Below are 68,240 nucleotides of genomic sequence, written 5' to 3' on the forward strand. Positions count from 1 at the left end.
TGGTGCCAGCCAGTGCTTTAGAAAGGCCCAATAAATCTTAGCTGCCGCTATTAAAGTCAGAGCCAGGATCACCGCTACTGTCTTCTAACGGCCCCCACCCCTGCTCAGAGTATGATGAAGACTTTACAGGCGGTCAGAGAGCGTGGGAATTCCGAGGAGCCGAATTTTTCCCTCGGGGTAGAGTAGAGTTTCTCCACCTTGCCGCTGCTGGCAGGTGGACCCAATAATTCTTTTATTGTGAGGGACTGTCCTGTGCCTCACAGGAGGCGTCCATATCATATCCTATCATGGGATGTATAGCAGCACCCCTGGGCGCTACCCCCCGGATGCCAGTAGGCATGCCCCCAAGCTGTAACAGTCAAGAGTGTCCCCAGACGTTGCCCAGTGTCCCATGGGGAGCAAAATTGCCTCGGTGGAGAACTACTGAGGGAGAATTGTCAGACAAGGGGCTGCGAGGTGTCCTAGCACACCAGGTGAAGTGGGTTCATGGGGGGAGTCTATAGTTTACCTTATGCCACGCTGGGGAGGCGGGGGCCCAGGATCCCACAGTGGGTAAAGGTAGGACTGGAATCCAGGACTCTTGTGCCTGTCACCTCCCCATAGTTCCCTCAGAACAAGTGGGCTGAGCCCAGGGGGCAATCAAGTTGGGACTCATGATGCCTACTGTGTTCTCCCTCCTAACACCCCCCCCCCACCCCCGTGACCACCTGCCCTGACATCACCGAATCTGTAGCAGCACCTGTCAGAGTCTGCACCTACCTCTCTGGGAGCTCTGGGGTGCCATGAGCTATTGAAATCTGCCTGTCTGGTTGGGCATCTGTAAATGTTGCCAGGGTCAAGGCTGTCTGTGTGCAGCTCACCGTGGCCCTGCAGGGGAGGTGGACATCGGAGAGGCGGAGTAGAGCGCCGGCCCACCCGCTGGGCCCATAAAGCTGCTGCTGGAGGTGAAAGATGGGTCTCCCCACCACAGGGACGCGGACAGCCGTGGAGATGGGGCAGCGGGACTGATTTAAGGCAAAGAGGTGGAGGGAGGACAAGAAACAGAGTCAGAGAGTCAGAGATACAGAGCCAGAAACGGAGACACAGGCAGAGAGAGACGGGAGAGACAGAGATACAGAGCCAGAAACGGAGACACAGGCAGAGAGAGACGGGAGAGACAGAGACAGGGCGAAGGGAAGCAGAGAACAGAGCAGCTCGAGGATAAAGAGAGGCAGGGGACAGGGACATGGAGATACAGAAAGGGGGAGGAAAAGACAGAGACCAGAGAGACCCAGAGAGACAGAGATTCGGCGTTGGAGATGGAGGTCCCCAAACAGGCACGCAGGAGAGTTGGAAGCGGAGAGGCAGAGGCGAGAGGGAGCTGCAGGGCGCCCAGCAGCACAGGGAAGAAGGCTAGAGAGTCCTAGAGTGACACAGACCCAGAGCAAAAAGGACAGAGACAGTGGGAGACAGCCAGAGTCATAAGGAGATGGGTTAGAGACACCCAGAGCATCCAAGGGAAACGGAGCGTGACCTTGGTCCTCGGGTCTCAGCCTCTCCTCTGGGGCCCAGAAGCTGTGCGCCTGTGGGTGTTTCTGCACGTGTGTTCGCTCACGCCCATGCTGGCGTGTGATAACTCCTGCGGGGCGCGCATCTGTGCCTGAGGGCTGGGACAGTGCCAGCGTGCATTTCCCCATGACTTCACCTGGGGTGCCAGGCTCAGCTGTGGGTTGGTGAGGACCAGCGGGTGGACACGGCCCCTTGTGGAAGCTCTTGCTTATTAGGAGAGAAAGACAGCACACACACACACACACACACACACACACACACACACACACACACAAATACTGCAGCTATGCAGAGATTTAAAACAGATTCATGTGATCAGGAGCCACTTGAGATTCCTCTGGATCTGGTGGTCAGGGAGGGCCACCCAAGGAAGTAACTTTGAGAGGAGACCTATCAAAGAACCAGTCCAGCAAAGATCGGGGCAAATCCTTCCAGGCAGAGGGAGGGGTTGGTACAAAAGCCCCCAGGGGAACATCCACCTGGCCAATTCAGGACTGAGAATGGAAGCCAGTGGGGCCCCAGCTCCTGGAGCGAGGTTGCTGGACAGGAAGGTGGAGGCCAGATCATGATGGGCTCTGAGGAAGGCCAAGGAAGAGATCTGGGGTTTTATTCTAGGTGAAATGAGAACCGGAAAATTGAAGCAGGACCGTGAACACAACAGATTTGGAAAGGCCTTGCTGGCTGCTGGGTGGGAGGTAGGGATTGGGGGTCTCCTGTAACAGTCCAGGCAGAAGCGGGTGTGGCTTGGGTGAGAGTGGGGGAGAAGTGGGGAGATGCAGGCTGTGTTTTGGAGGCAGAGTCAACAGGACTGGATAGGGGGCGGGGGAGGAACCAAGGATGACTCCTAGTTCTTTGGCCTGAGCATCTGAGTGAATTATGGTGGCATTTACCAGAATGAAGAAGACAGGAGGAAGCAGATCTTTGGGGAATAATCAGGAGGTCTGTTTGGGCCATGTGGGATATGCGTGCGTGCATGCACACCTGTGTGCCCATATGCCGGGGGCCAGGTACCCACGTGAGCATGTGGGGTTCAGACCACCTCTGCTTGGCTGTGTGGGAGCTCTGGGGCCTGTCCTGGGACAAGGTCCTGTCTTGGCTCTTTATTTTCCCCCAGCTTCCTGTGCTGCCTCTGCCAGATGGGGATTCCCCAGCGGCCAGCTGGGACAGTGGGGTGGGCAGCCCTTGGGCCCGGCTGACATCTGGGCATACGACCCTGGGCCCGGGAGGCCTTGGAGCCCCACCCGGCAGCGGCAGTCAGGCTCCAGGGCAGCTGGTGGCGATTAGCAGAGCTGATTACCTCGTGGTGATACCATCTGGGGCCAGGGCACTGAGCCCAGCCCCACAGGAGACCCTGCTCGCTGGTGTGCGGGGCTTTCTGGGGCGGAAGCGTATAAACGTGCGCACGTATGTGCGTGCACGGTCCGTGTGGGAGTCGGGGGGGGCGGTTCTGCAGGAGCCACCTGTGTCTGTGTGCACATGCGTGTACGCACTGTAGTTCTGTAGCTTTCTCTGCTCGCGTATGAGAGTAGTTGTCCCTGTGGGCACGGGTGTGTGTCTATGTATGTTTGCGCAGACATACTCTGTGTGTGCATATCCAAGTACGTGCAGGGCTGTACGCGTGCGTTCTGGGAATTAGGCACCTGTGTTGGAGTATGTCCAGGGATATATTTCTGTGGTTTCATATGTGCTCGCATATGTGTCTCTGTGCGTCCGTTTATGCGGAGGACTAGCATGTGCATGCGTGTGTCTGTGTAAAGATAATCGCCTGCCTGTGCATGTGAAGTCTACACGCGTGTTGTGAGAAAGCGTATCTGCGTGCTCCTTGATGTGTGCGCCTGCGTGGCCAAGGGAGGAAGGCGCAGAGGTACCTTTCTAGACCGTGTCTGCATTGTATCCAGGCCCAGGGAGCACCCTAGGCTTGGCGGTTAGTGGGAGTACCCTTGGGATGCTGCGGGGAGCTATCTCTGTTCCCCCTTCTCAGGTCCTTCTTGCTCTGGCTGCTCTGGGTCCAGCCCTCTCCTCCTGCCTTGGAGAGCCGGGCATGAATGGGGGAAGGGTAGGAGTTGCCCAGGATGGCACAGTAGTTAAGATTGTGTTGTGAGTGTGGGCTTCCTGGGCGTGGGTACCTGTCCCACCATCTCCTAGCCGTGTGAGCTCGGGCAAGTTGCATCATTCTTGTGCTCCAGGTTTCTCCATCTGTAAAATGGGGATAAGACTACAATTCTCCCTCCTGGGGTGGACGTGAAGAGTAAAGGAGTCAGCCTATGTGAAGTTCTCAGCACAGACCCTGACCTATATGCACTGCCTATTGGTTCCCAAATGCCCACCTCTGGGACAGCACCTTTGGGCAGGCAGAGCCTGTGCCCCTGCCCCCTTCTCAGGCTGGAGTGCCCAGAAAGCCCCACCTCTCTGCTTCCCGCCTGCTGAGCTCAGCGTTTCCCAGGCTCCACCACTGTCATAGCCACATCTGGGACAGCTTGGCTCCCCTGGGCCGGGACCACAGTGGGGCTCCTCTGTGGTCTTGGTTGGGGTTTCCGCTGACTCAGCGCCTCTGGCTCTTAAGGCGGGAAATCCCGGTCCTGCTCCCCCCTCTCCCGGGTTAGATGGGGCCAGAGAGCTACAGTTCACCCATTTTGCTTCTACAGGAAGTCTCTCTTCATCAGGGCACCCCAGTCGCTCCCCCTCTCCCTATCCATTCCTTCCATTCGTGGGCCTCCGTAGTTCCTCGGCCTCGGTGCCCAGAAATTTGTTTGCTGCCTTGGGCTGGGTACCCTTGGGAGTGTCACCTTGATTATCCCCCACCTCTGGGTAGAACTGGACTCCGTACCTGCTCTTTTTTGCTCAGAAGTCCCATCGATGACGTATATGGTAGAATCCCAGGAACCCCTGCCCCCAACCCCCTACCTCCTGCCAGTGTTCATGTTAATAAAGATAATAATAATGAATATTTATTGAGCTCCTTTTTAAAAACATCATTTTTATTACTTGACAATCCTCGTTTCTTACAGCTCTTCTTTTTAGGGCTTTTTATAGCTATCCTTGCATGTTTATTTTTTTAAGCGGACTTGACCCCCAAGGCGGGGCTCAAACTCTTGATTCCAAGATCAAGAGTCCCATGCTCCACGGATGGAGCCAGCCAGGCGCCCCATAGGGAGCTCCTCTTTTGTGCCAGACCCTGTATAAAGCCCTTTGATAGACTTCCACTCATTTCCTGCTCACAACAACCCTGTGAGGTATAGCGATCATTATCCCATCATACAGATGAAAAAGGGAGTCCGAGTTAAATAGTGAGTTCCAAGCCACAAAGCTAGAGCAGAGGACAGGGACTGGAGTCCTTCTAACCTCACGGAGTCAGGAAGAAGGGAACCTGCCGGGCTCCACTCCTCTGGGCAAGAGGCTAGAGCAGAACGGGTTAATGCAGCGCCCACCCCAACTCTGGGACGACCTCCTCTCCCCATGCCCCAGTTCAGCTCAGACCGAGGAACAGACTAACTGGGAACATGAGGCTAAGAAACTGGAAATAGCTGACCGAGGAGGCCTGGGCAGCAGCCACGTCACCGCTGCCACGGAACTGGGGAGGAGGGTCTGCAACCCCCCGCCCGCCCTCTCCAGCCTTCTGGAACCCCTGCCAGGCGAAGGGAAAGGGGTGGCACCGGGGAGGCCCTTCACGCTCCGGCCGGGCCCTTAAAGGGCCGGCCTCCCCCACCCCGCGGCGGCCGCTGGCTGCAGAGCCCCCTCGCAGGGCAGCTCCGGGCACGCAGGGTCCCGCCCCGCTCGCTGCAGAGCTCACCTGGCGGGGAAGCGGGCGGGGCGCGCGCGGGCGCGGGGCCAGGCCGGGAGCGGGACCGTGCGTCCCGCCGGCCGTCTCTGCCACCGCCGGAGCCCCCTCCCGGCCCTCCCTCCTGCCTCCCGCTCGGCGGGCGGGTCCAGCTGTGTTCCATTAGCTGCCCTGGCACGTTCCCAGCCCCCTGGAACCGCCCCTCTTCCCCCGCCCGGAGTGGCCGGCGGTCCCCGGCAGACAGGCGCGCGCTCGCTCGCGGGGCAGCATTCAGCCCCCGGAGCTAGCGACCTGGGAAGCCGGGTCTTCGCGGCCCGTCGGAAGTGATCGAGGACCTCGCCCGCGGGCCTGAGGAACCCAGCCCCCCTGCTTCCCCTGGCTGGCTGCCCCCGGGCTACGTGGATTACTCAGGGAGGTGGGGGATCCCCAGCCACGGTAAGTGGGGGGTGGAGTGGGCTGCCTCGGGGCTCTGGGTGGAAGCACTTCTGCCTCCAGCTTGCTGTGTGACTCGGGCCAAGTGGCATCCCGCGCCTGGACCTCAGTTGCTTTCTCCGTAGGGGAGCTCTAAACTCCATCTCAGTTCTGCTCTCCCTGCCCCCAAATCCGCGCCTTTGTATTAGGATGGGATCACATCTTTGGAAGCTTCTCTCATATCCCTGCAGCCCCTGCTCTGGGGAGTGGAGGCTGGAGGGGATGAGCAGGAAGGGGACAAGCCCACCGATATTCCCCCCTCCACATGTGGTCACAGGCCTCCCGCAGCTGGCAGCTCTTCCCCGGGCAGGATGGGGAGGCCGGGATAGGGTTTTGGGTGATGGGATGTGCCCACCCCTAGGAAGGAGGGCGAGTGGGGTGGAGAAACCGTTCTGCCCCAGGAACAAGGGGATCGGGATTCTATCTCCAAATATATTGAGGTGAGGGATCCTTCTTGCGCTCACTCCCTATTCAGGACTGAGGGAAGGGAAATAGAATTCCATAACAGCTGGGGGGAATGAGGTCAGACTTGCATAAGAACTTCCCGACAGGAGGGCCTACTGGAGGGGTAGTCATAGGCTGGCTATGGGCACGTGTGTACGTGCAAACTGGTATGTCTGGGTAGATCGGTGAACATGTGTCTCTGAGAGCAATCCTGTATGCAGGTAGGTCTGTACGCACGCGCTAGCACAAATGTGTCCATGTGGACACGTGCTTATGTATCTGCGTGTGTCACGCTGACACATGAATAACTCTGTGTGTGCACGTGCAAGTGCTGTCTGTCTCAGGGGAGGCCGGATGATGTATGGGTCTGCTGGCCGCTTGCTGAGCCTGCATTGATTTATCTGGGCCCATCCATCAGGGTTTAATAAAACTAAAAGACGAGCATCCATCAGCGGGGGAGGTTGGCAACAAGGTCCTGAGCCCGGTGACCCGCTTTCCCACCCACCGTACCCATTGGTGAAACTTCCTTGGCCCACACACAACTCTGTGATACCTGCCAGGAGACGCAGCTCCTGACCTTGTGGGTGCCTGGCAGGACTGACTGGCTGAGCCGGGTTCCGCTAGCCAGGTACCAGGCCAGTATATAGCAATACAGAGCTGTATAGGTTGGTAAGACATTGAAATACTTCTAAGTGTCTTGGTAGTCTCTGTCTCAAGCCCTCTCCCTCTCCCAGTTCACCTGGCCTTCTAGGACCTTCTAGATCTCTCCTTAATCCAGCAACTACCCACCAGCACCATCCAAAACTGTCCGGACCCAGAATGCGCCAGCCAGCGTTCTGCTCTGGCTGATCCGTGTCCGTGCCATACCGGTGGTTAAATATTTTGATATTACCCTGGCCCAAATCCTAGCCCAGGACCTGTGGTTGGGCCTCTGAGAGGGACGGATGCTTGGCCAGCCCTCCTCCCACCCCAGCACGAGGGCCTGGGCCCCACGGGCCGGCTGCTCCTTGCCTCTGGATCACGTCATGTGAGCTCAGGAATCCACCTCCACGGTCTCTGTGGTTTTCAGGAACTGGGGCTGTGGCCGACCTCTCCGGACCAGGATGCAGGCGCCTTGGGTCCCTGGCTTGTGGCTGCTTAGTCTCTGGGCCGTGTGCAGCCGGGGGGCAGACACAGGTGAGGAGCCATATGAGGCTTGGGGTGCCATTGGCCTGTGATTGGCTGCCTGATGTACAGGTGTGGCCATGTGCCTAGGTCACGTGGGTGTTTATGGAGGGAGGGTCAGAGGGTGGGCTTGGGGTGGCCTGAGGCGTTGGAGTGGTGTGAGCCAGAGTGTCTTTGTGCTTCTGTCTGTGTGTTTGTCCATCTCTGAGTCTTTCTGCGGCAAGAGCGGCTCTGTACCTATTCCTGCGTCTCTGTGTGTGAGACACAGCCCTCCTCCCTTCCTCCGACGACCCCCCCCACCCCCGGCATGTGAGCCCATCCTGCGCACACGCAGGCCCGTGACTTTCCTGCAGAAGGAAGCTGCATCTTGAAAGAGGCCCAGGCCCTTCCACTCCTTTTCATGGTGGAGAATCCATCCTCCAGCCCACGTGCTGCTCCTCCTCCACGGCTGGCCCTGGATCCCGAATAAACGGCCCGCCTCGAGGCCCAGACGCTGGATGGGACAGAGGGTGCAGCTTTCCAGGGCCCAAAGCCAGAGGAAGTTGACCGGGCAACTTGCCCTGCCCTGCTGGGTGCCCTCTGGGTTTCGAGCTTAGCTGCCCGGCTGAGCAGAAATAGAACTCCTAGGACCCGAAACGAGCCGAGGGAGGCAGAAAAAGCAAAGTGCCGATGTGAGAGGGGTGTGCGGCCAGCACCCATGTGATTGCCCGCAGGTTGTGTGTGTACATATGTGTTTCTGCATGTATGCTCGTGTGCCTTGCTCTCTCCCTCACCGGGTTCCCTGGGGGATGGGGCAGGGAATTTCAACATCTGTAAGGAATCTGGGCCTGTTGCCAAGGGGTGAGTCACCCATTGCTGCTGCCGATGCTGAAGACAGTGATAGTCCTTCTGGCCAGACCAGGGGGAGGGGGACTTCAGTGGGGTCACTGGGCCCAGGGATCCAGGAGTCTTTCTTCCAGCTAGGCAGCCAGGGAGTCCAATGCCCAGCTTCTTGGAGCTGTACCCGTTGTCCTGTCCCAGCTATCCCACCTGCAGTGATGGGAAGGCCTCTTTGAGTCTGGCCTTTTTCTCCTCTTGTAGCACCTTTCCTGACATTTTGCTCAGTCATCCCTGAGAGGAGGCAGGCCCATGGCTGCCTGTCTGTCCCTTCAGGGTTCTGGAGACCATAATTAAGCTATTCTTTTCTAGGAGCCTTTACCCAGTTAATATACCCTATATGGAGCTCCAAGGTGTGGGTGGTTCCCTTGAGCTTGTGGTCCCTTCAGGCCCTCGGTCTCTTCTCACTGTTTCGTAAGGTAGTTATCCAGGTGAAAAGTCATTCTGTTGGCTCAGACTTGTGTCTGGTTTGCTTTTCTGCTTTAGATGTAGGAAGTAAACTCCACCCACTGCCGAGAACACGTGTACCGGCTGTACATGGCATCCCCAGGGGCACGGGCATCTGTAACTCACGCATGTGCAGACATGCTCATGTGCTCATATATAACACAAGCATGCATAATGTGATTTTCTTTACCCCCAGGTGCCCTTGCCCCCTGCTTGGGTGTATATGCAGGAGGAAGCACATGTTTATATCCAGCTCTCTACTGAGATTTGCTTTTGCTCCTTCTCTTGCTGACCTTCCCCCTGACTTGGAATCATGGGGGATTTGAGTTCCAGGAGTTCTGGTCCTGCTCTGCTGTGAACTCACTTCGTGGCCTTGGGCCCAGCCTCAGTCTCTGGACCTCAGTCTTCCCATCTGTATACTGGGGGTCCTCCTGGCTCCCAGGGCAGCCAGGGTCAGAAGGCAAGAGGTAAAAGCAGCCCCAAGGCAGGTTCCCCATTTTGGGGGAACAAAAACTTGCTTCTCTCCAGCTTCCCCAAGAGCCTGGACTCTTCAGCCAGAGGCCACTGAATGGCCCACTGCCGATTCTCTTCCAGGCGAGCAGTGTCCTCCTTCACAACAGGAAGGACTCAAATTGGAGCACAGAAGCCATTTATCGACCAATGTGACCGGTGAGTGCCCATCTCATTCAGCTGTCCCCCTCCCCCATCTTCCTGGAGTGGCTGTTACCCCTCCTCACCTGCCCAGCAGAGCTCTTCATTGGGTGTCTCCCCCAAAGGCTTTAATCTCATCCGCCGACTCAACCTCATGAAAACATCTGCCATCAAGAAGATCCGCAACCCCAAGGGGCCCCTCATCCTTCGACTGGGGGCAGCCGCGATCACCCAGCCAGTACGGTAAAGGCCCCAGTGCGACCACTGGGAATTAACACTCCCTGGCAACTCTGGACGTGGGACCAAAACCCAGGGGTGCCTGTGGGTCATTATAGCCTACCCCCTGCTGGGAGTCCGTCTGGTTCCTGCCCCTGGGGCTTGCAGGGTGGGCCCAGAGGAGATGCGTGGCAGACCCACCCTCTGTCCCGTCCCTTCCCTACCTCTGGCTAGTAGAGGTAGCCATCCTATGGGCGCTGGGAAGACCCCGGGATGGGGGTGGGAAGCTGGCAAGAGTCATGTTGTATGTGTGTGTATGGATGTGTGTGTGAGAAAGAGAGAGCACGTACCCACATGTGCCTGTGGGTGAGGTTCAAACTCCTAGAAGTCCCCTGGGGGTCTGGCCCCTGCTTCCCTCTCCAGCCTCACCTTCCAAACCGTTCCTCTTTCTTGCCAGCTGCTCCCGTCACACTCAATGCTTCTTACCTTTTGTTAGTACCTCTTCTCCCAGCCCCATCCTGGCTGTCCTGGGTTCCAGGGAAGCCCGGAGTCTGTGGAAGAACTCAACCACACTTGACACGAAATAGTGACATAGTCATCCTGGGGATTCTTTGTCTAGGGTCCTACCTCTCCCCCCTGTGGCTCCCCGTCAGACTTGAAGGCTCCACGAGGGCAGGAACCTTCTCTGTGTTTTCACCACTGCTACTCCCCAGCAGCTGGACCCACTTGGCACGTAGTAGGCACTCAGGCGATGTCAGTAGAGTGAACGGACATGCTCATGTGTGTGTCGGTTTGGAGGTGTGGGCCTGTGCGTGTCTCACGCTGGTTCGGCCGTCCTGAGGGCCCAGGGTGGGCAGTGGCTGGCCTCTCACCTGAGCCTCAGCGTCCTCTCCCTGCCCTGCCCTGCCCCCAGACGAGTGTTCCCTCGGGGCCTCCCCGATGAGTTCGCCCTGGTGCTGACGCTCTTGCTGAAGAAACACACCCACCAGAGCACGTGGTATTTATTCCAAGTGACCGATGGAGATGGGTACCCACAGGTGAGCTTGACACCTCTGCCCCGTCCCCCCATGGCTCTGAGGGCATCGAGCAGTACCCGTCCAGCCCGACCTCTGTCCCAGCTTGTGAATTCAGGGACCCCTCTGCCCCATCCCCAGTGCCCACCCTCGAGGCTACCCTGCGCCCAGCAGCTCCTGTCCCCTTCCTTCAGGGTGGATGGCTCTGTGGCCCTACCAGCTTTCCTGTCTTTCTGGGCTTCAGGTCTGCCTCCTGTGAAATGACTTTGAGAGCCCCGCACTTTGCCAGACTGAGCCTGTGGGGCTCTGACTCTCTGCCCTCTTTCTTTCCCAATGCTGCACAGATTTCCCTGGAAGTCAACAGCCCAGAGCGGAGTCTGGAGCTCCGGGCCCGGGGCCAAGATGGTGACTTTGTGTCCTGCATCTTCCGGGTGCCCCAGCTCTTTGACCTGCGCTGGCACAAGCTGGTGCTGAGCGTGGCTGAACGTGTGGCCTCCGTGCATGTGGACTGTACCTCAGCCTCCTCGAAGCCTCTGGGGCCCCGGCGACCCATGCGGCCCGTGGGCCATGTCTTTCTGGGCTTGGATGCTGACCAGGGGAAGCCCGTCTCGGTGAGTGCTAGGTCGGGCGCTGGCCTCTGTTCCCGCCTTCTGGGGGCCGGAATGAGCTCCCTGGAATCTGTATCTGACCAGGTCCTTCCCTTGCTCAGAATCCTCTTGTGGTTCCCCATGGCCCTACACGTAGTAACCTGGCATTCAAGGCCCTTCATGATCTGGTCCCTAGAAATGTCCATGGTTTATCTCCTTCCTTTACGTCTCTCTGTACGGCTTACTCTGGTCAATTCCTTCCTAGTCAACCATCTCACCTGCTACTTTCATGCCTGCTCGCCTTTGCCTGTGCTGTTGCATACTCATCCACAGGACATCTACCGGTCCTTCAAGGCCTCGCTGAACCTGAACCTCCTCTGGCCCTGTTCCTCTGGGCCAAAGCGAACTTTTCTCCCTCCTCTCCATCTTTCCTGCATGTGCAGCTCTGTTTCACTTTACTCCTGACAATCTCTCCAGGTGAGACTGGAAACCCTATGAGGGCAAACCGCTGAGTCGTTTGATCAAACGAAGTGGGAAACTGATTTGTGTGTCTTGTCCCCTGCAGTTTGACCTTCAGCAGGCACACATCTACTGTGACCCAGAGCTTGTGCTGGAGGAGGGATGCTGTGAGATCTTACCAGGCGGGGTGAGTGGTCCTGCTCTGGCCCAGCTGGGAAGGTCTGGGGCACAGTGTGCTGGAGAGGGGTGACCGGGATGACCTGGGAGCTTAGGATGAGTAGGGTTTGGGGGGGGTTTGCCTTATGTACTGACCCCAGTCCTTCCCCCACTCTGGACAGTGTCCCCCAGAGACCTCCAAGGCTCGCCGGGATACCCAGAGCAATGAGCTCATCGAGATTAATCCACAGACTGAAGGCAGGGTCTACACCCGCTGCTTTTGCCTGGAGGAGCCTCAAAACAGCAAGGTGGGTGGGCGGGACAGGTAGACATGAGCGCCGGTAGGTATAAGTGAGACCGGGGTCCAGCACAGGGCCAGTTGTGCCTGGGGTAGGGAGGGCACTGGAAGCCCCACCTGTCTCTGGACCACCCCTGTAGGATTCAAGGAGACAGAGCCCACTGTATGAAGCTGTTGGCATGGAGAGATGTGCCTCTAGCTCTGGCACTACCCAGCCCTCACTGGTGTCACCCAGGACCCCTCTGGTGATGTCAGGACCAGGTTTGCACCCAAAGGCAGTATCTCCGGGACAGGGGTACCTGGGGTCAGAGCCCAGGCCCCACTGCTTCCCTCCGGGCTTGCTTGCTTTCGCGGGCCCAGCCCCAGCCAATGGCAGGTTGGTCTTACACCCAGCACCATGGCCAGCTGCCCTACCCACTCTCAGGTTCTTTAGGGTGGCGGGGAAGACCAGTCCCTCCCTTTGCCCCACCCCCAAGCTGGGCAGCCTCCCTGCCCGCTGGGCATTGTGCCAGCCTTTGGCTGCAGGAACACAGGCTCCCATTGATTCATGGTCTTGTTTTCTCCGACATCACGTGGGTGGGGGGAGGAGGAGGAGGGCCTGGGGGAGTGCCAGGAGCCTGAGCAGGCTCTCGATGCCTGGCGAGGTGCTAGCTGAGGGGCCACCTGGGGCCATGCCCCCACCTGGGTGCCCCTTTCCAACATGGGTCCCTGCACTGCCCCGTCTTCAAGAGTTCCTTTTTCACTCCGTCTGCCCAGGTGGACGCCCAACTGACAGGAAGCATCAGCCAGAAGGCAGAGAGGGGAACAAAGGTAGAGATGGTAGGGGGAGGGCAGGGGATGGAGTCCGTCGTGCCCTCTGGCTGCTCTTTGTGCCCTCTGTAGACCCCTGGAATAAGCCACTGTACTCCCACTCACGTCCCCCTGCCCCCACTCCTGGACCGAGCTGAGGACGCACAGGAGGGATGAATGGGGGCGGGCCAGACAGTACCTGGCACAGTGCAGGGCACCCGCTCCCGATGGTTCTTGGGTAGGAGTATTGGACAGGGCCTCACAGCCTCTGCCTCCTGCCCATCACCATGCCCTCCCTCTTCCCAGGCCCGGCAGGAGACAGCAGCCGATGAGGTAAGCCTCCCATCTAGACTGGCAAAAAGAGCTTGGTTGAAGGGGTGCCAGCATGAACCCTTTGGACAGGCTCTGGGGCATCAGATCTGGGCATGGGGGTTTGGGATGACAACGCAGCTCCCAGCATTCCCCTGGGGCTCAGTGCTGGGCCCGGTCTGCCTGCTGCCTCTCCTTGGGTGGGTGGAGATGGTGGTAGTTGTGGGGGTAGTTAGTCCTGGACACTCCTGCTGAGTTGGCAGCAGATGGCCACGGGCATCATGGGAGGAATCCAGGCCTTGGCTGTGGGACCCCAGATCCTGGGCCTCCCTCTGCCCCCACACGCTGTGGAACCCAGATCCCACTGCTACTCCTCTCTGGGCTTCGGTTTCCTTGTGTGGGGAATGGCTTGGCTCTGTTTGGCTGGGAGGTGAGGGATGAGGCTTGTTGGGTAGGGTTCCTATCTTCCTGCCCCCTTAGACTTCACCCAGGACACACATGGTGTTCTGTGTGCTTGGTGTGTGCATGCGGGGGAATGGGGTGGGGAGGGCTGGCCTCGGGCTCTCCGACCTGACCTCCTGGCCCATTCTTCCCTTGCAGTGCCCACCCTGTGTCCATGGTGCCCGGGGAAGCAACGTGAGTGAATAGAGGGTGTGCAGGCTGTGGTGGGCGGGGCCTGGGAGTGGGCTAGTTGGCTTCCTGGTTAAGGACAAGCAGGCCTTTGTGTTCTTATCGCACCCCCTCCCTGCACATCCCCCAGAGCTGGGCTTGACTCCCACCCCCATCCCCACCAAGGGCAGCATGGAAGGAAGCCTCACGCTTTACGATCATGGCAATGTATTGGGATCCAGGGATGGAATGGGGACAGGGTGGTGACTGGTGGGACCACAACCTTGGTTGCTGATCCCAGCTTTCCACTCCCCACAAGGACTCGGGGCTGCTGTGCTTGAAGGCCTCCCACATCACCTTGGAGGCCTCGAGAAGGGGAAGGCTGATTTGGGGTGACACGGCCTGGCACTGACCCCGAAACCCATGTTGGCTCAGGCCGTCCCCTCCTCTGCCTGTCTAGCTGGCTCTGGCCCATTCTCCCTCTGGGGGTCCAGAAGGAGAAGGGAGAGGGCTCGGTGTGAGCATGGCTAGTACCCAAATATGCCTCTTCCGTGGGCAGCATAAGTCACTACTTTCCCACAGCCTGACATTCTGAATTGACATGCCACGTAAGTCCATAAAGGGCACAACCCCCCGTGGCCCTCAGCTCCAAGCCCCCTGAACTTGGGGGACACAGGAAGTACCCCTTCTGCTGCCTGGCCCTCTTTCCATCTAGCCCCCCACCAAATCTGGTGAGGCTGATGGTCCCCAGATATGCGGGAGTTACCATGGCAACTGAGCAGCCCTGTAAGCCTAACAACCAGGGGGCGGAGCTAGCTAAAACCAGACAGTTTAGAGAAAGGAGGTTAGACCCCCTCTGCAAGTCCAACAGCCTTGGGATATGAACTCAGCCTGCTGGGTGTCCTTGGAGACAGTGCTGTTGGTCTGCTGGGGGTCTTGGATTCAGGCTGTTGGTCTTGCCACAATGCTGGGTGGCCCTGGCTTAGTTGCTTGCCTTCTCTGCGCCCCTGGTTTTCTCTCTATCTCTGAGATATAATGCTCTCTTTGCGTCCTAGGTCACAGTCGGTCCCTCTGGACCCAAGGTGAGTCCAAGATGGAGAACAGGACCCTTTTGCCCTTTTGGCAGTCCTAGCCTGTCCCACAGCATGTGGTCCCATGGTTGTCTGTTTCTATCTGGGCTACCCAGCCCTGTATGTGTGGGGGGTGGTTAGGGGGTATGTGTGTGTGTTGGAGGAAGTTGTGGGTCCTGTGTGTCTAAGGAAGGGCGTTAAGGGCGCTCCTTTGCTGAGTCCTACTGTGCCTCCCAGTGTGGGGCTCAAGTTCCTTCCCGCCTCCCCCAGAAGCACTCTGGAGGGCAGCTACTACCACTTTACTTCAGAAACACCCCAGACCCCACTGTGCCCCCTGTGTGGGACTGGGGGTGTCGGAGGGATTGTGTGTGGGGGGGGTCTGACTGTGTGCCTCCTGGCTTACATGTTCACATACGTGTGGCCCCCTGTGGTGGGGGGGCTGAGCCCTTGTCCTGGTGGGCCCGACAGGACCACCGGGCCTGTGGGCGACGGGGCGGGTGGCGCGCGTGTCAGTGGGGGTCTGTGCGCTCGTCCTTGCCCGAGGGAACGTAACTCAGCCCCTGGGGCTGCCTTCAGGTCCCGTTTCTTCCTCTCCCCAACCCCCTGAGGTCAGGGCTAATGGGAAGCCCATTTTATCGAGGAAGAGACTAAGTCTCAGAGAGGTGACGAGAGGCGCCCTGAGTCACGTGCTAGTCCGGGCGGGGCAGGATTTGAACTAAGTTAGTCTAGCACTCACCATCGTGGTTCTTGTCATCCCACATGTGTGCATCCGTGCACACGTGTCCCTGTGCCCCTGGGTGAGCTGCGTGCGAGCTCGCGTGCTTCGGTAGGGGTGTGGGGAAAGTACTCTTTTTTGTGAGACTATAGATTTGCCAAATATAGCCTCTTGGGGTGGGAGGGCCATATGGAGGAAGGCATATGGAATCCATATGTCACGCTGTGTGCATGGTTGGGGATTGGGGCAGGCTGTGCTCATTTACACACCCGTGCATAGGGGATGGGTAGAGAAGACAGCCTGAGGAGACCTTCCTTGGGTCTCCCATGTGCTCCCCCGGGTCCCAGCTCCCCGCTTTGATCTCCACAGGGAGGGAAAGGTGAGCGAGGCCTGCCTGGCCCATCAGGGCCCAAGGGAGAGAAGGGAGCCCGGGTAAGTGCCCCAACTATGCCCACTGCAGGGCCCTGCCTGGCTGTGCCCCGGGGGAGGGGGGCTGGGATGTGAACCATCCCATCCGCTCAGCCAAACCCCTGAAGCCTGGCCCACATGGCGGAGGATGGGTAGTGTCTTTCTAGGAGTTAGTATATGGGAGCCTCTATTTTTTAGGGGTACCTAGAAGATGCCCAGTGGGACTGTGGGCCTCTTAAGCCTATCCCTCTCAAAACAGGGTCCTACCCTGATCCCTCTTTCCCTCCCCTTAGGGCAGTGACTGTATCCGAATCTCCCCGGATGCCCCGCTTCAGGTAAGACCTGGAGGCAAGGCCTCCTTCAAGGTCATATGGGGTCAGCCCCCAGGGAAGGGGCTGTGCCCTTGGCAGCCCATGAGGTGACCCTGGGACCCTCTCAACACCTTCTCTCCCTGCTCAGTGTGCAGAAGGCCCGAAGGGAGAGAAGGGGGAGTCAGGAGCGTTGGTGAGTGTGGGACCGGGCTTGGGGCAGGCCCGTGGGGTCCTGGCCCAGCCTCTCCTTCCTTCCCTCACCCCTTCTTTTGTGTCCCCCCACCCCCGTTATCTCAGGGACCCTCAGGACTTCCAGGCTCTACAGGCCAGAAGGTAATGGGCCTGGATTTGGAGGGCCGGCTGCCCAGGAGGTCTGTGGGCCCTTCAGACTTGAGGAAGGAGATGTCTGAAGTCTTCTTGGAGGATGGAGAGCACCGTCCCCACCGAAGACTCTGTGTCCCTCCCAGTCACCCTGCTGGTCCCAATTCCCACCGACCCAGAGGGAAATGACACAGACTCGCTGAGAGTGGCTGGGCTGGGCTGGCTCGGAAGGTCCTTCTCTTGTCCACCTTCCTGGAGCGACAGAAGCCTTTCAGTCAGGGCAGACAGAAACTAGGGGTCTAGAAGGCAGTCCAGACAGAGCTGCTTTGGTTCTTCCAGCACTTTCTTTCAACCCCAGTTACGTTACCTTTTCCTTCCCCAGGGCCAGAAAGGCGAGAAGGGAGACGGAGGCATCAAGGGCTCGCCAGGAAAGCCAGGCCGTGATGTACGCTACTGGGGACCCTTCCTCGCCACAGCCCTGTGGCCCTCGGTGCAAAGCTGGAATTGACCAGCAGAGTCCAACCTGCTAGCCTTGCTCAGACAGAACAGAAACCCAGGGAAGGGGAGGCAGGGCCCCAGGAAGCAGAGCAAGGAGGGGACGGAAAAGGATCCAAGTCCAGGCCCCCGGGCTCCTAGCCTAAGAGTCCCTGACCTCTAGTGCTGTGATGCTGATGTCTGATCATCTTGGCTTTGGGGAGGGGCACTGAGGGGAGGGGGCAGTTGGCTGCTGCCCCAGGAAGGTGCCAGGCCTCAGGCTTTTCTTCCACCTTCCCCGACTCCACAGGGCCGGCCGGGGGAGATCTGCGTCATGGGGCCCAAAGGACAAAAGGTGAGTTGTGGCGTCTGTGGGACAGAGCGTGGGTGGTGGGGCTGAGGCGGCGGCTTTCTCACACCAACCTTATGTCTGTGCCAGGGAGACCCTGGCTTCGTGGGGCCTGAGGGGCTGGCAGGAGAGCCTGGGCGCCCCGGCCTCCCTGGGCCCCCTGGGATAGGACTTCCGGGGACCCCGGTGAGTATTTCTAGCTCTCCTGCTGTTCTTTCCTCAGAAACCCTTCTCTTGCTTGGCCAGGGCTGGGGAGATAAGGCCCCTGGGGGTCCTGGTTGGGGGAAGGGGCTCGAGTAGGTCTCACTGTGATGTGGGACCCCTGGGAAGCCTCTACCTGATGCTGTTTCTGCCCTCAGGGGGACCCAGGTGGCCCGCCAGGCCCTAAAGGAGACAAGGTAAGCACAGGCAGGAGTATGGGCACCACTGCATGGTGGAAGGAGGCAGAAGGGGACCCAGGGCAGCAGGCATGCATGCGGGGAAGGAGCCAGACATTCAGCTGAGGAGGCTGGTCAGCTCAGCCAGGGCCCTCACTGGGGAGGGTCCCCATCCCAGCACTTGCTGACATGGGAGCCCTGGCCTGGGTTCCAGTCATGGGGACAGGTAGGCCGAAATCTAGTAATGACCAGAAAGGCTACACCTGGGGGACCCAAGCTCATTTTAGGGTCTTATGCCTTGATGAGCAGAAAGTCCTGGAAAGGACTGTCTGTCTGTTTGTCTGCTATGGTTCCTCTGGGGTCACCCAGATTCCCCTTGACCTGCTGCACTGGGGAAGGGATACACAGAGGCCTCGTATCCTTCCTTCTTTTGCAAGCAGAAGGACTTGGGTTACACGTGGAGAGGGACAGGCAGCAGGCAGGAAGTGCTTGCTGACCAAGCCGACCAGGAGGAGTTGGGAGATTTGACTGAGATCATGCTGCCAATTCAGAGAAGGGGCTGAGGTCATGACTAGGAGCCTCCCCCTTAACCTTTCTTCTGACCCCAGGGCAGCTCGGGGATGCCAGGAAAAGAAGGTCCTGGTGGGAAACCTGTAAGTAAGCCCAGGCTGGACGGGGAGGGGGGCTGCTGTCCACCATGCCCAGGGCTGGTCTACCAAGGCCTCCAGAGAGAGGGGGCCGGGTCCTTGGGGCCTCCCTTGGCATACCAGTCCCTCTGGCTGGCACTAACCACTAACATTTACTGCTTCTTCTCCAACAGGGGAAGCCAGGGGTGCCGGGGCTGAAGGGAGAGAAGGTGAGGTCCAGGCTGGGTGACACCGGGATGGGGTGGGAGTGGGAGGCCCTCTTTGAGGGTGACACTGAGCCTCAGGAGTGCTGGACATTCTCTAGGGACCTGTTGTTTGTCCACTCACAGTCTCTCTCTTCTGCTAGGGTGACCCCTGTGAAGTGTGCCCAACGCTGCCTGAAGGCTTCCAGAACTTCGTGGGGCTCCCTGGAAAGCCAGGACCCAAGGGTGAGCCAGGCGATCCTGCACCAGCCAAGGTGAGTGCCCAGGTGGCCATTGAGGGGCCCCCCAAAAAACCTGGGAGTGTGATCCTGGAGAGGAGTCTGGTGCTTGACAGAGGGGCTGGGTACTCCTCTTAGCCATAGAGAGATTGTGGGCAGAGAGTCCCGGATCTAGATGGGAGCTGGGTTGAACCATAGAGTGGAGGGTTGGGCTAGAAGGTCACCCAGGTCTCCGTGGCTACCTCCTAGGGCTCTTGAAGGAGGCTCTAAGATGCCTTTTGGGCAGGCTGGGGTGGAGCCAGCCCTTATAGTGAGTGGGGCTGTGCCCTCCTTCTGGGACTGGGTGTTGGTTGGGGGGCAGGGCTGGGCTACAATCCTGGGCTCGACTCCCCACCCCACTCCACTCTCTCCCCCACACTTTCTTTCAGGAGGGCCTGGGAGCTGTTGGATGGAAAGGTGATCGGGTAGGTACAGGAACTTTCCAGTAAGGTAGCTTAGACTGGCCTGATTTCCTCCCATCTATTATGTGGGTTGATGAGCCCTGGCTCTGGGTGCTGATCTTGAACCCCATAGAACCCCTGGGTATTTGTAGGGTTTATGGTGTGTAACACTGCATTCCTCACATACGGCTAGGAAGTTTGGGGGGCCCGACAGGCCCAGTCTCAGCCCATAAACCTTTTCTCCCTGTAGGGAGACCCTGGCATCCAAGGCCCCAAAGGAGAGAAGGTAAGGGAACACCGGTCTCCTGGCTGCGTCCCTGCCCCCCAACCGCTGGGGGCCTTTCCAATTCTTTTCTTCCTTCCCCAGGGGGACTCCTGCTTGTCCTGCAGCTTAGCTGTAGGGTCCCAGCATCTTGGGCCCTCCACAGGGGCCAAAGGAGATACGGGCGCCCCTGGCTTCGGTTTGCCTGGCCTCCCGGTGAGTGACTAGCCACACCGGTGGCTTCCCTGGCTCTTCTGGCTCTGAGTCTCGAGGCAGAGACCAAGAAGGAGGCCCTGACGCGGGTGTCCCAGGCCTGCAGCCTCACTTCCCCCTCCATCCCTACACTGCCCCAGGCTGCTTGCCCCTGGGGGCTCCCTCTTAGGACCTCCAAGTGCCCAGTTGCAGGACAGGAATAACGGCCAGCTACCTGCAGAGTCGTGGCATTCCTAATTCCAAGCTGGCCTTTCTCTTTCTGGGTGGATGCTGGGACCGTGGAAGTGGGAAGAGGCTCTAATTGTGACCTGATTGCTTTTCAGGGGAAAGTTGGGGCTCCAGGGCCAGCAGGGCTGAAAGGAGAGAAGGTGAGATCTGAGTTAGCTTTCAGGGACCCTGGGGCTTTCTTGGCAGGGAGGCCGGAAATAGGGACGATACAGACGAGAGATCAAATCCACGGTGAAAAAAAAAGTCATCGGTGTTTTGCAGACAGGAGTCTCCTTGTGAGAGCCCGCATGCTCTCCAAGAGAATTCCTTGTTGTATTTTTATTTTATTGATCATCGAAAATAATTAGGCACACGTAAGACTGCCCTTTAATAAAATAACCATATTTGATTATCCTTTACCATTTATCATGGGCCAGGCCCCGTTCCAAGTGTTCGTACATGTGTTAACTTGTTTCCCCCTCCTAAAACCTGATGGGGAGCTACTCCATTCTTCTCGTTTTACGGATGAAGAATTGGAGGTTGGAGGAGGCCAAGTCAGTTCCCCAAGGCCACATGGCTGCTTGGGTGTAGAGCTGGGATCTGAGCCTGGGAATCTGGCTCCAGAGTCTGTAATCTTTGCCACTCGGCTGGGCCGCTTGATTTTGGTGCCCGTGTTCCCATCTGTATGTTTGATTGTGGTGGAGACAAATGACAGCGCTCCCCACACAAGGGCTTCTGTGGGTGGGTGAGTGTTCAAGGCTGACAAACACCACAATATACGTTCAGACTCCGCTCTGTCGGGCAAACCACACCTGGCATTTCTCAGATGGAACTTCTGTTCCCCCACCTCTTAGTGGCGGGGTCCCGGTCTCAGTAAATGGCAGGTCCCCAGCTCCTCCAGCCCCAGACCTGTAGCTTCCTGGCTCCCCTGCCTGCCGCACGCCCTCGCCTGCCTCTGAAAGTTCCACCAGCCGCCTCTCTGTTGGCACCCTCCCTCCCCTGCTCCTGAGTCCCAGCGTGGCTCAGCTGCCTGCGGCCACCACAGCCTGTCCACGGCCCATTTGTCGGCCGGCAGCTAACATGACGTGCCCTTGTAAAAAGAGCTCAGGTTTCATTATCTCCCTGCTTAAAATCCTTCATGACTGACTCTGTCTATACCAAAGTCCTGCTATGCCTAGCAACACCCTGGGTGACCGGCCCCTGCCCGCTTTCCTGCTGGCTCTCCTCTCCCTGGTTCTGGGGCTTTAGGTGTGTATCCCCCTTCCTTTCTGGGCCCCATCAAGGCTGCTCTCACCTCTTAGATTCTGTACTGTGACTCCCGCTTTCTAGCACATTCTTCCTCTCTATGCTCCCCCCACTGCTTTCACTGGCTGGCCTGATTCTTGTCTTTCTGATGATAATCGTGGTCAACACTTCGCTGACCCCTGTCCAAAGTGGCCTCCCCTGTCTCATCTCCCTGCCTGTTTCCTTTGCTGCGCTCATCACAGTTTACAGTTGCTGTGACTCCAAAAATTCTGGTTTTCCCCACAAGTATGTAAACTCCACGAGGTGCTTACGCACTGCTTCCTGCGTCCGACCCGCGCCTCGGCCTTGCACACCGTGTTGGCGTCCAGCGAATAGCCATTGGATGAATGAATGAGTGACCTTTGGGGGCTGGGATTCTGTGAAGTGAGGCTGGGGGCAGGAACTTTCCACAGACTCTCCTGGGAACCTTGGGGGCAATCCCCTTCCCTCTCTGGGCCTCAGTTTCCCTCACCAGGAAATGAGAGGGGTAGGCAGTCTAGATGTCCTCACTGGGTACTTTTTGTGGTTTGTGGTTTGGGACTGACCTGCACCTGTCAGGCCACCTCACTTTAACCCTATGTTTTCTGCTTTGCTCCAGGGTAATTTTGGGGAGGCAGGGCCAGCGGGCCGGCAGGTGAGTGTGCTCTGTGACAGCTCTGGGGGAGGAGGAAACGGGGGAAGTGGGGGGGGGAAGACCTGGAGTGTGCCCAGCATAGCCCCCGCAGGTGACCGGCCTCACACATGGCTTCTTTTCTTAATCGATTACACAGGGCCCACCAGGGCCAGCGGGAGCCACAGGCATCAAAGGGGAGAAGGTGAGTCTGGGGACATTCCCCACCTGCAGGCGGGGTGAACTTCTTCAGCACACACTTGCTCTAATTCCAGCCTTTCAAGGCTCCCCACTGCCTGAGGGTAACCTCTTGCTCCTTAGTATGGCCTCTGAGATCTTGATGACCTTGATGATGTGGCTCCCACCTTCGTTTCTTACCTGTCCTCCCACAGTCTCTCCTAAGATATCCCTCCTCCCACAGAGATGCTGTCAGGCCTGGCTCAGTTCCCTAGGCCCCAGATCCCAAGCCTGGCCTAGGATCCCCTGCCACCCCCCATCCTGACCCTGTGTCCTTGCTTGGCAGGGGGAGCCTTGTGAGCCATGCCCAGCCCTGTCCAGACCTCAGGATGGGGAAAGCTACATGGTGGCCTTGCCTGGCCCTCCTGGAGAGAAGGGAGAGCCCGGGCCTCCAGGCTTCGGCTTACCAGGAAAACAGGTGAGTTCCTGGGTTGTTGCAGGCAAGGCTCAAAGGAGGGAAGGGACCCCTGCCTGGGTCTCTTGGCTCCATGGACAGAGGGGAGCAGGTGGGAGGGTGTGGAAGCGTCAGCACTTCTGTCTCCAGAGGAGGCTGGCCTCAGGGGCCTCAGCCCTTCCTCCCAGGACGCAGCCTGGCAGAGCACGCAGAGCACCAACTTGGGACCCGCCGGGCCTGGGTTCAAACTCTAGCTCTGCTTTTTACTCACTCTTCGACTTGAGCAAGTTACTCCTCTCCGTGCCTCTGCTTCCTCTGCGTGGCGTTGTTGGAGAGCCTCGGGATGCTGTGTGTGAAGCATTTCACAGCTCACAACAGACATCCAGGAAGTGATGGCTACCACGGGGCCCATTACTATTGCGGCTTTACTGGGAGCAGCGAGCGCTGGCACAGGGTACAGTCTGTGCCACACACTGCTTCACACATCCTGGCACGTCCAACCTCACAGGGACTCTACAGGATAGAGGCCAGAGCCATTTTTATCTTCCCCATTGACAGATAAGGAAGCCGAGTCACAGAGAGGTTAAGTAACTTGCCCAGGGTTGCCCGGGCAGGAGTCTGGCTCGTTTCTTCTCTGCATCTATACAGAATCACTTCCCCCAGAACGGGAGTAGGGATTTTGTTCTGTTTTGCATACGACTGTATTCCCCGTGTCTAACACAGTGCAGGACACTTAGCGGTGTCCGCTGTGAGTGCATGGGTGCTAGAAATGCTTTCTCCCCAGGGCAAGGCTGGAGAGCGTGGACTGAAGGGGCAGAAGGTGAGAACCTCGTGGGCTTGGGTGGGCACCACCCATCTGACGAGCTTTCCACCTCCTTTTCCTGATTGTACTATGCCCACTCTCCCCTCCCTGGACAGACCCCAGCCCCAGTGAAGGGTCTCTGAGTGCCTTTAGTTCCCAAGAGCGCAGTCTGCCCCTGCTGGGTCGGCCCTTCTTGACCCCTGCTCCTTACAGGGTGATGCTGGGAATCCTGGAGATCCTGGAGTGCCAGGCACCACGGGGCAGCCGGGACTGTCGGGAGAGCCTGGGGTTCGGGGCCCCATGGGCCCGAAAGGAGAAAAGGTCAGTCAGGCAGGGGACATTTTGTTGAATGAACAAAAAAAAAAAAATCGGGCTGAGAGTTAATGAGGCGAGGGACGGCAGAGTCAGGCTGTGAGCCTTACGGGATATCAGAGTCACTGATGAAGATGCCTCAGCTCTTCTCCACGGCAGGGAGGAGAAGAGCAAAGAGTGTCAGGGGCTGTTTTGATTTCCCAGACTGAGATGGGGCACTGGAGGGGCAGAGCTCTTAGAGGGGCACAAGGACTCCCTTTGCAATGCCTCCTCCTGGCCTGGCCAGCCATGGCTCAGGGCTCTCGGCTGTGCCCATCTCTGACCAGGGTGATGGCTGCACGGCCTGCGCCAGCCTGCAGGGGGCAGTGACGAACATGGCGGGACTGCCCGGGAAGCCAGGCCCCAAAGGAGAACCCGGCCCAGAAGGCATGGGCCGGCCTGGTAAACCGGTGAGTCCTGGCTGCCTGCCCCCTGGTCTTTCCCTGCCTGAGCTTTGCCTTCTCTCTCACCTGCATCTTTCCCCCTGGGAGACCCATGGGCCACCTGTATCTTTTAGGGCCAGCCTGGTCTACCTGGAGTTCAAGGGCCCCCAGGACTGAAGGGCATCCAGGTACGTGTGTGTCTGGGGAGAGCCTGGGCTGCAGGTATGTGTGGTGAGGGCAGGCGTGGGCAGATACATAGGCCCATTGGGCCTGGAGTGGGGAAGATAGGCTACAGAGTGGGGAGAAGCTGGAAAAAAGGAGGTTAAGGGGAAGAGGCTAGGGAAGGAGGTTTTAAGGGGGAGCAGGAAATCTTGAGCCAAGGATTGTCCTTCTGCCTCTTCAGGGAGAACCCGGGCTTCCAGGAAAGGGAGTCCAAGGGCCCCAGGTGAGTGTTTAGCCTTACCTTTGCCTCCCTGTCCCCCAGTGCCTCCAACACTTCCATCAGCCAGCGGTTCACTCCCGTACACCCCCCAAACTACAGAGCTCTGTCTGCCCTCGAACGCTCAAGGGCACGGCTCTGGCATAGGGAATCAGTCAGCAGCCCTGTAGCAGTGGCTGGCCTGCTATTACTTCTGTGGAGGACCTTGGCTTGGCCCCCTGTCTCTCTTACCCTCACAGTCTTTCCGCGGAGCTCTCTGGACTTTGGGCTGGTAGATGCCCCAGCCCAGACCAGCTGTGCCGGTGGGACAGCTTGGCCTGGGCAGCTGTGGCCCAGCCTGTGGTTTCTGACTTGCAGGGGGAACCTGGAGTCCAGGGTTTGCCTGGTATTCAGGTATGTCCACTTTGGGGTCCAGAGGAGACTGGGGGCCGGGGATGGGAAGGGAAAAGGAGGGAAGGGGAAGGAACCCTTTAGGACAAGGGTTAACGTCTGTCTGCAGGGACTTCCAGGACCTCGGGGACCACCTGGACCTGTTGGAGAGAAGGGTGCCAAGGTGAGCCTCTGCCTCGTAGGGCGCTAGCCCCGTGGTGTTTTGGAGTATCTTGGCTGAGGGGACAGGGGACCTGTGACATGCCCACCGCAGGGCCACCCAAGACCTGATCTGATGCATCTCACCTGCCTGATTACCCCTGGTAGCCTCCGTGTCCTCTTTTCTACAGGGGTCTCCAGGACTGAAAGGGGCTCCTGGGCCTATGGGGCCCCCTGGTGCCAGCGTCTCTGGGCCTCCGGTAAGGGTCCTCTCTGCGCTCTGTGCTGGACGCTTGCTGGGGCCAAGGCCCTTACTGCTGGGAAGAGGGCACAGGGTTGACCCCGCTGGGGCATGGCAGCATGGGGGACGGGAGGAGGGAAGCCCAGCCTCCGAGAAGGAAGACCACCCCGTCTGGATAGGGGCACCTGACTAATGATGTTACCAATCCCCATCATTTTGGGAGCAGTGGCTGCTAAGCCTGCTGCTAAGCTCTAGACCCACAGGGATCTGCTTAAACCTTAAACCTCCCTGAAAGGGAATGGCTGTTACCGTCCCTGTTTCATAGATGAGGAGCTGAAGGCCAGAGTGTGAGGGGGCCGAGGCAGGACTTGAACCCTGGTCTGTCTGACTCAAAGCACGCATGGGAACTCACTTACCCCTACTTCAAACCTTGGGCCTTGGGGGAATCTTCTAACTGAGTGCTGCCCCATCCAACTATCCATAGTGATAGAAATGTTCTATTCTCCTCTGCCCGAGGCACATATGGTCATCAAGCACTTGAACTGTGGCCCGCGTAACTCAGGAGCTAAGCTGTAAATTTCATTTAATTTTAATTAATTTAAATTTAAATAATTACACGTGGCCATTGGCTGCCCAACTGGACAGGCCAGATCTCTCTCGACTCAAAATACTTCCAACCTCATTACCCTCCAAGACCTCTCTTTATGACCGTCCCACCAGCAAGTCCGCTCTTTACTACCGTCCCACCAATGAGTCCCATGCTTTAAAAGATGTGTCTATTGAACAAATTGCAGAGATTAAGTAATAATAAGTATATTTCCACATTTTCATTCATCAAAGACCTATATAATAGTCAGCTTCTGCTTCATACAAATCTACTAGAATTTTACAAGATGGTATAATTCTAGCCTAAATCAAAGAAATGCTACCTTTCAGCCAGCCTGTGCCATGCTGGGTCGTGGGCAAATGTGCTTTTTCTTCTTGGGCTTTTGGTAATGGGGAAAATAGCTCGGCGAAAGATACCTTTTCTATCTTTACGGGTCCCTAGAGAAATTCCAGTTCTGGTTTGGCAATCACTGATAAGAGTCCTGCCAAGGGTGCTTGGAAGCCCAGAGGAGCCCGCACCCTGCCCATGTCCAGGGAGCCCCAGGGGAAAGACAGAGGTTAAAGGCAAAGGTGGTCCTGGTCCTCAAGGAGTTTCGAGTCCCTAGTGTGAAGGTGGCAGAGCCCACAGAAAGGCAGCCTTCCGAATGCCGTCGTTCGGCCTGGCGGACTTCTCCAGACCTCCTTCTCTCAGGCCGAACCCCATCCGGGAGGCTTTCCAGTCTCAGCCCCCCACACAGTCCTAGTTGTGTGACCACAGGCAAGTGACAGCCTTTCAGAGTCTCCAAATCCTTGGTGATAAAATAAGAACAGAAATTTCTACCTCCTGCTAAGTCCTCGGAGATAACCTTTGCGATAGAACGAGTGTCAAGCATGAAAGGGAGGGACGGGGGGGGGGCAGGGGCTTCGGGCCGCCTGGAGCAGAGTGCAGTCGTGCTGGGGGGGGTCTCCTACAAAATTTCTTTAAGCCTGAGTTCCCTCACCAGTCAGACAGAAACATGCCATCCTACAGGACTGGGGTGGGAGAGTGGTCCCACTCAGCATTGTCTGACAGGTGCTTGGCCCAGGGTCTGACACCCAGAAGGCACTCAGGAAATGCCAGTCTTCCTGCTTCCTCCATTCCTTGTCTCCTGTGCCAGAGTCCCCTCCTCGAGGACAGGGGCACTAGGACACAGGCTTCTGCTAGTCCTATCTGCCCTGTGGGTGGGCCGCGCGGCTTGGCTGCCATCCAGGCTCGCCGCTGACCCTGGGCTCTCTCCCCTCAGGGCCCAGATGGGCAGCAAGGACAAACTGGACTTCCCGGAGCCAGAGGGATGCCGGTGAGTGTAGAGTCTCAGAACGGCAGGAAGCTGTGGCATTGTGCCTCCAAACCCCGCCCTGCTCACCTCACTGTTTTTCTTCCCTGCAGGGTGAAAAGGGACCTCAGGGAGAGAAGGTGAGTCCCAAGGCCCTGTGGTCAATACTGTGGGGAAATTAACCACCCCTGGAGCCCAGCCCTCAAGGGAACCTTTATACATGATGGTAGCTCTAGACTGGAGGGCAGAGGCTGAGGAGTCGTCCCGGTCTCCTTGCTACTGCCAGCTCCCTGGTTCTAGGAAGCCGGGGCCCCAAACACTTCTCACTTCACTTGGTTGCTGGCCCAGGGCTCAACCAGGATCCCAGAAGACCCAGAGATCTCTAAGGCCCCGTGGGGGCAGCTGCACTGGCAGATGGGGCCTGAGTCACAGGCCAGGGCAGGCACTCAGCTGGGGAGGACCAGTGGTGAGAGGGCAGAGAGGCGGGGGCCGGGGCCGGGCCAAGGGGAGTGGGAGGGCAATGGCCAAGCGGCAAGTGTCCCAGAGGCAGAGCACCTGTGTAACTGCAGATGCTGAACGCAAACTGACAGCACGAGCAGTAGCACCCGGCCACCGGGGACCTCAGGTCTCCCCGTGTGACAGGAGCTCCGTGTACGTCCATCGCTGCCATCCTCCTGACGGTCTGTGCATTTGGTGTGATCACCCTCGTTTTACAGATAAGGTGACTGAGACTGGAGAGGTTGAAGAGGTTGCCTAAGGGCACAGTCGTCAAGAGGCAGATCCTGGATTTAAACCCGGGCCTCTCCATCCTAGAGCCCGTGCTGCCTCCTAGATCCTGGTTTCCAGAAGGTCCTCTATCCTCACCCCACCCCCACCGACAAAAGCTCTTGTATTTTCAGGGCGAGCCTGGGGAGTGTTCCTGCCCCTCTCGAGGGGACCCCATCTTCTCTGGCATGCCGGTGAGTGGCGCTGAGAGCCCTCCCCCCCAGCCGGGGGAGAGGCCTGGCTTCCTGTGTTGGCTCAACATGCGAGGGCCCCCGCCGCAGGGCTTTGCGCCCCAGCCAGCTGCCTCCCCACGCAGCCCTGCGCTTGGTGTGGACGTTGCCTATAACCTCTCCCTTCTTTTGCGACCCCCACTCCCACCCAGGGTGCTCCGGGACTTTGGATGGGCAGCTCCTGGCAGCCGGGCCCGCAGGTGTGTGTCGCTTGTCTCCTCTGTCTCTCCACTTGTCCGCCAGCGCCCCGTGGCTTGCCCACCCTGATGCTGACACCCCCAGCGGTGGGGCAGAACTTTCTCTGGGGTCTGATGACTTCTCCTCTCCCTCAGGGTCCCCCAGGGGTTCCCGGACCACCTGGCCCTCCTGGAATGCCCGGGCTACAGGTAAAGGGGAAGAAGAGAATGGGAGTCTGGGAGGCAGGGAGCCAGGGTGGCCGTGCTGGGGCTCTGTGCTGGCCTTCACTCAACACTTACGTGTGCCATCCTCACGGGGGTCCCTGCTCCACAGAGCAGCATTAGGGGTGCCCACTGATCCTTTAGGGCAGGCTAGGGACAGTCTCAGACCTTTCTTAAGGAACGCCCTGCTTTATGCTCACCTGGGCACCCTACTGACCCCCAGGCCAAGCTCAGGCCTCGGTCAGCTGTCAGGAACCCAGGATCTGGATCAAACAGTCCCTTACACCGGCCTGGCGTGCCCCTGGTTTGGAGCAGTGTGCCACGTTCATTCACGCGAGGAGGGAGGGAGGAAGAGGAATTAGGGCGTGGGGTCAGAAAGTGGGAGGAGGGCAAGGAAGATGTTGGAGAAGAGTGTTGGAAAGAATCCAGACTTAGAGGAAATGAGTGAGTAAGCCCATGAGGGAGAGCATTCCTGACAGCGAAAGCGGCAGGTGCAAAGGTTCGGGGGCGGGACTGTGCCTGACAGTTGGGGGAATAGCAGGGAGGCCGCTGACAGTGAGGGGAGAGCAGTGGGAGTGGAGATCCGTGTGGCACTCTGCTGAGAGAGCGCACTCCAGAGCCTGTCCGTCAGCCTGACTTTGAATCCCAGCCCTGCCAGGTGCTAGCGGTGCGATGCCCGGCAAGTTACCTACCCTCTCTGTGTCTCAGTTCCTTCATCTGTTAAGTGGAGATCATTACAGCACGGACCTCATGGGGCTTTTGTGAATTTTAAACAAGTTAAGGCATGCAAGATGGGTAGAACCACGCCTGGTACACAGTAAACGGTTAGACGGCATTAGCCGACATAAGGCCGGTGCCCGTGATTATTTTATATCCGTTCCCTCATTCGCTGGAGTCTCACGTCAACTCTGGTAGGCAGATGGCATTCTTCCTAAGTCTCAGCTGGGCGAACGGGCTCCGAGGGGTGAAGTATCTTGTCTGAGGTCATCCGGCTCAGAATTGGCAGCGCTGGACTGGGCTTCCCCAGCGCCCAGCATTTTCTCTTCCCTGACGCTGCCCTGCGGGACAGCTCCCCAGCGGCTTGCACGCCAGGCGCCATTCTCTGAAGGTCCCAGGAGGGACAGACAGTGGCTTCTGCATGTCTGGCTCCCAGCGCCCGAAGAAGCAGAGCAGAATCCCATGGGAGCTTTTCACAAACTACTCCCTCCTTCCCCCCACCCCGGAGATTTGCCACATTTCCCCCCCGCTGCCACCCCCGGGGTGAGAATCTGTTCTGGTGAGTCCCCACGGCTGATGGGAGTCTCTGCCGGGATCCAATTCTCTCTGTCTCATCAAGAGCTCGGAACAAGAGCCAACTCTCCGTTCCCCCACGGGCCAACTGCACATTTACCAAGTGTCCCCGCCCCCTGCTGCACCACCAGGAAGCAGGAATCTGTCTGTGGGGGTCTTGCAGTTTGCTTGGGGAAGCATGAGAGTCATTTCAAAGTGACCCATTAACACGCTGATGGAGTGTGAACCCTGCCAAGACATGCTGAGGGAACAAGGCAGAAAAGAGTGACTGCGGAGTCTGATCCCAGGCACCGGAGTCCTCGCCCAGCGCCAGTGCGGGAGACCAAGCCAAGGCTGCCACTAACAGGCACCTGCCCCATATCAGGCAAGATACAGTTCTTCCTCGCCAGGTCTGCCCTGCAGTCCTTCCAAGGAAGGGAGGGCCTGGCAGCTCCCCCCATCTTCAGGCTCAGAAACGGGCCCAGAGATAGACAGCGTTTATTTGCCTAAGGAATGAAATCTCCTGTCATCCCCCATCCATGCCCCAGAAGGGGAAACTGAGGCAGGGAGGCCGAGCCACGTGCTTGAGGCTATACAGTTAGCAGCCAGTGAGTGGGTAGCTCTTGGCTTCCAGGGTAGAACAACAGGTGGGACCTCTAGTTCCAAGAAGGCAGGGAAAGAAAATCACCAAGTATCGGGCTTGAAGTCACACACACAGGCAATGGCAAGTGGAGCGGGGCAGGGGCATCTTTAGGTGCATAAGGATAACAACCAGGTTCAAGGCGTTTTCCAGGCGCCGGGCACTGTCCTGGGCACATTATCCCATGAACTCACTCGGGCTGCAGTAGGGCTGGCACAGGAGCTTGCGGGAGGGAGGCTGCCCTGGGCCTTGGTAGAGCCTGGCCTGGAACGGGAGGGCTGGGGGGTTTGGGGGGGAGGGGGATGGGGAGGTGGCCGTGTTCTGTCGCTGGGAGCTGGAACTTGAAGGGAGGCCAGATCTCAGAAGGGACCAAGGAAGAGCAGGGTGTGCAGCGGTGCGTTCCCTCGTTCCCTCGAGTGTCTTTAATGCATGCTTCCTCTGTGTCATTGAGAAGGGAACACACTCCTGGCCCCCCATGGTGGGTATTTAATATGCAAATATGCACCGTGAGCCTGAGTCTAGGTGGCAAACAGGTCACGCAGCTCCTCATCACCGCCCTGCTCTCCTTTATGCCTCGCCATAGAGGATCGCTGTTTCACAGATAAGGAAACTGAGGCACAGAGATTTTTTTCCCCCAGTAAGCTGCTGGAGGTTACCCAGGTAGCTGGAGTTCACACCTGCCTAGGTCTGGCCCCCAAGCCTCCACCTGGCTACGTACACGAGTGTTGTGGGGAACGTCTTTGGAGGAGGGTGCTGGAATCCTGGTTAAGAGAGGGTTTGGAGCAGGTGGTCCTGACTCTGAATCTCACCCCTGCACTTTGCTCATCTTGTGACCTCGGGCAAGTTACTTCGCATCTCAGAATTCTTCTTTGCCGTCTTCTTCTTTTTGAGATTTTATTTATTTATTTGACAGGGAGAAAGGGAACACAAGCAGGGCGAGTGGGAGAGGAAGAAGCAGGCTCCCCACAGAGCAGGGAGCCCGATGCGGGACTCCATCCCAGGACCCTGGGATCATGACCTGAGCCAAAGGCAGATGCTTAACGACTGAACCCCCCGGGCGCCCCCTCTCAGAATTCTTTGTTCCAGCTTTAAGTTGGGTGGGATACCGCCTAGCTCACCAAGAGCTCTGTGATTCAGCGAGATCAGATAGGAAATGGACACAGCACAGAAAGGATCGTATTTACTATGTGGAAGCCTCTTTGCCTGGTTTCTGACGTTCCTCTAACATGTAGGAAAAACTTCCTGTTGGACTGCTCCTGGGGGTCCCCCTTCTGGGCCTCCTCCACGTTCCCCACAAACGGTCTGGAGATTCTGAGCTAAGCACGGATGCCAGCCTTGCATCCACCGGGCTCTCAGCGCTGCAGGAAGGGAAGGGGCAAGGGGCTGGTGGGCATGAAGCAGGGCGGCCTTCAGGCTCAAGAGGAGTCCACTCACTTGTGTCTCTTCTTGGCTACAGGGAGTGCCTGGAAACACCGGTTTGCCTGGACAGCCCGGGCTAACTGCAGAACTGGTAGGTACCAGCCAGGGTCCCCATGCAGCCCCCTCCCTGCCCTTCCCAGGACGGAGCTGGCCATGCCAGCCCCCTTAGCTGCAGCACCGGCCCTCGTTCCTCCCTCCTTCGAGGCAGGGAGAAGCCAGGGTGGCATGTGTCTTCCTGAGACCCCACCTGATCCCGTAAGTCTCCGTCCCCTTTACCACCCACCTGCCTGAGCCCTCCTGTCTTGTCTCCTGCAGGGCTCCTTACCAATTGAACAGCACCTCCTTAAGGTAAGAGGGTAAGAGGGGAGGAGGAATGGGCAGAGTGGTCTCCTAAGGGGATCGTTGCAGGAAGTGCTCAGCATCACACAGGGAGAGCAGGGGGAATGTCCGTTCTCCAAGCAGCTGTCTCAGAGGGCCTAGCACGGTGCCTGGCGCGTAACAGCGCCTCAGTCTTCCTTGCTGAATGAGTGTTTGGAGGAATCCTGCCAAGGTAGCCCCATGGTGGATGTTGTGGGCAGTTCCTGCCCCAAAGCCTGCCCACAGGAGCCACCAATGAGGCCCTGTACCACCCTGGTCCCACCAAGGCAGGCTTCCAGCAGCTTCTAGAGCAGGGCGGGAGGGCCAGAGTAGAGTTGTGGGGTCATCCGGCAGGGAGATGTGGAGGTTACTTATGTTCTTGGACGGGACTGGTTTGGGAGCCTGGAAGAAGGACAGATTGACCAGAGGACCATCCGGAAAGAATCCAGGGAGGAAACAGGATTTCAGGAGCAGTTCTGGTGGTACAGGAGAGGGGATCTGAAGTCCTGGTGGGGTCGGCCCGTGCCAGCGCTGCCAATGGCGTCAAGACCACCCTGAGGGCTCTGGCCTGGTCTGGCCTCCCAACCTGGGCACCAAGGGTGACATGGACTTCCCTTGCTCCGTCACCTCTGGAGACAAGACCTGGATCCTCCTCTCCTCCAGCTCAGCATCCTCTGGGGTCCCTCCAGAGGCCCCCTGTCCTGGCCACCCCCTTCTAGTACCAGCTGGCCAGTACCCTGGACCTCCCACTTCCCCCGTGGGTCCTGGTCAGGCCAGAGCATGGGCACTGCCTTCCCTGTCCCCACTCTGGACAGTAGATGTCTCCAGAAGAAGCTTGTAATTGGGTTCACCTTCTGACAGCAGCTACAGGTTGGATCACGTGAAGTGTGACAAGAAAACCCCAGTTCTTCTCCCTGAGGCTCCTGGCAAGCCGGGGATCCCCCAAGTCCTGCCCCTGGGCACGGGATCGCATTACCCCAAATGCAGGATTTGGCATGTTTCTCTGTCCCATGTCATCTGAATGGCCTTGTGGAGGACCCCAAACTGGAACGGAGCGTGGTCTGGGCGAGGGGTCAGATGGCACCCCAGAGGAAGCCTGGGCCTGAGGATCGAGTGCCAGCTCTGGCCTCAGCAGAGCAGGGTCCAGCACCAGCCCCCCCTTACCAGAGACGAGTCGCACTGTGTCTCTGAGCATCAGCTTTCTCATCTCCAGAACACTTATAAGATTACCCGCCTCATTGCACTGTCGGGAGTGAATGCGATCACGGGCAAAGGTCTATTACAGTGGCCGGCATCATGGGTGCTGAGCCCATGCCAACCATTATCCCCAGGCTGGGCAATGAGCAGTGAACGTGGAGCGGGAGCTCCTGCCCAGGGGCCCAGGGACACCCCGCCATGGATGGGCAAACTGGGGAGCCCGTGACAGTCAGCAGCCGCCGGGACAGGAGGGCAAGCCCCATCCCAGAGGGTGTCTGCAAAAGGCCTGGCTCGGCCTGCGGCTGCCCCGTTGCTCCCTTGGGCAGAGAAGCGGGTGTGCGGGAGCTGGCCTTCCCAGCCCGAATCCTGGTGGCGTGTCCTCACAGCGGGGGCCGGTTGCAGGAACAGCCGGGACAGATGGTCCCTCCGCAGGCCCCTCCGCCTCCTCCCACACGCCTGTCTGGAAAGTGGCTTTGGCTTGGCCCCACAGAGCTGCTTCCTGGAGGCAACTCAAAGCCAGCGTTGGGATCGGGTCCCCTGAGGATGGAGCAAAGCTGCTGCAGGGATGTGGCTGGGGAGAGAGAGAATGTGGGCGGGCAGGGTGCCCTGGCTGAGTTTGGGGTGGGGTTCCCCCATTCGGCACCCCCTGGCCTTCTGGGACCCATGCCCCGCTGCCCTCTCCTCTCTCTGGTCAGAGCATCTGCGGGGACTGTGTCCAGGGGCAAACAGCCCACCCCGTGGCGCTCCTGGAAAAAGGAGAGAAGGGAGACCAAGGTATCCCCGGCGTGCCAGGCCTGGACAGCTGTGCCCGGGTAGGAGGCTGGGCTGTGGGGTGGCCTGGGGCGGGGAGAGCGCCCGGCTGCCTCTCCTGACGGAGGGCCTTCTGTTGTCCCCCCCAGTGCTTTGCAGAGCGGGAACGCCCAAGAGCTGAGGAGGCCCGGGTGAGTGGATCCGTGCCTGGTCCTCCTCGCCTGTGCCCCGGGCCCCACAGGGAGGGCCCCGGCTGCTCAGTTCACCCTCCCCGTCCCACTCCAGGGAGACAACGGTGAGGGGGATCTAGACTGTGCTGGGAGCCCTGGGCTGCCCGGTCCTCCAGGACTGCCCGGCCAGAGAGGAGAAGAGGTAAGACCAGTCCCATGCCTCGTCCGGGCAGGGCACCAAGGGGGCTGCTGTCTCTATGCAAGCAGCCCTCCGTTCCCCGGGGGCAATTTCGTTCCTGCCAAACTTCCTCCTGGGCCCTCTGGGGGCTCCCTGTCTCTTGAGAGCCCTTCGGGGGCCTCCAAGTCTCAGGTCACCTGGCACCTCTCATGGCTCAGCGTCCCTCACTCCGCTGGTACCCAGGCTGCTCTCGGCCCAGGGGACGCCCTCCTGCCCCCCCAAGCTGCTTCCTCTGCCCGCAGCTCTTCTCTGGGGCTCACTCCTTCCCCCCTTCCACCCTTTGCCCAGAGATCACCTTCTCAGGGAGACCCTCCCTGACTTCTCGGAAACTGACCTTCCCCAACACCACCCTTAGAACCCCTGATCCCCTCCACGCAGTGCACATGCCCCCTCTGAAGACCATGCATTTCATTCATCGAAGAACATTCCACATACATCCACTGGGCACCACGTGCCGGCCCGGGTGTGTTTGTTACTGCCCCCCTCTCCCCTGGAACATCACTCCACACGGCAGGGATTTTTTTTTTTTTTTAAAGATTTTACTTATTTACTTGACAGACAGAGATCACAAGTAGGCAGAGAGGCAGGCAGAGAGAGAAGGAGAGAAGCAGGTTCCCTGCAGAGCAGTGAGCCCAATGCAGGGCTCGATCGCAGGACCCTGGGGTCATGACCTGAGCCGAAGGCAGAGGCTTTAACCCACTGAGCCACCCAGGCGCCTCCATGGCAGGGATTTTTATGTTTGGTTTATGGCTCTGTCCCCAGCACCTGGACTAGTGCCTGGGGCATAATAGCTGCTCAATAAATGTTTGTTGGATGATTGAATGAACTGAACGAAAGATTTAACATCAGCTAAAATGGCCCTGCTTTGCCATCCACCACCCTCTGTGGGTGCTGGTGGCGGCGAGCTGGGAGGGAGGCCACAGAGACTCTGGGGCTCTGTGGAGCCTAAGCTGCTTCCTCCGTTTCCCTCTGCAGGGTCCGCCTGGCATGAGGGGCTCCCCGGGTCCTCCAGGCCCTATTGTAAGTACCTGTGCTTTCCTGGCCCACTTGAGAAGCTCTTGAAGGGGTCATAATGCCCAGACTCCATTCTGCTGCCTTGTATCCAGGAAGCTGGACAGGGCAGAAGGAGGGAAATCCTACTGCCCGCCCCTGTCCCTCATCAGAGCATCTGTGGGGACCGTGGACTCCCACTACCCCACCCAAGCCCCTGGTACTGGTCTGCTTCGTCCCACTCTGTTGGGAGTCCTGCTTCGGGGAGGCCCTCCAGGGCACACCCTGGTCTCCCCATCCCCAGCCCTACGGTGTCCTGCACGGGGGACCCAGGATGCCCCAGCGGGAGGGCCTGCGCTTCTGGCTCGTGGTCCCAGCTGCCAGGAATGTGTGTGGCACCCTGACCAGATCTCTTCACGCCTCCATGCCACCAGTCGCTACGGGGGCCAGGGGTTAGGATGAAACAGCCCTGCGTCGCTCTGTAGGGCCATCTCTGGGCCGCGTCTACAAAGGCCAGGCCAGGGATGTCTGCCCTGGAGTCCTTCGTGGCCTTGCTATGGCAGGAAACTAGAAGTAACCAGGAAAGACTGGAAGAACTAAAATGCTTTCCTTGGAGAAGAGGTGGCTGGTGGGAGCCACCTTAGGAGCAGGGAGCCACCCAGCTGGAGGTGTCTGGAGGTCAGGTAGCAGGCAGAACGGGCTGGCATCCAGATGAGCAAGGGCATCCAGCTGGACTCGGGAGGACTGGGCCAGGGCCCTTGACTCTGGGGGCTGTTTCTCATCTCCGCTGATGGCGGAGCCATTCTTCCCGGAGCCAAGGGGGAGGGGCAGGTGTCTTCAATGAGTCTCTTTTCCAGCCGCCTTGGAAATATTCCTGTGACCTCCTCTTCCCCCTGACCCTCTGCCCCAGACGATGCCCAGGGTTACTATGCGTATGAGTTGTGACCTGCCTGTTTCTCCCACCAGGGCCCCCCAGGTTTTCCTGGTGCTGTTGGCTCCCCCGGATTGCCTGTAAGAACCTAGCATTGCTTGACCTCCCCTCCCCCCCCCCGACCAGCCAGGTCTCTGTGGCGTTTGCTTGTCTCCCTCCTTGTGGAACCCTCGCCCCCCCTCCTCCATGTTTGTCTTTGTCCCCCTGCAGGCACATAACGACACGGGTTCCCTGCGGCCCCAGCGGCTTGGACATCTTCCCAAGTCTCTGACTTCCTTCCCTTCTCCCTTCTCCCTCTGCTCCTGCTTCTTTCATCTTCTCTCTCCCCACCCCACCGAAGAGCTCCTTTCTCTCTCCCCTAATGCCACGTCACTCCTCGCCAAACCTCACCCACTGCACCCCCAACCCCCCACCCCGCCTTGGAGCTGTTTTACCTTCTTATTTGAAGCTGGTGCCTCCAGGGGCCTCTTGGTGCCTCCCTTCTCACTTCTGCCTCCTGCTTCTCCCACCTTGGCTGTTGACTGAAGATTTGCTGGAAGTAGTTCTTGGGGCCCTGCCAGGCACCTGGCACAGAGCCCGGCAGAGATGCCAAAGCTTCAGGGCCCCACATTGCGGGCTGGCACAGGTTGCTGCCCCAGTGCTTGGCAGGGCCGTCCCGAGGCACCCCAGGGATCCGAAGGTAGCCACGCTCGCTCCTTTCCCATCGTCCTAGAGGAACCCCGCAGCTTCCTCCTCCGCCTCTCCTCTTCCTCGGCTCCGGGCCCCGTCTGCTGCCCCGAGGCTGGGTGTGTGATGCCAGCCAGCGGGGTTCCTGGGTGTCACGGGGCCCGGCGCCTGGGTGCCGGGCGCCGTGGCCTGCTTCTTCCGCCAGGTGTCGTTAATTGCTCTGCCTTCGTCGTCATCGTCGTCACAAGTGTGTTTAAATCATCCCTGTCCTCACTGTTGCTCCCTCCCGGGTCACGGAAACTAACCTCGTTTGTCAGATTTGGTGTTCCTGGGGCCTGGTTCCGCTCCTCCCAGGCCTGGCGATGGAGGCTCGGGGAGCAGGGCCCCTCCTTGCCGCAGCTCCATCTGTCCCCACGTCCTCATCCTGGCCGGACCTTGTCTGTTTCTGCTTGCTTGGGTGAAGGGGCCATCTGTCCGTCTAGCCATCTGTCTTGTGTTGTGGAAAGGTTTGGGCACCGTCTCTTGAGGGCACGAGGGAGAAGGGGCAGACCCAGCCCCTTAATGCTGTGGCAGATCCACAAGGGTCAGGGTGAGGACTTCGGGATGGGGGTTCCGGCTTCGATTGAAAGTCCTCTCCCTTTCCACCCCACAAAGTGACAGGGACGGCTCCGGAGGGAGCAGTCTGCCCGAGTCTCTCCCCTGCATCCCTAAAAGGAGGTGGTTTGGGGCTAGGAGTGGGGGCGGGTACAGGTAAGTGTTGGCTCTCCAGCGACACATTTTGGTGGAGGAACATCATTGTAGGGATTCCGCTCTTCACAGTTGTCCCCCAGGGGAGCACATACGTGTCAGACTCCTGAAGGTACAGCCCCGCCACTTACCGAAGTAGGGCACACCAGTGACTGTCACCCGCCTGAGAGGCACCCTCTGAGGGTCCCCTACCTGGAGGGGGGCATATCTTCGTAGTTACCTGCCTTGGGGGCATGCTCTCGAGAGGTGCCCTGATGTGGGACTCTAAACCTCTCACAGTTACCCTTCTGGGGTATAACCCATGGTCACCTTGCTGGGGACCCTAAGTGGGGGGCAATCAGCAATGCCCAACTCTGCCTGGACGGGGCACAGAAGGCTGCAGGGCAGGCAGAAGGAGCTGGGGGCTGGGTGGGGACAGTCCTCCCCTGCAGGTTCTCATGATTTTTCTCTCCAAGGGTCTTCAAGGAGAACGAGGTCTCAGGGGCCCGACAGGAGAGAAGGGGGAACCGGTAAGAGGGGGCCAGCAGGGGAAGGCGATGGATGAGGTGTCCTGGGGAGGCAAAGGTGGGGCCCCCAAGGATGGCTGCTAAGTGGAAGATGGGAAGGGGACTCCTTTTACAATTCGCTGCCCCTGGTCCCTCAGATCGGGGATTTCACACCCCCTTTGGATCAAAGGAGTCTCATCTCCGTGAGCCCTGACCCCCTGGAAGGAGCAAACGGCCTGACTCCCACCCCGGGCTCAGCTCCCAGGGTCCTGGCTGGGCTGGCACTTGTCACCCAGCCCCAGGCTCATGGTGGTGGTCTCCGTCAGAGGAACCTGGGCCTCTGGGAGCTGGCCCAAGGTGCTGGCTGTCCTGGGATGGGCGTGGGCTTGCTCAGTTGGCAGCTCGGACATCCTGGCTACTGCTACTCTTTTTGCCCAAGGTAGGGGGGAAACAGAAATGTTGGGGGGGGGGCTGATCCATAATGCCTCTCTTTCTTTGTAGGGTCCTCCAGGGCAACCTGGTTACCCAGGTGCCATGGGCCCCCCAGGACTGCCCGTGAGTAAGGGGATGCTGGCTCTGGGGGTAGCAGAGCCTGGTGGTGGGGGTGAGGAGAGGGCCAGGCTGCTGCATCCCCCAGGAGGCTCCCTCCCTTCTAAGCATTTTAGCCTGTGCTTCTGCCAGGCGTCTGTCCGTCCGTCTGTCTGTGCAGGGCTCCCCAAAGCTGCTGTGGCAGGGCAGCGCGGCCCTGTCGTTCCACTTGGGAGGTTGACTCTGGCCACTGCACCCGAGGGCCAGACTCTCCGAGCACCCAGACCCCAGAACTGAGCTCTGACGCCTGGAGTCGGTGGGGGGGTGGGTAGGAGAGGCAGGGAGACTCTGGGAAACCTACCCCCTACCCAGGGCTGGAGGCTGCTGGGTTGGTGTGTCCCCGTGTTCCCTGGAGGGGGCCATGGCAGCCGGTGGGGAGCAGCCCCCCCTCCTCCCCCAGCCGTCGTCCTTGGTGCCATCTGCCTGGAAGTGCCAGCCTTTGCCAGCTGCAGTCTCCACCCCTCGTATTAGCACCGTGAGGTGGGCCACGGGGCTAATTCAGCTCTCTCTCTCCTCGCTTGTCAGGGCATCAAGGGGGAGCGGGGCTATGTCGGGCCCCCAGGAGAGAAGGGAGAATCGGTGAGTCTGAGTTGCTGCTGCTGCTCCGCTGTCCCTGCCCCGCCTCCACTGCCACCAGGACCTTCCCAGCAGCCTGTGAAGGGAGGGACCTGCCTGCCCCCTGCTTCCCTGCCCCCTGAGTCACTCCAGCTGTAGCACAGGCTGAGCGGGAGACGGAGGGGAGGCTAAAAGGAGGATCCCAGCAGGTTTCTTGGAGATGGGCTGGCCAGGGCTGCCAAGGGGCAGGGGGCCTGGAGGCAGCCGGCAGGAGAGCCTCCTCCTCCCCTGCAAAGGTGGGCGGGCCAGCAGGGCAAGCTGGGGACCCCAGACCCTGCGTGGCACCCGGTGTGACCCCACAAGCCCAGAGCCCCACTTCTGCTGAGTGCAGAGACAGGGGCTGTTTTCAGGGGAGGACGTCACATCAGTGAGGTTCTCCCTGAGTCTCAGGAGGTGATGGGGCTCACCCAGCAAGGTGAGTGAGTTAGGGCAGAGGCTGGACTCCCACCCGAGTCCGTCTGTGACCAACACGCCAAGCCTTAGCCTTACCTTCCCCTCTCATGTCAGTGAGGCCCAGGTGGGATGTAGTGGACCCCGTGGGCATTTATCCAATAACAGACATTCCTCAGGGGCCTTCTGGGTGCCAGGCTGTTCAGGGGGTGCCACAGTGAACAAAACAGGCACCTGTGTGACCCTTGACTTTAGGAGCTTTGGAGCAAGAGAGGGTTAGAATAAGAGCTATGTTGGAGAAGAAGAGAGGGCAGCCAGTTGCTGGCTGGACTGAAGTGAGCCAGGAGGTGGCAGGACTAGTTAAGACCCTAGTTCAATAGTTCAGGCTAAGAGAAGGGAAGCTGGAGCAAACCAGGGGGAGGAGTCCTGCCGGCTTAGTCTCCCACCACGTCCACATCTATTTCTGCCCCTGTTGCCTGCCCCGTCTCCTGATTTACCACCTCCCCCAGTCCAAGTGGCTGATTCTGCTCCTTCGTGTCCCCAGGGCCCACCAGGATCTGAAGGCCTCCCAGGTCCCCCAGGTCCAGCGGTGAGTGAAGGAGGAGACAGGGGACGGTGGACATGGAGACTCCTGGTCCCCGTCCAGCCCTGGGGTCTAAGGGAAGAATGACTAGGTTCCAGCTGCCTTGTTGTCTCTGGTGACAGGGTCCCCGAGGAGAACGAGGACCCCAAGGGAACTCGGGAGAGAAGGGTGACCAGGTGAGTGACCAGAGGACCAGGTTGGCAGTCCTGACCGTGGGGGAGGCCTGGGGGCATGGGCACAGGGAAGGGGCTGGGTCCTCTCCCTGGTGGTCACCCTCACATGTGGAGGGGTGACCGGCTCTAGCCTCCAGCTCTCACCTGTCCTTGAGTTGTCACCTCCCAGCTCGAGACTGGAGCTTCACCTGCTGCCGCTCTTGGGCAGAGTGGAGGACGGCCCCGTGGCTCGAGGCAGCCTCATGGTGTCACTCTTTCCATTCGGGCTGCCAGGACTGGGAGAGTGGGCGGCACCGCAAACTGTCCCTTGCTTCTTCTCCTAGGGATTTCAAGGCCAGCCAGGCTTTCCCGGCCCACCGGTGAGTGAAGCCACAAAGCCAGCCCTGTCTCTGTGATCTTATTTGGGAAGAGCGGGCCTGACCAGGCCAGGCTGGGCTCGGATGGGCCCGGGGAAGGGAGGGAAGATGCATGGGAGGAACGGCCTGGGTGGCCAGGCCTGACTCCAGGAGCTAGGACCTGGAGGGCAGAGCCTCCTGGGTGGGCCCTGGAGCAGCAGGCCAGCCAGCAGTAACGCTCTGAGGCGATGTTTCTAGGAAGTCCGAATGTGTCAGAATGCGTCGTCGTATTAACCATAGTGAAGCAGACCCAGGAGAAAGAAGGAAGGGGAGGTCCCCCCTCCAGCCCCACCCTCATTCCCGCCTGCCCCTTTGTTGACACAGGGTCCCCCTGGATTCCCAGGCAAAGCTGGAGCACCCGGCCCACCTGGGCCCCAAGCGGAGAAGGTGAGCGGGACCCCAGGTCGGCCACAGCCACGGATCTGAGCCCTGCAGGTCCCACACCCAGTCCCACCCTGACTATCGGGCCTTTGGAAAATCAAGGACTGGCTCGGTTATGTCAGGGATGGGGAGGGAGACCTCCAGCATAGCTGCGGCCTGGGCCCAGGGTGCCTGCTGGGAGCAGGGGGCGGGCAGGAGACAGAGGGGTGTATGAGAGGAGGTGACCGCAGCACCTGGGCTGGATTCATCTCCTGAGGGGAGGAGGGAAGCACATCCAGACTGTGAACCCGAACCCCGAGTTCCGGAGCCCCGAAGCCAGCACCAGTCTGGCTGTTCTGTCAGACCTTCCGGGTCTGATAACAGCAGGAGCAGAACATGGGCAGACAGTCCCGCAGGGCCCACAGAAGGCAGGCAAGGCCTGGGAGCTGGTGACAAGGGTTGGAAGGAGTGGCAGCCTGGGGAGTCCCCCAACATCGGCTGCCTCCGGTCTTGACTTGATAGTTGGAGACTAGCTCGGCTTTGGTCTGGGGGTTGACATCTCTGTCTCAGCCCAACCTCTGGGCTCCCCAGATGTGATGGTGAGGGGAGTATAATGAGGCCCCAAATTGACCTCTAAGCTTGGGGTGGGGGGCTTCTGACCCAAAGGGAGAGGCAGGAGGCCTGCAACCTGGGTTGGAGCCTCTTTCCTCTGAAAACACACGGAGTACAACGGTCAGAGCTAGAAGGCATTTATACAAGGGCCACCTGGGTCTAACTTTTCACTGCGAGGCAATGACGCCCAGAGAGGCTGAGGGCATCGCAGAGGCACACAGCAAAACAGCAACAGAACTGAGACTTCCTCCTAGCCCAGGAGAGCCCCTGGGCACCTCCCTGCCTCCCCAGAGCCAGCACTTATCAGCCATGGTTGAGGCAGTGGTGGGTGCCACTGCCCTTCTCTTCTTTGTGGAGGACGCGGGTGGCAGCCCCGCCAGAGCCCTCTGCGCTGGCTCTGTACCCCAGTGCTGCCTGCTCTCCTTAGGCTGGTCACTGCTGAGAGTCCCAAACCTCTGGCCAGGGGTTCTTAGTCTCTACTCCCTGTGGGACTGACATTTTTCTGGGGCTGTGCTGACCCCTCCTGGTAGCTGATGGCATTGCAATGCCACCCCAGGGCTCTCCTCCCCACCCCCCCATGGAAGGGGGTCTCTAGCGGGGATCATTTTCCTCTTGGTTGGGTTCACAGCCATGGCTCCATGGCAGTGCCATTCTCTTTGCACTAGGGTACGCGGCAGCCCGGCACATGAAGCTGTCCTCCCACCCCCCGTAAACATTCTAGCTCAAGCATTGATTCCCACCATTCCCCTGCCTTGGACAGTCAGTGGCTCCCCAGTGCCTGTAACAGTGGTTCCAGACTTTGTTTTGCAATCCCTGCGCCCTTTCACCACACAAAAGCTCACATGAACCCTCAGTGTTTAAAACAGAAATGAGTGGAGCTGCTCTGGCTAAGGCAGGGGCAGGGGTCTTGGGTCCCACTGTCTGGGCTCCCACTTCAGGCACCCATCTCTGACACTCCTCCAGGAGCCCCCATGGCTCTGAGAAGCAGAAAAGCACTGGTCGGTCAGACAGAGTCTAGCACTGGGTTCAGGGCCCTCCCCCACCTCCAGCCTTCTTCCTACCCCACCCCTCCGCACCCCACCCCACCCCACCCCACCCCTCCCACGGGTTCCCCCGACACCCTGGCTAGGCTAGACTTGAGCTTCTTGAGGACAGGGGCCACACTTTTTTCATCTGGAAGGATCAACAGCTGTATAACGCTTGGCACTTTGTTGGGACCGAAGTGAACTGAATGTATGCCTTCAGCTGGCACTCATTGCTGAGCACTTCCTGTGCCAGTCCCTGAGTCAACCCTGAAGAAGATGTTAGACCGAATAGGCTGTGTCCCCTCCTCATAGAACAGGGTGGGAAGGGGGATGCTTTGCAGATGAAGACAGATTCTCTTGGGGGAGTGGTGGGCAAGATATCCAGTCAGGCCAGGACAGAACTGGGACTGGAAACCAGCTGCCCAGACTCTCAGTAGTCATCAGGACCCCGCACCTGGCACCTTGTCCCAAGATGGGGCAAGACCCTGCTGACTTTGTTGCGGGGGTCGGCTCCTTTCTAGGGCAGCGAAGGGATTCGAGGCGCACCAGGCATGCCCGGTCCCACTGGGCCACCAGGACCACCTGGGATTCAGGTGAGCGTGTGTCCTCTTAGCATGACCGGTACGTGTGTGCGCATGCGTGCATGCACATGTGTGCACGTGTATGTTTAATTGGGGTGGCAGCTGGATGAGGAGTGGACAGGGTGGAGGGGCTGTGTCAGGTCTCTCACCTCCTAGGGCTCCAGCACAAGCATGCACATATGCCTTTTTCCTGTTTCTAGGGCCCTGCTGGCCTGGATGGTTTGGATGGGAAGGACGGCAAGCCTGGCTTGAGGGTGAGAGGATGGGCATCCCCTTCCTTCTTCCTCCTCCAGGAGCCAAAGTCAACGGAACCTCGGTGAAGGAAACCAAATCCCCCCATCCCTCTGCCTTCCCTCCACCTGCTTCTCACCACACCCCACTTTTCTTTCTTTAAAGATTTTATTCATGTATTTGACAGACAGAGATCACCAGTAGGCAGAGAGGCAGGCAGAGAGAGGGAAGCAGGTTCCCTGCTGAACAGAGTCCGATGCGGGGTTCAATCCCAGGACCCTGAGATCACAACCTGAGCCGAAGGCAGAGGCTTAACCCACTGAGCCACCCAGGCGCCCCTATACTCCACTTTTCTGATTGCACCAGAGCTGCTTGGTTCCTCAGTACTCCTGGTACCTTAACCAGGTTGCGTGAGCTGGGTCTCACCAAAAGGGGGCAGCCAAGGGAATGGGTTTATATCCAGACACTCAGGCAACTAAAGATCCTAGGCTGGGGGTCTGCAGGCACAGAAGGACTTGAGCAGCCCTGGTTCCTTGGATCTGGTTTTCCTGGGGGGTCTGAAACGGATGGGGCATGGTCAAGGGCAGAGCATTGAGGTCAACCTCCTTCTGTACCCAAAGAAGATAAATCGAGGTTCTGAGAGGGCTGGGATTGGCTTGGATTCTTTCTCTGCCTCCCATGACATTCCTTCCATCCTGGGAGAGCTGGGGAGAGCTGGAGGGAGGGAAGACAGTGATGAATGAGTGGGCATCCTGTCTCAATGCCCCTGGTCTCTTCCCTAGGGGGACCCTGGTCCTGCTGGCCCCCCTGGACTCATGGGACCCCCGGTAAGTTGAGCTGCAGGAAGGAGCGGGGAGCTGGGAGGTCCTTGCCTGGTGTGGGCTCTGTCTCATGCGTGGGGCAGCTCAACGCCAGATCCTCTGAGGACCGTGTTATGATTTTGGATGGGTCTGATTTGTTCAACCTGAGGAAGGAGGCAAAGAAAGTGGCCTCTGCTTGGGGTGAGGGCCATGGCAGCTTCGTACTTTTTCTTCCAGGGCTTCAAGGGAAAAACAGGACACCCTGGCCTCCCAGGACCAAAGGTAAGGGCCTGGTGACTTCTGCCAAGCAGGTCTTCTCAGCTCTCCTCAAGGCCTGACTCCAGGCAGACATGGCGGCCTCCAGGAGTGCACGTGGCCCCTGAGCCTTGGCTGAGATGCCATCCCAGGATCCGAGCCTCCCAAGACCGCCGGCGCTGGCAGAGCCGCTCAGGCTTTGCCGTCTACCCACCCGAGGGCATCAGAGGCTGGAGCCCGGGCAGACGGCAGGGCTCTTCAGAGATGGGGTCAACTTGGGCTGGAGGAGCCAAATAGAGGTATGTCGAGCTCCAGTCGGCCCTGTCTCTTCCAGGGCGACTGTGGGAAACCAGGTCCCCCAGGCAGCAGTGGCCGGCCCGGAGCAGAGGTAAAAGCAGACGCCGCCTTCAGACACAGCCACTGCCTCCCACTCACTGGCTGAGGGGCTGCCTTCTCTCCTGAGCCTTTTGGGGGAGGTTTTGCCCCAAACTGCACACCTTCACCTTCTTCTTCCTCACCTCCTCGCCCCTGCAACCGGTGTCCCCCTCCCTGCAGCCCCTTTGGGTCACTCACCTAAAAAGCAGGGCCTGGCCTTCTCGGGCTGAGGGATGTGATTTCTCTCTCCAACAATACTGATGGGCGGGGCTGGACAGCATGGGCCCCCTGACAGCATGGGCCTGGAGGCCGGGACTCAGCTCAGCGTCTCTGACTATTGGTGTTCGCCCTGCTCTGCTCAGGCTTCTCCCTCCTAACGACCCCATGTGAGTTGAGTCCGCTTCCCTGTTGCTTTTTTTCCCTCCGGCTCCTGCAGGGTGAACCTGGTGCCATGGGACCTCAGGGAAGACCCGGCCCCCCAGGCCATATCGTGAGTTAAGCCGTTCTTGCCCCCACCTTTACGAGAGTGAGGACCCTGCTGGGGTTGGGGTAGGGGAGGGCGATGGCCCGCAGGAACTGCCCCCAGGAGCAGCCCTGCAGTGCAGTGAGGGGCTCTGCGCCCACCTCGTCCCACGGCCCCTGGGCTCTTTGCCGTTTTCTTATTTTCCGGGCACAGTGGGGTTTACTTACCAAACACAGATCATTCAGTTATTCAACAAACAATAATTGAGCACCTGCTCCATGCCAGGCATCTCTCCAAGCAGGGGGCTAAGGCAGTGAGTGAGAGAGACAAGGTCCCCTGCTCCCAGAGCTTGCACACAGGCGTGACAAACAAGCAGATTAATGCGGCAGCCTCGGGCAGGGGTGTGATGTCACAGACAGGGCCTGGGAGGTGCCTTCAGAAGCAGTTTTACTGCCCTAGTGGCATCTGAGCTGAGGCCTGAAAGACAAAAGGAGCCCTCTGTCTAGCAGTCTGGAGGAAGAATGTCCAGGCCGGAAGGGAGGGTGGGGGTGGGGGGCCACTGACACCAAGAGCCCGAGGCAGGGAGGGGCCTGGGGTGGTGGGGGGAGCCCCAAGTTCAGCATGGCTGGAGCGGAGTTTGACAAGGGCATAAGTGGGAGCTGGAAGGCTGTGCTTCCGGAGAACCTGCTGCAGATCTGGGACCTTGGGGTGGGGTGGGGGGGTAGGGAGGGCCGCAGGCGGAAGCTGGGGTGGACCTGAGAGGGAGAGGGCGGAGGTGGAGTGGTGGCCGCAGGCAGAGGGGCTGTGTTTGGAGGACTTGCTGCCGCCCTGCATGGAGGAGGGGCGGGGAGCAGTGGAAGGAGCAGAGCTGGGGGATGACTCCTCCTGGTGTGGGCGGGCGGCCGGGTGCGTGGGTGGTGCACTTACAGAGGTAAGACAACTTGGAGAGGACAGTTATTAAGCAGTAATGAGTTTCCTGCCGGAATTTGCTCCTCGGTAACATAGATGGCTGCCAATGGGCTCCTTTGATCAGTGTGACGGCCCCGAGCTGATGGGGTTCCTGAGCAAAAGAAACACTCTGGCTTTTGATTGCAGGCCTGTTGTGGCAGACATATGGTTTCCAAGAGGCTTCTGTAAATGTTAAAAATAGTTCATGAGCAGAAAGAGGAGCTCCCGGGTCCTCATCACTGTGTGTATGGATCTCGAGGGATCCAGAGCCCCCGGCTTGGGGACCCAAGGTCCCGCCTCGTCCCCGCTCACATAACAGATGACAGGAAGGGCACGCTCTGAATTGTGAGCCCCTCGCAGACTCACTGGGGGCTGAGGAAAGGGGGCACGAGGTTCCCCCTCTCACTTCTGTCTGTCTGGCCTCAGCCCCTGCTCTGTGCCAGTCCCAATGCTGGCACAGAGGAATGCTGAACATTCCTACCCCAAAGGTCTAGAGATGAGTAGAACGGCATCCATGCTTCCAGAACTTTCCATCTGGGAGCATGGAGAGTTGTGCCATGAGAGAGACCTGCATGTCCTGGGCTTCAGAGAAGGCATAGCTCTAACCAGGGACCTGGCATTTGAGCTGAGACAGGGATGGGGAGGGCATGCGGGCACCACCCCAGCCCAGCAGGGTAGGAGCGCCACCATGTGTTGAGTCCCATTGCCCTCCAGTGGCCACAGAGCAGGAGCCCAGGGAGGCCCAGGGTCCAATGGCCAGCCTTATCCGTTTGGTCTCTGGGGTTGGGGTTGAGGCCCTACTATGCAGCCCCCAGCTCCGGCTCTTTGCTTCTCCCACAGAACAGGAGGTAGTGGGGGGCCTCAGAACACCCCAGGCCCACATTGTTAACCTTCAGGCCTTTGCCCTCGCCCTCGGCTCTGGCAGTGGTTCCCAGATCGTCCACCCAGGTCCTGTGAGCGCAGGGACCCCCAGGTGTCAGCTCTGGCACAAATCCTTTGGTAGAAGCTCAAATGCAAGACCAGAAGGGAAGGGGGAGGTTTAGGGAAGAGAATGGAGCTGCAGAAGTTCAGGGTCTGTTTTCACTGTTGGTCCCTCTCTTGCCTGCAGGGGGCCTTATTCCCCAAGACTCTTTCTGTCCCACTGACCTCATCTTTCTTTAGGGGCCACCAGGGCCTCCAGGACAGCCGGGCCCAGCTGGGATCTCTGCAATGGTGAGTGACCTACTCCCCGCGTCTCTCCCTCCAGGGAGTCTGGCTGGGGCTTCTTTCATAGCGGGGAGCGGTGAGAAGAGTTTGTGTCCATCCCCCTCCTTCCCTGGGTCTCCCCAAGTGGCATGTAGTGAAGGCCTTTGGAAGGGGCTGGAGGCCATCACGGGGCCCTGCTTCAGGTTTGGACAGCACCATCTACCCCAGGGGTCCCTGGCACGCAGTGGCACTTGCTTCTGCTGTGTGGGGTTCACCGCTGCCTCTCCTGTCCCTTCTTACCATCCACCCCCTTTCTCTCCAGGGCCTAAAAGGAGATCGGGGAGCCACTGGAGAAAGGGGCCTTCTAGGCCTTCCAGGCCAGCCTGGCCCCCCCGGACACCCTGGGCCCCCGGTAAGACCCCGAATCTCCCTGCACAGTCCCGAGGGAAAGGGCCAGCTGGCTTTGTCAGTAGAGCGCAGCGCGGCATGGCTGGGGTCTCCAGGGAAAGAGAGGCAGTGAGCAGGCAGCTAGCCTGGAGGAGCTTATGTCTGAGGATCGTGTTGTATCTGGAAGAAAAGACAAGCCCTGCCAGCCAGCGCTTGCCCGGCGCGCACCGAGCCACTGCCCCTGACCGTGCACCACCTGTGTCGATTCCTCGAGCTGGTGTCAGGCCGGGGAGACCTGGCACCTGTTCAGCCCCTGCCCCCTCCCTGGGGCATTGGCTGGTAACCACAGAGGGTCTGTAAACATCAGGAACCAGACATGCATCCCCATTGCTGCATCCCTCATGGCCACTCAGAAACCACTTTTGGTCATGGTTGGAGCTTAATGCTCTGAGAGCTGTGATGTCTTGGCCAGTGACAGTGTGCTGAATAGGGACCTAAGTGCTTGACATTTGTCATGTAATCAGTCCTGCAATCCTATTTAGTAGGTCCAATTGTCCCCGTCTTACACATGAGAAAACCAAGGTTCAGCGAGGTTAAGTAGGTTGCCCAGAACCACACAGCTAGGAAGGGCCTGCCTGATTCCAAAACTTGCATCCTTAGCCACTCCGCAATCCTCCCTCTTTCAAAGGTTCCAGACAAGTGACCCACTTCAGGTGGCTGGATTGCCAGTCTTAGGGATGAAGTCTCCTGGGGACACTGAGGCAGGAACCCAGGTCTCCTAGGTCCCAGGGCAGGGTGTTCTCTTCCGGGAGCAGTAGCCATGACCTTGGGGCTGGTGTCCTCAATGGGGTGGAGAACTCCAGCCCATGCAGGGGTGATGGTCGGCCCAGCCACCACCAAGAGGGCCGAGTCTCACCTATGCACTCTGATTCTTGCCATGGCCCCGGGGCAGTGGGCAGGTGGGTCCCTCCAACATTCTGTCGTTCCCTGGAGCCTCCAGGGTCCCTGGATGCATCTGCCAGTTGCTTGGCAATCCCAGATTCCTCTTCCCCACCATCTCAGCAGAAGCAGGATGGGCCCAAGATGCAGACGGTCCTGTCCTGGGGAGGGAGCAGGCTCGGCAAACGTGGAACCTAAACTCAGAGCTAGGGTTCCTGAGAGATGCAGGGACCTTGAGCCAGGAGCCAGGAGCATACAGTCCACTCTGCCCTTGCCCAGCTTGGTCGGGGGTGACCAGGGCTGTCGATGTGCGGCTCCGGGACGGGCTGGAGTTGGGGGGTGGGAGGGAAACCTAAGTTTGCATGGCCCATGACCCAAGGTTCTGAGGGTGGGGGCTAGAGAATCGTGGTCCCTTGGTGGCCCAGGGCCGGGCATGTGTGGTGGGCAAGGGGAGACAAGGGACACCATGCTGGGTTAGTGCCGATCGCATGTCTCCCGCTCTCTACTCCACAGGGTGAACCCGGTGCAGATGGTGCAGCTGGCAAAGAGGTACTGTTGCTGGGCTTATCCTTTCCTGGGGTGGGGGTTCTGCTGCTTGCACCTTGCCTTGTCCTCACGTCTCTTTGTTCACTCACTAAACCCTCCCTGAAGACATGGACTCCCTCCAGACAGATATACAGGAAATTGGTGGCCCTTGCTGCACTGGGGAGAGGGACTGGGTATTAGGCAGAAGGATGCATGACACTTGCTCTTCACTAATTTTCTTACTGCGTACTTGGTCAAAGAGAACCGATGATGGTGTTGGTGGTGTTGTTGTTGGTGGTGATGGTGGTGATGATGGTGGTGGTAGTGATGATGGTGGTGATGATGGTGGTGGTGGTGGTGGTGGTGGTGATGGTGGTGGTAGTGGTGATGATGATGGCGGTGATGATGGTAGTGATGGTGATGGTGGTGATGGTTGTGGTGGTGGTGGTGGTGATGGCGGTGATGATGGTGGTGGTAGTGATGGTGGTGATGATGGTGGTGGTGGTGGTGATGATGATGGCGGTGATGATGGTAGTGATGGTGATGGTGGTGATGGTAGTGATGGTGATGGTGGTGATGGTTGTGGTGGTGGTGGTGGTGATGGTTGTGGTGGTGGTGGTGGTGATGGCGGTGATGATGGTGGTGGTAGTGATGATGGCAGTGGTGGTGATGGTGGTGGTGGTGATGATGATCCCGGTGATGATGTTGGTGGTAGTGATGATGGGGGTGATGATGGCGGTGCTGGTGATGGTGGTGCTGGTGATGGTGGTGATGGTGATGATGGTGGTGGTGGTGATGATGATGGCGGTAGTGATGGTGATGGTGGTGATGATGGTGGTGGTAGTGATGATGATGGTGGTGATGATGGTGGTAGTAGTGATGATGATGGTGATGGTGGTAGTGGTAGGCTCCAAACATTTCCTGGGTACCAGCTCTTGCCAGCCCCTCCAATATGCCATGGATGGGTCATTTCACTCTGACTTCTCACCTCTTTTTGTCTGTGACAAGGGACCCAACCAACGTGATTACACAAGGCCATGCCCTGGGGGACATCATGCTCCCTTCTAGCTGTCAACCAACAGAAAGGAGGGTCTTGTCCTTCCTTACACAGAGCCCAGCCGGACAAAGCCCGAGGCCCCAGGGCCATGGAAGGTGGCCCTTTCATGACACCTACCTCCCTGGGACAGCTCAGAGATGTTGCCCAGACTTGACTCCTGACTTTTGCTTTCCTCTAGGGACCCCCTGGAAAACAGGGGCTCTATGGACCCCCTGGTCCAAAGGTAAGTGGGCACGGGCTGTTTTTGAGAGGAAAACTCATGAGTGATGAAGGCCAGCTCCATGCTATGACTTTAGGCATGGAGAGGAGACACAGGAAGGCCAGTGGGCAGGAAGAAAAACGTGGGTAGACCTCAGAACTTGGAGCAACCTCATCTCTAAAAACTTCTCATGTGGGCCTATCTCTTAGCTATGTTTGGGAGGATGGAAATCTCAAGTTCATTTACTCATTGACCAGTGGATGGATTCATTCATTCATGCTGCAGGCATCTGCTTGATCTCACTTACAATCCAGACTCTCTGTCCCAGCCTTGGATAAACAGAGGTGTCTGAACAATAGCCACTCACTGAGTCTGGTTACACTTACTCTAGGGCATGGCAGTGTTTATATAGAAGATTAGACATAGCACCCAACTCAGTCTGGAGAGTCAGGGAGGCTGTGAAAAGAACAGGAGCATTTCAGTGGAGCAGGAGGGGTATACCTGGCAGAAGGAGGAGAAGGACATTCCAGGCAGGGAGGGCTAAGACCTTTGGCAGAAGCAGAGTTCTAAACCAGTGAAGCATGGCTGCAGGTACAGGGGCAGGGAGACGGGCCTGGAAAAGAGGTGGTCGGGACCACATCACGAATGATCTTGAATGTCTAGCCAAGGAATCAGGTTTTATCCTGAGGGCACCTGGGAGCCATCAGAACTTCTAAGCAGGAAGTGACAGCATGAAAACTGTCTTTTCAGAGGACCACTCTGGAGTCCTTGTCAAGATACTGTGGCCCCAGTCAAAGGACGATGCTAGGGAGAGAGAGAGAGGCCAGTGGCTGTGACATCGTGAAGTGGATTTGATAGGACACGGCCATGCTGGATGCGACTTCCTGTCTTGCAGGGTGATCCAGGACCTTCAGGACAGAAGGGCCAGGCAGGAGAGAAGGGAAGAGCTGGCATGCCTGGCGGGCCTGGGAAGAGTGGCTCCATGGGCCCCGTTGGGCCACCGGGTCCAGCAGGAGAGAGAGGCCACCCTGGCTCTCCGGGGCCTGCAGGGAGCCCCGGCTTGCCCGGGATGCCTGGCTCCATGGTAAGGAGGAAGCCTGGCAGCCATGGGCACCGTCCCACAGAGCAGGCAGACAGGGTGGGTGGAGCAGAGACCATTTTAGAAGCTCCTGCTGACCCTCTGAGCAAAAGAGCACGACTCCCATGTGGGTGGTTCTTAACTGTGTGTGGGAGGGTGGGGAGGTAGGGGAACCCTCTCCCCAGGAAATCGCGCTGCTCCACAAAATGCTTTTCACCATTTCAGGGGGGTTAGGACCCTGGATTAAGTATCTGTGGGAGGCTCCTAGAACCTTTGTTCCCCTCCTTGTCCTTTATTTCAATAAAGTCTTTTCCCAGGGGAAGAGCACCAGGCTTGGAAGTATAATTGAGGCAAGTTTTCTTCTTTTTCCTCAGGGAGACATGGTGAATTATGATGAAATCAAGAGGTTCATCAGACAAGAGATCATTAAAATGTTTGATGGTAATTGGCAGCTGGCTGGGCGGCAGTGGGTGCTGCTGGCCCTTCCCAGCTGGTTCTCCGCCCTGCCCTGGCCTCCTTTCCCTTAAAGCCCAATTCCCCTCCCTAGTCACCACCACCACCCCCCTCCACTTACAGGCATATGTTCAATTAGACGTCAGACCTTCCTTATCACCTGCTCTGTTCAGAGATCAAATGATTCTCCCCCCCCCCCCACCGCTCTCCCTGAGCCCCCACTGGAGCAAAGCAGACAGACAAGAAAATTGAAATCAAACGAGTCTGCATGAAGTGAGTTCTGAACAGAGTGGCGAGCAGCAGCCATAAGATAGCTGGGGTGCTTTCACTTTTAAGCTTTTTTCTTGTTCATTTGTTCACCCACCCTTGCCATGCGAGGGCCTGGGCAGAACGGGGACCCTGTCCTGACAGGGCTAGCCATCTTGCTTGGGAAGCAGACCTTGAATGCCAAGCAAGGAGTCTGGACTTTACTGTGAAGCTGGTGGCGGACTAATGAGGGTGTTGGAGGAGAGGGAGGCCATCTGTCAGGTTGGTGCTGCTGAGGGATGACGGTGCAAAGGAAGGTGGAGGCGAGGGCATGGGAGGCCACTCAGGAGATCAGCCCCCATGTTCCTTGCTCTGACTCCCCTTTGAAGAAAGGCCATTTTGGACTCCTTGCCTGCAGCCCCTCTGTGCCAGTGTAAGGTCCCAGGGCACCCTGTGACCTGTCCCTGCCCTTTCTTACAGAGAGGATGGCTTACTACACCTCCAGGATGCAGTTCCCCATGGAGATGGCCGCAGTTCCAGGACGCCCAGGGCCCCCAGGGAAGGATGGCGCTCCAGGCCGGCCAGGCGCTCCAGGGTCACCCGGACTCCCTGGCCAGATCGGCAGGGAAGGACGGCAGGGCGTGCCAGGAATGCGAGGTAGCTCTGCCCTCCAGATCCCGAGGTGCACCTGGACCTCTCTGGGGGCGAACGGGAGCATGCCATGAGGTCCATTGTGACTTTGACAGACGTGTGCATGTGTGTGTTTCAAATAATCTGACCACGTGTGTCGTTTTTCTGCTCAGGAATAGGACTTATTTTATTTCTTTTGTCCCAGGATTGCCCGGGACCAAAGGTGAAAAGGGGGACATTGGTATCGGCATTGCAGGAGAAAATGGTCTCCCCGGCCCCCCAGGTAGGAAGAGCCAGAATGTGAAATCATGTCTTGAGCAGCTGAGATCTGCTTTGCTTATGTTCCTTCTACAACACAGTATAATCGTGTAGAACCTCAAATAACTACAGGCCTATCGGCCACCATGTACAGTAATGCCAAGGTGTGCAGGGTCCCGCGGAGGACCCAGGGCCCATCCTCAAGTCCTAAACCAGGCTAGCAGGACACAGGGGAAGGCAGTCGGATATGGTGGGGCCAGGGAAGGCAAGTTCAAGCCCTGCTCAGCATCATCCTGGCTGTCCAAACTTGACGAGGTCACTAAGTCAGGCTGTAGAGCCTGAAAGAGACGGGACCATAGCCGGCCGGCCTGGCTCTGAGACCCAGCCGCAGTGAACATGTACCCGACACGGAAAACCTCTCTGAGCCTGTGTCCTCATCTACGAAATGAAATGATTGTTTCTTTCTCACGGAATCGTCGTAAAGATTCATTGAATTATGCATCCAAAGCACTCGCCTTGTGCCTGGCACATGGACGCTCCCAGTAAAACTGTCCAGTAATATTGTTATTGTTATATTAACGTAAGGATCAGATTGGGTCTTTGCGAAAACCTGTTGTAACCTGACAAATATTTGTCACACGTAAGGTATTACTTACCACGACCACGATTTCTTCTTGTTGCCTGGATCTCCTAACCTTCCTCCACTGATTCTTCCCCCGTCTAGGTCCCCAAGGCCCTCCCGGGTATGGCAAGATGGGCGCCACTGGACCGATGGGCCAGCAAGGCATTCCTGGCATCCCTGGCCCCCCGGGTCCCATGGGGCAGCCCGGAAAGGCCGGCCACTGCAACCCCTCCGACTGCTTTGGGGCCATGCCCATGGAGCAGCAGTACCCACCCATGAAGAACATGAAGGGGCCTTTCGGCTGAAATCCCCAGCTCCGTCAGATGAAGGACTCCATTGGGAACCTAAGGCTGAAACTTACAGGACTCTGTGATGGGTTGTGAATGTTTTGTTTTCCTTAATTGCTATTAATATTTTTTTATCAATAAATGAACAAAACTACCTGCAACCCCACTTCCAGTGGGGGTTTTCTGCTGCTGCCACCACCTCTCTGTCACCACCCCCCCACCCCGGTCATCTGGGCCCAGGGTCCAAAAAGGGCCTTTCTCTTGTGTCTGTGGTCAGCCGGCGGAGCTGTGGGATGCTGCTGTCGCGATCTTCTCTCTAGGTATTTCTGATACTATTTCTGATATTTCTGAACCACACTGGAGCTTGTGTCCTGCCCTCTAGGGCATACTTCTCAAAAGTCAGAGAAAAGGGCATCATTCAGCCTGTTCCCACAAATGTGCCAAAAGCAGGTGTAAAGACCCCATTTACAGCTCACAGAGGCTTCCCCAGAGAAGCCGGTGTTTGGTACCCCACCCACCCTCGTTACTTCTTGAAAGCGGCCCAGGGTGCACCTGGCATTTCCCCAGGTGTGGGGGTGTATTCACCTGCCCGAGAGCATCTCCAAGCCTGCAGGCTCTTCCTGCTGCCCCAGTAATTCCATCATTAGAACATCCGTGCAAACAGGAAAGAAAGGCATCAGCTCCCAGCCTAGGCAACCAGGGACAGCTTCTCCAGGAAATGAAATGGAAACTTCTGCCTGTACCAGCGCACAGCCCAGCCACCAGCTCTCCTGGACTGCAAATGGCGTCTTTTGTTAAACTCTGTTCATCTAATGCATGTGGTGTTTTTCCCACACATCTTAGCCTAAGCCTTCAGAAACAGGTTGCAATGGAGCAAAGGGGTCACGGGCAAGCCACGATCAGATCTAAGCTCAGGGGTCTTCAAAGTCCACTGGGAATTTGGTGATTTATCTTCTTTCTCCTTCTCCATATATAAAAAGGGCAGGAAGAAAAGAGCGGGGGGAAGACAGTAAGTTGAATATTATGGAAACATTCCATCTCAAGCCTTTTCCTCCTGTCCTTTTCACATCTCTTGTCCTGATGGGCTGGCTGCCCTGTGAGAAAGCAACAGGACACATCCAGAGGAACTTCTAAAAAAAAGTCATTTTACTGGTCCCAGCTTTCTGGAAGGTTTATTCAAGTTGGATAAACTTCAAAGGGCTCACAGAGCAAGCTCAGAGATGCACCCAGAGTCTAGATGCTTATCCAAACTGCCCGAAGCCTTCAAACCTGCTATCCTCTCTCCAGAGCTGGCATCTCCAGCACGGTTCTGAAAATTCCCTTCCCCAGTTGGGCCGCAGATACCCGGAGACCAGCCCACTGATAGCTTTTCAGAACCTTTGCCCTGTTTTCTTCCTGCCAGGAGGAGAGGCGAGCCAGTGGCCCGGGGAACGACATTGGGCAGACTCCCGAGCACGCCTGAGTGTCTCACGTGATGCTTTTAGATCAACGGGGCATTGATTCTTCTTTTGTCCCTCATCAGCAATTCTCAGTTAACTCTGGTTCTAACATCAAATGTTAAAAAGCAAGCGCATCATCTTGGCATTGAAGTAGCTGCTAGTTTTGGACGGTGGAGGAGGACAGATGTTAAAGCATTCCTAGTGGAAGGCCAGCTCCCACTTTCGGCCCCAGTCTGCGAAGTGCTGACGATTGGCGTCATGATAAGGAGCACATTGGCGTGAGAAGAGAGGGAAGCAAGAACCAGCTGTTGGATCAAGTGGGTTGGCTTTGAAGGCCAGAGGGGAGTATCACTACGGGGAAACATCAAACGCCTCCCCTTTGAGGGCCACCAGAGAATCAATCCTTACAGGAAAAGGATGCTTGCTTCACTTTTTTTCCTGAGTCCCATTCGTGCAGCGCTTAGGAGAGTCTACAACCGGCTGGTTTAAGCTTTCAGGATTTGAGTGCTTGTCTCCCTGGAGTTTGGAACGGCTGTATTTTCTTGGACCATGAAGAACCAGATGGAAAGCCGAATTTTATAGTCTCTTCTGTTACTGTGGTCAGCAAAAAATCCACAGATTTTGCTCATAAGTTCAGGAGCTGGGTAAGCTGAAGAGAAAAGGAGGGGCGCAAGCTTCAGGCAGCTTTCTCACATTCCTGCCCTGTTATTATTTGGTCTGCATTTCTTAGTATATACCAGGCTTGAAAGGCAGCATACAGATCATTCAGAGATCGACAGAAACTAATCTGATGAGTCCATTTTCCTCTCACTACTTTGTGCTAGCAGCTGTAATAGGCTCTGGGGAGTCAGAGGCAAACAAAAGGGATCTCGCCCCACCCCCACAGTGTCTAGAGAGAGAGCAGGGAGTTAAACAAGCAATTACAATAAAGTGAGATGGTGGGGCAGTACCAGATGCCAGGGGAGCACGGGGCTGAGGGACCTAACCTTGTCTAGACACAGATCGATGGAGGTGGAGGGAACACCACGTGCGAACACCATGTGCCGAGGTCCAGAGGTGGTTAAGCGTGGCATGCTGAATGACGGGGCCACAGTGCAGGGGACAGTGCCTTTCGTGGCTGGAATGCGGAGTGTGAGCAGAACAAGCAGTGGGAGGCGAGGGTTTTCTGCAAGGGGGTGTTGGTTGGGTCTGTCTGCTGGGAAGTTCACTGACAGTAAAATGAAAAAAAAAATGGATTGGAGGATCCTCAATTTGAGAAGCCCTCTGCTCTATAAGAGGGAGAAAAGGCTGTTGCAGATTTATTCTGTGGAGAAAAGTCCCAAATTTGATGTCTTCTGGAATTTAAATCCTCCCTTTTGTCGTAATAGTTTCCCCAGTGTCACCAGAATTCAGCAGAATCTAGCCACTTTCTTCACATGTGCCTTGTTAACCTCTTATGAGACTAGATCTTTCTGATGTGGTCCTGAATAATTTATGGGACTAGAATATATCAGTGTACTTTCTGTATGATCCCATAATGGAAGGGGAGTGTGGCCAAAGTGCTACGTCTGCTGTTCTCATTTTTCTGTTGGTTCTGTGGAAAGCTGCAAATCAACCTCTCATCCACAGCATCCAACTGCAATTTAAATTTCAGAACAGGATCTAGTTGGAATCAAAGAGAATTAATTCCACAATAATTAGGTGGCTGTTGGTATTCCTTCCCAGTAAGCAATACTGGAGCTTGGAGCTGATCCAGGATGCCTGGGGGGGTGGGGATGATGTGTCCCTAGGGGAGGTGATATTTTCCAGTGGATGGGCCTTCCATTACCAAGCTCTGCCTCACCTCTAATGGGTCAACCACAGGGCTTCCATGAACTCGGGAAAGTGCTCTGTGCTCTAAAAGGGCTGGAATCCAAGTTTTCCCCTTTGGCTAAAGCTGAAACAATAACAGGAACTTTCCCACCCACCTCTGTCTGCCTCAGGTAGTTGAGGTTTTGGAAATGAGTTGACTGTTTTTCAGTCTTTGGAATTTCTGATCTCCCTGTTACCCAGCCTGCTCCAAAATAAACACACCTGGGCCTGCCCCAGGTCCTCAGAGGCACAGCCCTGGACGGACGTTGGCTTTGGCTAGTCTCAGTGCCTGAGAGATGACTTGGATGTTCTTGCCCTCAAAGGGCACAGGTATCTAACAGAACGTTCTCCTAGGAGTCCTTTGCTGGGCAGAGAGGCATAGGGGTGTGAGATTTTCATAGAAATGTAATCCTCAGCACTTAGAACAGAGCCTGATTAAGGGGTGGGAACTCAATAGACTTAATATATTTGTGGAATAAAATATGCATCACCTGACCCCAGTTTGTAGTTTGGGGGTCACCTATTCTCTCTCCCAGCAGACACCCCTTGACCTTCAGCCCAGACTACAGATCTTCTTCCTCTCTGAGATTCTGCAATTCAATTCTACCTACTTTGTTTTGTTTGTTTGGACTGGTTTAGGGGCTTACAAAGGTAAAGACAAGACTACTAAGTAGTTACACTACTGAGTAGTTAAAAGCTGTGGACCTGGGTTCAAATCCTGACTTCTCCATTTGTTTTTTTTCTAGTAGGTAAGTCACTTAGCCTCTGTCAGACTCAACTCCTCATTATAAATGGGTGATAATATCTATCTCAAAGCACTGCGGTGGAAATGAAACAACACATTGTACTTAGCATGACATCGGGCACCTAGTAAGTATTATACGATGATGATATCTAATAACACTTGTTAAATTCATGCCAGACACTATTCTAGGCACTGGGGATATAAGAGTGAAAAAGGAGAGGGCAATGTTACAATATCCACGCAAATTTTAAAGAGGGCAATTCAAGTAGTGACAAGTACTATGAAAAAATGAAACATTGTAATATGATAGATGACTGGAATGTGGGAGAGCTTTAGATGTGGTGTCAAGGAATGCTGCCGCCCACCTCTGCCGCCCAGAAGGTGATATTTGAACCAAAACCTGAATGGCAAAGGGGAGCCAGCCAGTGAAGAGCCAAGGGAAGAGCATTCCAGGAAGAGGGAAGAGCTAATCCAAAAATCTGGAGGTGAGAATGAGTTCAGTTCCAGGGGTAGAGACCAGGCCAGCATGGCTGGAGTGAACTGAAGGGGACAGCAGGGACAGGAAGTGAGGCCGGAGATGCAAGTCTTAGTCACATAGGGCCATGAAGGTCATAAGGCTGAGTTTAGATTTTATTGTAAGAGTTATGAGAAGGAAAGCAAGCCTAGGAACGACATGATCTAATTTACATTTTAGACAAGTACTTCGGCTGCTCCATGAGGAATAGAGTGTGGAAGAAAGAGTGAAAGCAGGGACACTGATCAGGAGGCTGCTGCAATGATCCAGGCCACAGAGGATGGAATCTTGGACTAGGGTGATAGTACAAACAGGGAGAAAAGAGCAGATGTGGGTCTACTTTTGAAGTAGAGCAAATGGAGGTGGGAAAATATTTGAAGGAACAGAGGTCATACTAGAACAATCCTAGGTTCTGCCTGAGAGAGTAGGTGAATTTTCTGAGATGAAAGACAGAAATCAGTTTTGGAGTACCAAAGAGAACTCTTGTATGAGGCAGGCTGGAATATAGCACAATAACAGTATCAAATTCCAACGTGAGATTGGGTCATATTGTGAAGGGTCTGGAGTGCCAGAATGAAGAGGTTGGGCCTTTTTTTTTTTTTTTTTTGTAGAGGCAGATGAAGAGGAGCCTGTAAGAGTAGGTTAGCATAAGTACAGCCATCTTAGCTTGGGCATCCATCTCAGGCCCAAGGGCTGAACTTCCCCCTCCCTGCTTTAGTTCCAGGGACACCCACCCCCCTGCTTTAGTTCCAAGAAAGTACCCCACCCTGCAACACCCTGGCTGCAGCTAATCAGCTTAAACCTCCAGGACGGCTAGGCGGTTGTGGCACAGGGACCAGATGTTGAAGAGAGCTTATCTTGCTAAACCACCAGGGGGGCGCAAGCCAAAATTATGTATGGTCCCTGAAGTGATGGAAAGGTACTGTGAGTTGGATGTTTAAAAAAAAAAATGCTATATAAACCCTTGGCTTTGAGTGCTCGGGGTCCTTGTTGAAACCCACTGCACCGGGCAGATACTTGGACCCCAGCTAGCTGGAAATAAACCTCGCTGTGTGACTTGCATTATCGAGAGTGTTCTCTGTCTGATTGAGGGGTGGTCGACTCCATACCCTAACAGAGCCATTGTAGCCACTGTCCAATGGACAAGTAGCATGATGAACACAGTGATTTTGGAAAGTGCCTGGTTAAGTGGTTACATAGATGGTCTGGAATGGATGACACCTCATAACACTATTCATTGTTATTGTTGTTGTTATTGAATACAGGGCCAGGTACTGTACTAGGTGCCGGGGATATGACAAGCAAAACCACATACAATGTATGCCCCAAAGGAAGAACTTAACAAATTAGATAAGCATGCAACAAGTGCAGAGCCTGAACCAAGAGCAAGTGTATGATTGTATGTGGTCACTAAGCAACCAGAATTGGACTTACTTTGGGGACTAGTCAAGACTTCCCTGCTGAGAACTAGACATCCATTGACACCAGTTCTAGGCCACCTCTGCCCCAAACTACTGTGAATTACGGCAAATCACTGCCTCTCTGGACCACAGTATCCTTGTGTTACGAGAAGATACCCCAGATGATCTAATTTTCCTCCCACTCTGATGTTTGGGATTTTCCTCTTGAAAGACCACAAATCTCACTCTAAAGCTACTAACAGACGTCTCGACATTAGAGCGAGGTACTTCTGTCCTTCCCTCCGTCCTGTCCAGGAGGCCTATAACGGTTCCCGGTTGTCACGGCAACCGCCTGGGCCCTCCTCCGGCGGGCGGAAACTTACAGTGACGACTGTAACTACCCACTATCAGGCGTCCCATTTGCCAGGTTAAAACATGGCCACCGCTACAACAACCGACCCAAGCTTCTCATTAAATACCCGGACCTGAGCAGCCCTGGGGACCTACGCTTGGGCAGAAAATGGAGGAACAGCCCCGCCACTACGCGAAGGAGATTTCCGGAAACCTTCACCCAACCCTTGGCACCTCGGGTCTCTCCCTGAGGCCCCGACCACCGCCCTAAACGTCACTTCCGTCGACTCATGCGTCCAGGATTGACAGCGGTGCGCATCCAATCATAAGCGGGCCCATCTCCCCCCCCCCCCAGGCCCAGGCGGGGCAGGCACGGGACTGGGAAGCCCCGCCCCTCGCCGACGTGTGACGTCGAGTCGCCATGGCCAGCTACCCCTACGGGCAGGTGAGTGTGTTGGGGGTGGCGGGCGATTTCAGTAGGGGCCTTGCCGAGTCCAGGCCTGGACCCCGCTTTGCTTTCTCCTGGCATTCTCCGAGCCCTTCCCACCTTCAGCGAGGTCTCGGGCAGCAGAGAAAGCGAAAGGGCTGGTCGGTCGCGCCTGTCTCACGTCACGCAGACTACAGGTCTGGGAGGTCGCGTCGCGCCCCCTCTGACGTCGCGCCGGCGGGGATTTGGGGACCTTGAACCCCACGTAATCAGGCTGGGCTCCGCCGGGACCCCACACCTTCTCAGGACTCCCGCGGGGGCTCCCAGCGGGCTCACCGAAGTCAACAGAACATTGAGAACACTGGTTTCGTCGGCGTCGTTCGGGGCGTCTGATAAAAATACGCCCCTGACATACTGCATGCGAATCATCAGGAGAATCTGTGGTTTCCGCAGGTTCCTCGAGTGACCTTGTTTACTTAGTCTGACACCTCCGTTTCACTCATAAGAAAAGTGAAACCCAGAGAAGACACGAGCTTAACCCAGAGTCTCCGGGCAGGCAGCAGAACCCGGAAGCCGTCAGCAAATGCCTCTTCCCCACTCCCCAGCCCATTTTGATCCAGCCAAGAACACCCCAGCAAGGTGATTCTGTGGCCTGAATCCTTTGTTGGATGACAGATCGGTAGAGTGGTTAAGTTCAGCTTGGAGTCAGAAAAAGGTTCACACCTTGGCTCCATCACTTCCATAGTTATAAACCATTAAACAGGGTATTTTGCCTTTGTGAGCCTAAGTTTCAACCCCTCTTGAAAACTGGGCCCAATAATAGGGTCTACTTCAGAGAGCTGTCATGAATAGTAATGACGTCATGCTTGTAAAGCATTTGGTACTTTTTTTTTTTTAGATTTTTTTTTTTTTTTTTGACAGAGATCACAAGTAGGCAGAGAAACAGGCAGAGAGAGAGAGAGAGAGGAGGAAGCAGGCTCCCCGCTGAGCAGAGAGCCTGATGTGGGGCTCAATCCCAGGACCCTGGGATCATGACCTGAGCCGAAGGCAGAGGCTTTAACCCACTGAGCCACCCAGGCACCCGCATTGGGTACTTCTAAGAGTGTAAGAGTATTTTAGTATTTGGATTTTTTTCTAGACTCCTAGAAGGTCAGTGCCAGGAGGGACATCAAAATAGTACCTTTATTTTAAGAAACTGAAGCCCAGGGAGGGCTCCTGATTTGCCCAAGATCGTACTAATTTAGGAGATAAAACCCGTGCAGGGAAAATTGGAAAGCAAAATTATATGGGATATTAGAAAGTGCTCAACAGAGTATAGTCACATGCCATAAGAATGGTGAGGGAGTGAAGCCCTTTGTGGCTTTTGGATTTGGACCTTTTTAATCTCAGTGAGGAAGGCCCCATAAACATGCTAGCAGAGATTATTATCCCGAATTTATAGCTGGGGAAGGAGCCCAAAGAGGTTAAGTGGCCTGCCCAGGGTCACAATATAGCAAGTGTGGGAGTGAGGCTAGGTCTGGAACTTAGAACTCCTTTCGTTGCATATGTAGCAGAGTAGACAAAAAGAGGCGAGCACGGGCTGAGGTTAGAAGGAAGTACAACCTAGCAGGGCTTCTGAAGCTCCATTCCATTTGTTGGGTCTTATGAAATGTTAATAGGTACTGCTAATAAAGGAGGATTCTGTGGTTAAATAAGTTTGGGAAATACTCTGTGAAATACAGCCAGGTAAGTTCATTCAACATGAGGCATCTCAGAATTCGTAATTTGTTAATATGCTTTGTAAATCTGCTAGAGAGGGATAGAATATATGGTATTTCTTAAACTTATTTAACCATGGAACTGCTTCCTATCCCCGACCCCCTTTTTCTAAAATTTCTGGTCATTTTTTGGTAACACTAGTGTTCTTGAGGAACACAGTTTGGGAAAACATTGCCATGGTGCGTTGGATGGTCTGTATCAGACTCACCTAGGAGTTTGTTTAAAAAGCACACTCTTGGGGGCCCCAATGGCCTCGTTGTTTGAGCGTCTGACTTGGTTTTGGCTCAGGTCATGATCTCAGGGTTGTGAGCCCGAGCCCTATGTTGGGCTCTGTGCTCTGCCCAGAGTCGGCTTGGGATTCTCTCTGCCTCTCCCTCTGCGCCTGCCTGTCTCACTCTCTCCTTCTCTCTCTCTCACAAATAAATAAATCTTAAAAAAGAAAAAAAAAAAGCACACTTTTGGGTTCCACTTCAGACCTATTCTATGCCCAGGAAGGGCCCAGGAATCTACATCATGATAAGCTTCTGGAGGTATTTTGTATGCATCTCAGAGGCAGTGACATAGAAATTAAGAGCTTGAACTTCCAGGTTGGATACTACTGGACAATATCCTAATTCTAGCACTTAACAGTTGCATGCCCTTGGACAAACCATCTATGGGCTCCAAGCCTCTGTTTCCTCACCTTTAAAAAAAGGGAGGAGTAATACTTCATAAGGCTGACATGAAGACAAGCTGATAAAGCTTGCAGCGAGCTTGGCACATTGTTGATACCAAGTGTGTGCCAGTGCCTAGTGGCGGCCCTTGCTGCTGTGATGGCTGTTAGGCCACACGGCCTGGGCTTCTGCTCAGAGTGAAATACTGGAAAGGAGCATGGAGAGAAAGGTGTCTAGAATAGAAGAAGAAATGCTTTTATCCACCCCCCACACACAACATACCCTGACCGCTTGTGCAGCTCCTGGTCCGGGGTATTCCTAGGAAATGCCGGGTTGTTTCAAAGCAACCAAAGGCTTAGTGCTGCCTCCTCTCTACCCAGAACATAGTCCTGCAGGATTCCAACCTACTGTTAGGAGTCAAAACTCGAATTTTCCACTGCCTCCAGTCCTGGAGTCCTCGAGCACGGACTGAGGGTTGGAGCAGTGAAACTAAAGTAACCTTTGGTCCTGGGTGGGAGAGCCAGCTCAATGGGTTTCGGCGATTGAGAGCTTGGTCTCTGAGACTGGGAGATTTGGCTGCATGTCCCTGCTCTGCCACTTCCTTGCAGAAATTTCTTGCCAAAGTCCAAGGCTCAGTTTCCCCTTCTTTAAAATGGGGTCATAAGAGTACCTACCTCAAGAGTTACTGTAAAGATGAAAGGAGATAACCCGTGTAAGGTGCTTGGCGTGGTGTTGGGCGTATAGTAGATACTCCAAGGAAAGAATGATACAGATAGACAAATCGTGGAATCACTGTGATAAATGCTAGATGGGTGTAAGTGTAAGGTACTAGGACAGCACAGGAGGGATGCCTGACTAAGTCTGGGGGGGGAGGAAGCCTTCTTAAAGGAGGTGACATTGAAGCCAAAAGCTGAATCACCGGTAGGCATCAGCTGAGTGAAGAAAGTAGAGGGAAGAACACGCACAAAGGTCAGCAGACGGGAGCCCAGTATTTTAGAGGAATTTCAGGAGATCAATACCGAGTGAAGAAGGGGAAAGGGCTAAGAAATGACACCAGAACGGTAAGCAAGGGCCAGATCCTCAAGGACTTTGTATGCCTTTCGGGGGAGTGTGGACTTCATCCTGACTAATGAGGGAGCCGTAGAAGAGGCTTGTCTCATGTGTGCTTTGGAGCTGGTACCGTGGGGCACTGTGAGAATGGACCAAAGCAGGAGACCCTGGAGGCAGGGAGACCCGTCTCAAAGCTGAAGTACCCTTGATTAGAGAGTACGGCGGCCTGTTGAAAAAGGATTTGAAAAGCGTTTAGGATGTAGGATTGAGAGAATTTAGTGCCTAACTGGGGTGATGGAGAGGAGGAATGAGGAGGTGCCTGGGAGGGCACTAGGGCTTCAGGTTTGGGGGACAGGGTGGGAGGTACCACTCACTGAGATGGGGACACAGAGGGAGGAATAGATTTGGAGAGAAGGTCCAGGAGGTTGTTGGATATGTGGGTCTGCAGCTCAGGAGAGATGAGGCTGGACAGAAGGATTTCGGAATGTCAGCATCCAGGTGATAATTGAAGTCTTGGGGCAGTTCTTGGCCCATTGTTTATTGGCTGCAGGTTTCTGGCCTTTAAATATTTTAGGAGGCTCTGCTGGTGAATGGCCAAACCACGCCTGTCTTCTTGATCGTTTAATCCCTTAAATGTGTGTTAGCTTCCTCTACCCGAAACTTGAGGGGCAGCTCCAGAGACAGGCTTCTTTTTGCAAGGCGGCCTGCTGCCTTCCCCATCAGGACTCCGCACAGACCAACCTTTGATACCTCTGAACCTCACGAAGGTCTTGGGGGCAGAAGGAAGACCCCTCGCGCCAAAAGAAAATAGAGAACTTCCTGAGTGAGTTATTGAGGAGGAGGTGAGCCCCCCACCCCTTGCAGGCATGCAAGCAGATTCAAGAAGGTGCTGCAGAGATTCCGTCCTCTCCTGAGTGGTCGGGCTGGAGGCTCTTGGATCTCTCACAGTCCTGTGGCTCTCAGATCGGGTCTAGGTGCTGCGGGGAGAAAAGAGTACGATTCCTCTGCTTCTCCCTGATTTCTGGGCTCAAAACCTCTGAAAGATCGTCTAAACCAGCCCTTCCCCCTTCAGCCCTGTCCACTGTAGAAATGCATCATGTCTGACAGTTACATTGAGGACAGTCCTTGTTCGGTCACAGTTGAGTGAACACAGGGAAGGATAGTAGAGTAGAGGCCCTGTTTTGAATCCCAGCTCACCTGTTCTAGCTGCATCATCACAGGCATCCTGGGAAACTGTGCCTTAACTTTCTCATCTGTGACATGGGGGTAATAGCACTTCCCTAACAAGACAGCATCAGTGGGAGCCGCTGAACCGGAAGCACCTGGCAGAGCTTCCGGAAAATGTTAATTGCCCCTCCCCAACCCCAGTATAGCAAATGCCGAGCTTGCAACTCCTGATCACAGGATTGAGTTTGAGACCCACATTGGGTGTGGAGATTGCTTAAAAATAAAATCTTGGGGGGCAAAAGAGTCCCATGGATAGTTTTCTGTGACGTTTCAGAGATCGTGATTGCTGAACTCTCTCTCTCTCTCTTTCTCTCTTTTTTTCTTTCACAATCTTGTGTTGATCAACATGAAATGCTCTTGGAAAAAGTCACAAAAGGGTTGGCAGCGTGCAGTAGCATAAAAGAACAGGGAGTCAGGGACTCCGGTTTTCATGTCTGGTTCAGACCTTCACTGACAACTCAGTGACCCTGGGAACCGTCGTCCCTGGACTTTCTCCCCGGCCTGGGTTCTGCCTCAGTCAGTGGCTCCGCTTCATCTGTACACGCTGGATAACCTGAGTCATTCTGAACACTTCCCTTTCCTTCCCCCGCCATCTCCTCCCTAATCGAATTAGTCGTCAAGTCATGTCTAGCCTATCTCTGAAATAGCTTCAGAATCCGTCCTGTTCTCTCCATGTCTAAGTCCGCTGTCTGGTTCAAGCCCTGCCTGCCTAACACCTGGGCTGCTGCCTCCCCCGCGAGCTCATCCCCCACCGCACTGCGGGCTAATTCTCTAAACAAGGCTCTGATCACGTTCCTCCTCTGTTGGAAACCCTTCTATGGTGCTCTGTTTCCTCAGGCATAAAGCCCAAACTCTTCAGAGCGGGATTCATCTGCTCAAATATTTATGGAGGCTTGCAGGTGCCAGGCACTGTGCTGGACCCTGGGTACCCTGATGAATGAGGCCCAGTGTCTGGCCTTGGGGTGCCCACTGTAGTGTGGAGGAGACACAGATAGACAGAAAGTTCGTTAAGACACTAGTAACTCACCCGCTCACTGAAACGCAGCAGGAGGGGAGCCTGGCCAAGGAGAGTGTAAAGAGCCTGCCTCTCTGAGTTCACCTTGCGTCCTTGCCCCCGCCCCTGCTTTCCAGCCATCCCCCTACCCCTCTGTGTTCACTCACAGGCCTGTGCCTTTCTTCTCCCTCCTGTCTGGAATGTCCTTTCCTGCTTTGGGGAATGCCCTTTCCTGCTTTGGGGAGTGCCTAGGCATCCTGCAAGGCCAGCTCCAGTATCACTCTGCCTCCTCCAGGAACCTTTCCTTGACTCACTTCACGCATTGCTTCATTGGATTCCTCATCCATCATTCAACAAATGGGACAAATTCCTCTGTCTGCGCCTCCTTGATAGCATTGAAGTGGACTTTTCTGATGGCACCGGTCAAACTGTACTCGAATCACCAGTGGGACCCTCGGGGTCCTATTTAGTTTGACGCCCCATGGCTAGTACGATACACTCTGTAAGTGTTCGCTGGATGAAGTCATGGTTGCATACCGCAGTTTCTTCATCTGAAAAGCAGCCTACTAATAGCTTCCTACTTTCTGTTTGAGGACTGTCGGCAGGTTCTGCGGTAGCATCTGCGTGCTTGTCAAAGTGCTCTCGAAAGGTGAGGGCTCTGACCCAGGGCAGAGTGCAGAGGGTTTAGTCGCCAGACTGTGCCAGATCCAGCAGGCCCCTGGCATGTGATACTGGGAGGGTCAGAAGACCTGCCTGGCAGCACCTGCTTTGTTGGGGTGGGGGAGGCACTTCCCAGGTGGAAGGCCTGGGCCTCAGGTGCCCTAGGCCAGGGGAGTTACGGGCCCGGGTGTGGTGGGTGGTGGTCCGGCTCCATCTCTGCCTCCAGTTCATGGGATTTGAGCAGGTCCCTTTCCCTCTTTTTAGTTTCGCCATCGGGAAACTGAAGGGGTTAGACCCCTACCTCCCGCGCACCCCTCCCATCACACTGCTCCAGCGCCCTCGGAAACTTTTTCGTTCTTTTCATCCTGGCTCAAACGCTGCTTTCTCCTGGAAACTCTCTTGACTTCACCCTCTTTCCTTTCTGGTCCACGGCTTGTGTGTGCACTTGAAACACCCGGTTCCTTGTGCTGTTTTGTTAGATGT

At 56.7% G+C, this 68,240-nt stretch overlaps 2 protein-coding genes across 2 annotated transcripts in view; both read left to right on the forward strand.

The window, feature by feature from the left end:
* Positions 1–5,666: 5,666 nt before the first annotated feature.
* On the forward strand, positions 5,667–54,874 carry COL16A1 (collagen type XVI alpha 1 chain). Its single transcript, XM_080799904.1, has 72 exons — positions 5,667–5,761; positions 7,311–7,417; positions 9,323–9,397; positions 9,505–9,622; positions 10,509–10,632; positions 10,953–11,219; positions 11,761–11,841; positions 11,993–12,118; positions 12,865–12,918; positions 13,204–13,230; positions 13,807–13,842; positions 14,871–14,897; positions 15,970–16,032; positions 16,302–16,343; positions 16,468–16,512; positions 16,617–16,652; positions 17,023–17,085; positions 17,425–17,469; positions 17,554–17,649; positions 17,823–17,861; positions 18,449–18,493; positions 18,661–18,696; positions 18,834–18,944; positions 19,337–19,372; positions 19,599–19,634; positions 19,716–19,826; positions 20,147–20,191; positions 21,913–21,948; positions 22,085–22,129; positions 22,448–22,579; positions 23,340–23,375; positions 23,571–23,678; positions 23,996–24,118; positions 24,226–24,279; positions 24,495–24,536; positions 24,888–24,923; positions 25,030–25,083; positions 25,250–25,318; positions 27,168–27,221; positions 27,311–27,337; positions 28,097–28,156; positions 28,345–28,392; positions 28,525–28,578; positions 31,956–32,009; positions 32,234–32,266; positions 34,168–34,284; positions 34,372–34,413; positions 34,508–34,594; positions 35,606–35,650; positions 36,587–36,631; positions 38,420–38,473; positions 38,951–39,004; positions 39,563–39,616; positions 40,587–40,631; positions 40,748–40,801; positions 41,122–41,157; positions 41,518–41,580; positions 43,712–43,783; positions 43,972–44,025; positions 44,785–44,829; positions 45,040–45,084; positions 45,392–45,445; positions 45,869–45,922; positions 48,005–48,055; positions 48,351–48,440; positions 49,868–49,903; positions 51,115–51,159; positions 52,031–52,219; positions 52,588–52,654; positions 53,393–53,569; positions 53,748–53,825; positions 54,525–54,874. The coding sequence occupies exons 2-72, from the start codon at positions 7,345–7,347 to the stop codon at positions 54,725–54,727; spliced, it is 4,878 nt and encodes a 1,625-aa protein (XP_080656030.1). The 5' UTR covers positions 5,667–5,761; positions 7,311–7,344; the 3' UTR covers positions 54,728–54,874.
* Positions 54,875–61,084: 6,210 nt separating this feature from the next.
* The window catches only part of PEF1 (penta-EF-hand domain containing 1), a 16,991-nt gene continuing 9,835 nt past the window's right edge, over positions 61,085–68,240 (forward strand). Inside the window, exon 1 of the mRNA XM_080802476.1 lies at positions 61,085–61,433. Coding sequence (XP_080658602.1) covers positions 61,410–61,433 — 24 coding nt within the window. The 5' untranslated portion in view covers positions 61,085–61,409. The remainder of the gene's footprint in view (positions 61,434–68,240) is intronic.

Source organism: Martes martes (genome assembly GCF_963455335.1).
Source record: "Martes martes genome assembly, chromosome: 4".
In the NCBI taxonomy this organism is placed as follows: Eukaryota; Metazoa; Chordata; class Mammalia; order Carnivora; family Mustelidae; genus Martes; species Martes martes.

Coding starts and splice junctions, on each gene's coding strand:
- COL16A1 (XM_080799904.1), top strand. CDS start 7,345: ATGCAGGCGCCTTGGGTCCCTGGCTTGTGGCTGCTTAGTCTCTGGGCC. Junction 44,026..44,784: donor ACGGCAAGCCTGGCTTGAGG/GTGAGAGGATGG, acceptor TCTCTTCCCTAG/GGGGACCCTGGTCCTGCTGG. Junction 51,160..52,030: donor ATGGACCCCCTGGTCCAAAG/GTAAGTGGGCAC, acceptor CCTGTCTTGCAG/GGTGATCCAGGACCTTCAGG.